Source organism: Amborella trichopoda, chromosome 4, assembly GCF_054954075.1.
Source record: "Amborella trichopoda isolate Santa Cruz 75 chromosome 4, AtrichopodaSantaCruz75HAP2 v2.0, whole genome shotgun sequence".
NCBI classification, from domain to species: Eukaryota; Viridiplantae; Streptophyta; class Magnoliopsida; order Amborellales; family Amborellaceae; genus Amborella; species Amborella trichopoda.
In genome coordinates this window covers 9,913,298-9,985,386 of record NC_142339.1, presented here as the reverse complement: position 1 = coordinate 9,985,386, position 72,089 = coordinate 9,913,298, and the positions used below count along the sequence as shown (strand labels likewise).

General features: G+C 34.9%; 1 protein-coding gene across 2 annotated transcripts; it reads right to left on the bottom strand.

The window, feature by feature from the left end:
- Nucleotides 1-27,460: 27,460 nt before the first annotated feature.
- On the bottom strand, nucleotides 27,461-44,071 carry LOC18442936 (uncharacterized). Of its 2 annotated transcripts, XM_006853142.4 has the most exons (6): nucleotides 43,858-44,071; nucleotides 43,201-43,327; nucleotides 41,307-41,415; nucleotides 28,724-28,760; nucleotides 28,272-28,479; nucleotides 27,461-27,915 (listed from the first exon to the last, which is right to left on the bottom strand). In XM_006853142.4, the coding sequence occupies exons 1-6, from the start codon at nucleotides 44,023-44,025 to the stop codon at nucleotides 27,815-27,817; spliced, it is 750 nt and encodes a 249-aa protein (XP_006853204.1). In that variant the 5' UTR covers nucleotides 44,026-44,071; the 3' UTR covers nucleotides 27,461-27,814. The 2 variants fall into 2 exon arrangements, with proteins under 2 accessions (XP_006853204.1, XP_088719760.1); XM_088863634.1 differs by lacking the exon at nucleotides 41,307-41,415.
- Between the last annotated feature and the right edge of the window lie 28,018 nt (nucleotides 44,072-72,089).

The window sequence follows — 72,089 nt, the reverse complement described above, 5'->3', positions numbered from 1 at the left end:
TGGTCCAAGCTTTCAATCGGGTATTATTTTTTATATATATTGAGGGTTGTTTCGATACCCACGTCAATCCTAGCCTTCTTGTTTAGAAAGAAGTTAAAGAGTGGCACTTTTGAATTAAACTCATTGAGCCGATCAAAAAAAAAAAACAAAGGAATATCAGCTGGTACTTCTCAAGTCCGTATTTAGATTTTGGCTTAAGTCTTTCGATTGAAATTGTGGGTGCTTCCATCTATAGCTTATGAAAAAGGAGATGTATTGGTCATAAAACCTGATGGAAAAAACTATCCCGTTTGACGCTTCCATTTTCAACTTTTTGTTAAAGGGAAAGGTTTGTGGGGGTATATTGATGGAACTGAACCTGATCCTGCTACACCCAACACTAAAGATACCCGATACTGGAAGAGCAACAATGTAAAAATTGTCTCATGGATCCTTGGCTCTATAGATCTGGACATGGGAAGGCCAATGAGATGCTTCCGCACTACGAAAGAAATGTGAGAATTTTTGAAAAAGGTTATCAACAATCCAATCTTGTAAGAAGCTTTCAAATTGAGTATGATATATTTACCTATAAACAGGAGGATAAAAACATATAGGAATATTATAATGGTTTTATAAAGTTGTGGACAAAATATAAATTTGTAAACTTGAAGGCTATTACCAGTGCTTGTTACATTAAAAGCTTAAAGGAGATAAATGATGACATGAAGGTGATGCAGTTTCTAATGAAGTTGCGCTCAGAATATGAGATCATTCGATCCAATATTTTGAATCGTGAAACCTTAGCAAATATGGATGTCATTCTAGGTGAATTACTTCGTGAGGAGACTAGAATTACGACATAAGCCACTATTGAGGGAAATAATGATTTAGAGTCTGTCCTTGTGGCTCAACGGGCTAGAAGAAAACCATCACAAAAGGGTCCATCTTCGCTGTTTTGTTATGAATGTAAAGAGTATGGTCATATAGCACCACTTTGCAAGAAGAAAATTTTTTGTACTTTTTGCAAACGTCATTGGCAGATTATCACAGAGTGTCGAGATCTTTCTCAGGGAGGCAACCAGACATTAAATATACAGAAACCTTTTTAAAGGGCATACAAATCTGCTAATGATGCATCCAAGTGATTAGTGATAGAGACCCCTCCATCAAGTACTATTCATGACCCAAATACGACAGTGTCCCATACATCAGCTATGTCCAATGATATTCGATAGTTGGTTCAAACCTTTGTATCTACGGCTATCTCTTCTACTTTTTCTGTTATGGGTTTGTCTAGTATGAATTCTCACCTATCCTCTAGTGTGAATCTCCTTTGGTTTATTGACTTGGGTGCCTCTAATCGTATGACTGGAGTGCACACAAGTCCAGCATCTACTAAACCATACCAAGGTAATAGTCAGATTCTCATTGCTAATGAGGAGAAACTGAATATTACTGGCACTGATAATCTATCACTCTCTGTCTCCCCTGGTACACATTTTCATTTACGTAATGTTCTCTCGGTTCCTAAATTAACTACTAATCTAATCTTTGTGGGTCAACTTGTCGATGATGGTTACAATGTTTAATTTTCTCGTGATGGTTGTATAATACAGGACTTATGCACTGGAACACTGAAAGGGAAAGGGAGTAGAATTAGTCGTTTGTTTGCGGAATCGGAGACTTTGTCATGCGAATGCAAATAAATTAGATTCTTTGTTTTGTTTTGGTTCATTGCCCAATAAAGCACTTGCTTTAAATTCTATCAATAAATATTGTATTATTTGTTCTCTGAATAAAAATACCAGTTTTCTTTTCCGACTCGAGTAGATAAAGCAACTGTACATTTGCATCTTATTTATAGTGATGTATGGGGTCCTGCTCCAATTTTATCTAGGATGGGATATAAGTATTTTGTTTTGTTCATTGATGATTGTACATGATATACCTGGACTTTATGCACCATAAATATGAACTGTTCTCCCATTTTAAAATGTTTTTATCCATGATTGTAACTCAATTTAATACAAAAGTACAAATCTTTTTTTTTATGGTCAGCCTCCAGTGGGGAATACTTATCAGATGATTTTCAAAAATATTTGATAACTCAAGGTATTCAATCGTAGAAACTTGTCCCTATACTCCACAATAGAATGAAATAACTGAAAGGAAAAACTGTTATATCTTATAAGTAGTTAGGACCCTTATTAATGACTCTCATATTCCTCATAGCTTTTGGGTTGAAGTTGCATCTCATAAATCGCCTCCTTTCATCTGTTTTGCATAAAGAATTTCCGTATTATTCATTATTTCATGTTTATACTGATTATTCTCTCTTGCATGTTTTTTGATGTGTCTATTTTATTCATCTTCCTCAACATAAACGAACAATTTTTTTGTTCAAGTAGTCACTTGTGTTTTTGTGGGTTACTGTCTCGACCACAAAGGATTTCTAGTTTATGATCCAACAACTCATCGTGTACGTGTTTCTCACAATGTCGTCTTTTTGGAAAGCTTCTTTTATTACTCTTCAATTACTAAAGCATCAGGGTCTTCTGCTCCTTTCTTCCCAGATTTCTTAGATGCCAACACCACTAGTAAATCATCACAATTTTTTAAGCATCAACATCATGGCCAACAAAACCAATCCACGCCTACTCCATCTCACTAACCAGAGCAAGGTCAAACCTCTGCCCTGCCTATAAGTGATTCTCTTCCCACCACCTTTTCTCCTAATCCTGCTTCTATTGATAACTCTACCCAGTTACGACGTTCTTCAAGTGAAAGTCACCCACCTAATCACTATGGCTTTTTCTTTGATGATTTTGAATTTCGCGACAACCTAGAGCTTTGTTTACTTCTCTTATACTATTGAGATTCCTTCCAAATACTTAGATATTTGTTTGCTTCCAATATCATTATTTGCCCCTTCAGATTCAGTTGATATTCCTTCCACCTACTAGCAAGCCTTGACTATGTCATGTTGGAAAGAAGTCACGGATGTGAATGGAAGTAAATGGGTCTTTTCAGTGAAGCTTCAATCTGATGGAAGGATTGAGCGAAATAAAGCACAACTATTTGCTCAAGGTTACAACAGGTGTATGGCATAGACTAGGATGAAACATTTGCTCCTGTTGTTAAAATGACTACTGTACGTACCGTAATTACCCTCTCAGGTATTCGTCAGTTGATTATATCTTAGATGGAGTGAAAAATACATTTCTTCATGGACATTTGAAAGAGACAATATATATGTGACCTCCTCCTCGGTATTGTCATGACAAGTAAGTCTATGGTATGTCACTTGAAAAAACCCTATGTCACTTGAAAAAATCCTTGTATGGTTTAAAACAGGCTCCAAGAGCTTAGTTTGAACAATTTCGACAAGTCGTTATGAATGCTAGGTTGAAACAAAGTGCTCATAATTATTTGCTATTTACTCACCATTGTTCTTCAGGGATAACAATCATTTTTCCATATGTTGACGATATTCTCAACATAGGAGACACAATAATATGCAACACTTGAAAGAGCTTCTCAGTCACTCATTCAAAATGAAAGATTTGGATCTATTGGCTTACTTTTTTGGCCTAGAAATTCATTATTCCCCTAATGGATATATAGTTAACCAAATGAAGTACACCAAAAACATGATCAAACTACCCAACTTATCTGATGATAAATGAGTGGATACACTAATGGAGGTGAATGTAAAATATAGAAATGATGATGGAGACAAACTTCCAGATCCCACTCTTTATAGACAACTGGTTGGCAATCTACTTTATCTCACTATGACTTGTCTTTATATATCTAATGCAGTACAGGTCGTTAGCCAATTTGTTGCAGATCCCCATCGCATCCATCTCTCGGCTGCCCATCGTATGATTTGTCCTCAGCGGGGTACATGTCATAGATGCCTATTATTCTCCTCTAACTCTTCCCTCTAGTTACGAGCCTATGCTGATGGGGATTGGGCCGACTACCCAGATACTAAACTCTCAACCACAGGGTGGTGTATATTTCTTAGAGATCCTCTTATTTCATGAAAATGTAAGAAACAACAAACTGTGTTGAAAACTTATGCAGAAGCTGAATACCGAGTAATGTCCTCAGCTTGCGGGAAATTACTTGGTTGAGAGGTTTTTTACATGCCCGCAATATTCTTCATCAAAATCCTACGTCATTGTATGTTGATAATATGAGTGTCATACATATTGCATCAAATCCATTGTTTCATGACTGCACAAAGCATATAGAAATTGATTGTCATTTCATTCGTGAAAAAGTTTTGGCCAGAGAAATTACACTCCCATATATTACTTCACAGCAACAACTTGCATATATTTTTACCAAGTCAATGACTCGTGCTAGTCATGACTATCTCATTGACAAACCGATGTTGTTCAACTAACCTCAGTTTGAGGGGGAGTGTAGAGATAGTTGAAGATCTTGTATTTATTTTAAGAGTAATGATCCTATGAGACCCTCTTACACTCATGTGTGGAGGACCCTAAAGGATCACCATTAAATTTGGTACAGATCTCTATCACATGGATGCGGGACTTGACTTTTCTAGAGATTTATGCCAAATTTAATGGTGATCCTTTGGGCCCTACACACATGTGTGTGGGAGGGTCTCATAGGATCATTACTCTTATTTTATATATATCATGTATAGAAAGTTACTTACTGTAATTTATCTTGTTATGCAAGATAACTTGCAGTATAAGTTGTATCAGGTTGTATTATATATACATGTTGATAATGGTCAATAGATAGAGAATTTTTACTCTGCCTTTTTGTGTGTTTGACATACTGCACTTAAGAGAATTAACATAGGAGTTATACTTGGATCTCAAGTCCTATAGACCATGAATGTGAGAATTACAAAAGACGGTTCTCTATGAAAAGAGGTTAGCCCCTCAAGTAAAAAAGTAGAAAGAAAGATTGGAAAAAGGGTGAATGAGATTCACCAAAGATGACTCTCAAGGTTGCCTGCTATCAGATAGCTTCTTGGTCTATAGGTTTCGGTATGGAACCTTAAGTCCTTCGTGTGATTTAAGGATAGATCCGAGTAAGTTGTTTATCGATTTTATTTATTTGTTTGTTTATTTTATTTATTGGGACTAACAGATACTAGCTTCAATGATTGAAGGGTGCATGTGCACCCTTCAAGTATCCACATTATAGGACCTCTGTACCTTGATTCACACTTCAACAACATTAATTAGGAATATAGATATTGAATTATGAGCCATGAAAGAGATGACGTCACTTTCTCCTTTTCTGTGGTCCATCTGCTGCAATGGCTAAAAATGGCCAAAAATGAAAAAATAAAACTTTCAAAGACTTTGACACAATGGGAAAAGGATTTTGAAGATGTTTTGGAAAATAGAAAGAATTAAACAAAGAAACGAAGCACAAGAAATGAAGTTGAAAAAAATAGATGTGAGATTACAGTTGAGCCAAAAAACACCCGAATTTGAGGACTCAATTAGAGTAATGTTAATGTGAGGGGACCATTCCCATTGTCGTCAGAGTGCTCACCTAGAGATACTTGTCATCGGAGTTGTACCAGTGTTAGAGCGGCCTTTGATGCAAAAGGTAACCACATTGATCTAGGCTGCACCTATGCTAGTCCATGGTCAACGTTTTGCTGTCATTTGATTAATTGAAAGTTGAAGAAAGCAGAGTGAGATCCCTAAAGTTGTAGGGGGTTTTAGGGAGTCTGAGGTTCGGGTTTAATACTTCTAGGATTCCCAGGATTTCAAGGGCGAAATGTTACCTTGGGCAACGGCAGAGTTTCGGAGGAAGATGTGGCAATTAGGGCCCAAAATGGTCTTAGGAGGATCCTATTTATAGGAAAAGAGCATGTAACTGCCATTGGAGAGTTGGCAGGATAATAGGGGTCCCATTATCTCACTGTAAGTGTCCTTGACTTGGGCTAGGTAAAACATGCCATGGGCATACTCGTAATGAGCTGTGGACCCCAAACAGGGGCATTTCCCATTACCTATCTTCCCATGTTCCCTAGTGACTGTTTGTGTGGCAGGATGTGTTGAATGTTGGGGTCTTTGGAAGTTCTAGGTGATTTTGACCCATTTTAAACATTAGTTCATTACGCTAATATATTTGTTGTTCAAAATTTATTATTTAGGCTAGTTACATTGGTCAAAGACTGAGTTGGGCCAAATCTAAGGTAGTGGCATGTATTCTAGTGCTTAAGATTGAATAGAAGGATTAAGGATCTAGACTAGGCTAATTAGGTGGTTTTTAAGGTACGTTAGCCTAATTACTTAAAGGGCTTGGTTACTTAGGAGGGTTTCAGGTTCCGTAATTGTGTTTACTGCTTACTGATCAAGCTTTTCCTAATTTTTGGACCTCTATGGGATATTTGAGTTGTTATTATGGTGTACGGGCTTTGGGGTGTGGTGTAACACTGTCTACCAGGAAGTTTGGTCTTCAGTGTGACTTAGACTAGGAATTTTGTCAGTGAGTGGCGAGTGGCTTCATGGTTAGCCTGCCCGTTTGCCTTCCCGCCCCAAACTTACCTATTCCACCCCACTAATATTTTACTTACCCAAAAAAAGATTAGGAAGTTTGTGTTTCTGAAAGGATTCAAATCAGTGTTGTCAAATTCGATTTGCTTTGGTTGAAGTATCCGAAGCCTTTGGATTTTGGGCCTATGCCAAACCGAAGCAAAGCCTGATGCTGCTGCTTTCGTCATAATCGGTCCACTTTGTGTTGCTTTGGTTAGATTTGGGTCTGCTTCGGGCCAATTCGGTCAATTCAGTCCAAGCAAAGAAATATCTATATAAAAGCATTTCTTTTTTTAAAAAATGACTTATATATATATTTAGGAAAACTCTTCTCAACGCCTATAGGTGAAAATGAACAGTGATTTCGCCTACCCTCATCACCATCTAAACTTCATCGCACGGTCACAGTTGTCCAATAGTGTTTCATTTTTTATTTTTTTTACTTAAAATTTAGAGCGTGTGTACATCTTAATAAGACGCACCTAATAAAAATATGAAAAAAATAATTCGTAAAAGATAAATTCACCAAAATACACCCGAAATTTTATGGGGGTATTTTGATCAATTTATATTTGACAAATTAATTTTTCATATTTTTATTAGGTGCGCCTCACTAAGATGTACACACACTCCAATTTTAGATCATTCCAAAGAGTAGAAAAAAAAAAAAAAAATTGAAACACTAACGAACAACTGTGACCGTGCAATGAAGTTTGGATGGTGATGAAGATAGGCGAAATCACAGTTCATTTTCGCCTATAAGCGGCTTGTAGTATCTTCCATACATATACACATACACACACACACACACACACACACACACACATACATATATATATATATATATGTGTGTGTGTGTGTGTGTGTGTGTGTGTGTGTGTGTGTGTGTGTGTATGTATATATAATTTATATATAGAAAACTCTTCCCGACGCCTATAGGCGAAAATGAACAGTGATTTCGCCTACCCTCATCACCATCCAAACTTCACCGCACGATTACAGTTGTTCGGTAGTTTCAATTTTCATTTGCTTTCTACAGTTCTAAATTACTTTAAATTTGAAGCATGTCTATATCTTAGTGAGAAACACCTAATAAATATATGAAAATAATAATTCGTAAAATATAAATTGACCAAAAGACCTCCCGATACGGGGGTATTTTGGTCAATTTATATTTTGTGAATTATGTTTTTTATATTTTTATTAGGTGCGCCTTACTAAGACGTACACATGCTCTAAATTTCAAATCATGTCGATGAGTAAAAACAAAATGAAAATTGAAACACTACTGGACAACTATGACCGTGCGATAAAGCTTGGATGGTGATGATGGTAGATGAAATCCCTGTTAATTTTCGCCTGTAGGCATTTTGTAGTATTTTCTTTTATATATATATATATATATATATATATATATATATATATATATTTATATATATAGGGAGTAACTTTTGTACACCCATATGTGACTGTTATAGTATACACGGATCGCCCAGAATGAATCTGAGCCATTCCGTGGCCGATCTGACTGTCAAAACCTCATTTTGTGTTTGAATTTTCATTTGTTTTTTACAAATCTAAATCACTTAAAATTTTATACGTGTGTTCTTCTCATCAAGGCACACCTAATAAAAATATAAAAAAAAAATTGGTGAAAAAAAAATTAACCAAAATATTCCCATAATATTTTGGGTGTATTTGGTTAATTTATTTTATATAAAAATGTTTTTAAAGGATCTAGTCCCCAATTTGTAAGAGATAATTTTATGAATTTGGAATTTAGAGTATGCCATATGTGAGTCAATGTTTCTATAATGGTGAACAATAGTTACCGATCATGTTTTCATAAGGATGGTTTCGTACCATTCTCTGCATCTTTCTCCCATATTAGGATGCATATGATGCGTAAATATATTGTTGCTATTTCAGTGAGATTTTTTCCTTTAAGATCATTTTCAATGACTATAAGGGGTATATAAGATGTTTCAAGAAAAGAAGTTCTATTAGCACTTAGACCAGGGTTATTAATGCTTACAGGGGATTGTTATGGAGATATATCTATCTCTTAAACTTACTTTCTTATTAAAGCACTTGGGGATATTGATGATGTTGCCAATCCTTTATTTGGGCTAAGAATTATATCTTTGGATTGATTTTGCTTCCTCTTGCCTTCCCAACAAAAATTCTCGGGTCAAAAAGTCAGGACGATAGTTAGCTTTACCATTAATATGTTCAATAGTGAATTCGAAAGTTGAGAGAATGCCTTGCCATCTAGGAAAGATATGTTTTGAAATGAGATTTTTGACAATTTTTTCAAGGATATCCTTTGTTGCCTTACAGTCAGTGCGGATAAGGAAACTTTGATTCAGTAGGTCACTTTGGAATTTAGTTACACAATGAACAATAGCAATGATTTCTTTTTTAACAGTAGAATAGTTTTATTGGGCCAGGTTCTATATTTTTGAAGTAAATCAGATCAGCTGTTCTTGGTTATGAGGTGTTTGCTTAAGTATGCCACCCACACCTTGCTCAAAAGCATCAATTTCAATGATATTATAAGCTATAGGACTAGACCACGCTAAGCAGGGTAATTCTTTAGCTTTATGTTTTATTTTTCTGACGGCTTTGGTATGTTCGTCAGTACAGACCTGAGGGTTCTTTTTTAACCATTGAAATAGAGGCTTAGCATCAATTGCCAGATTTTTGTAAAACTCCGAGATATAATTTAGGCAACAAAGAAATCATTCGAGTTTTGTTTTATCTTTAGTGACACCTAGGAATTTTGATGCAAATTCAATTGCCCTATCAATGGGAATAAATCTTTCCTGATAAATGTTATGTCTAAGAAACCTTATTTTTTTTTGAAAAATATTTATCTTTCTTGCTGATACTACCAATCCAGCATTCTTAATAGATTTTAGGAATGTACTTAAATGTTTTCAATGTTGGTCAATTGATTCAAAGAACACAAGTACATCATCAATATAAACGATCATAAATTTACTGTAAGGGTTGAATAGATATTTCATAATATTTTGCAATTCAGATGGTGCATTTTTTAAACCGAAAGACATAACGTTTCATTCCTAATGCCCGAATGGGACATTAAAAGTTGTTTTGTGTCTATCTTTTTTTATTATTTGGATTTGCTAATATCCAGATTTTATATCAAATTTAGAAAATAAACATGCATTTGCCAATCTATCTAAGGGATTTCTTTTGTTTGGGATTGGGTGTTGAATCCATCTCAATGACTTATAATTTATAACCAATCGAGGAGCTCCTCTTTCGATTTTAGAAGCCTTTTCAACATAAAAAGTTGAGCAACTTCAAGGTGATGAACTTTTTCTAATAAGTTTTTTATCAAGCAATTCTTGTATTTCTTTTTTACAAGTTTCTAAGAACCCACTATTCATTTGAATAGGCCTTGCTTTGGTAGGGATTTTCCGTTCATTAAAATCTAGTTCATACGGGAGTTCAACTACTTGTTGCTTTCTATTACAGAAAGCATTAGGGACATCGAAGCATATTTCTTTTTCAAGAATTATTTTGAAAGTACTAATTTTATGTTGTAATTATGGTGATAACAATTTTTCCTCAATGGTCTTATACTTAATTTCTTATTTAAGATAATAGAGGAATTTCTCCTTAGTAGAGATTTTATTCTTAATATTATTTATTTCATGAACTCGGGGCTTATCTATAGAGGTAAATTTTACCTCAAGCCCTTCAATATTAGCCTCAATTCCTATATCATCAAATTTGATTTGGTAAAGCATATTTAGGAATAGCGTTATGAGAATAACCAGTTGACTCAAACTTTTAACTATGATAAAAGGAAATTTAAAACAGGCTTCATTATTGCAAACTACCTCATCAGATAATTTATAGTTTACTGGCATTTTACTACCATCAACAGTGTTTAAAATTTGGGTAGTCTTGCTATAATATTTTGTGGGTACTAAGCGCTCATTTATGCAATTTAAATCAGTTCCGGAGTCAATTAGGGCAGTGGTTTGAAAACTATATTCTTTCTGTACTACTATTTTAACAATTGTAAACCATCGTTGAGTTATGACTTTATTTCAAAATTTGATGTATTTAAAATTCTGAAGCTTGGTCTGTTTTAGGACAAGGCATTCATTTGAAGTTTCAGGCTTCTCATCTTCTAGAACTTTTGGGAGTGTATCTTCAACTTCAGGTGGTAGCAGATTATGGTGCTATTCATTTATTAAATAGTTGAATTCAACTTCAGTATTCTCAATGGGAATTTCCTCCTTTTTATGAAAAGAAGTAGTAGCCATTCTTAAGATTTGAACTCTAGTTTTTAGAGTTATTAATTCATTGCGTACTTTATTGATTTTATGTTTTAACTCATGGATTGAAGGTTCTCAGTTTGAGTATTGTTTTGATCTCTTTTAAGGATATTCTTTAAATTGTATTCTTCTCTTGTTGGTATGAGAGAAATCTTGGGGGTAGTAGGTCTAGAAAGATCTTTTGCCATATTGATATATTGAATTAAGGTTTCTCTTTTAGACTCGGGGTCATCAATTTTATCTATTAAGTCAATGATTAAGCTTTCCTATTTTGTAAGAGTATTGAGATTTAGACCGCTCATGTCAATGATAGCTTTGTAAAAGTTACATTGACAGGCATTTTCAAGGTTATCCGCATTATCCGAATCGGAGTCTGAGCTTGTGAAGACCAAGTCTTCATCATTAATTTCTCCAATTAAACTTTCTTCAACAGTTTTCGAAGAATTAAAACAATTGGTTTTTTATGTTTTCATCGACTTCAAGTGCATTGATTTTTCTTTTGACTTTGGATTTATTCTTATAATGGCTTACTTTTCCACATATAACCATCGACTTTTGTAAATTCTTATATTTTTTGTTGTGAGAAGATTTGGAAGAGGGTAAGGTATTATATCCAAACTGCTCAAAACATCTCCTAATTCCTTTTTCCCTCTCATTCTTTGTATCTCTAGTTGTCTTTAGAGTTTTAAGTTTGTGCACAAAGCAAGACCTTCAGAACAGATTTATGCTGATAATTCTCTTAGGGTATATTGAGAATAGGGAATAATTCCACCATGCTTATTTTTAAGTCGAGTCTTAACCTTTTCAACAAAAAGATGAGGAAGGCCGGCTATGAATTTCTCTTTCTAGTGATCTGCCTTACTATCCTTTCTAGATAATAATCTTGAGTAGAATACATCATTATACCATTTTAAGTGAGAGAGTGCAGGGCAACATAAATTTAAAAGCAAGTCCTCAGATCTAGCTGTTAAAAGGGTCGTACTTCCAACAAAATGAAGGGTGATAGTGTAGAACAGTATATTAACTGCATCACCTTTATCGACTACTATTTCTAGGATTTGTCCAAGCCCAACTTCATTTTTAACAAGCCATTGTTTAGTAGCATTCAGAATCTGATCCTTAACAGATTCATCCATATGAAATTCCACCATCCTCGAAGCCATCCTGTAAAAGCACATATGATAACCTTGGCAATTTCATGATCTTTATTTACAGTATGCTTACAAGCGGTGGCATACATAGTCATGTGTTTCATTAGGTCAAGTATTTGATTTTCAAACGTACCGTCTATGTTCTAATTAACAATAGACCTACCAGAGTGTGAAACTGAACTAGAAATAAGGTCTTCTTCTATTTGGATGTCTACAAGAGTGGGTCGAGGATAATACATTCTAGTTTGGGAGACTAATCTTGTTTTTCTCCCATAGTCTATTCTATTAATATCCACGCTTTCTACTTTAAAAGCATTCTCTATTTGAGAAATCTCTTGGTCTGTATAACCTTGATCTTTCTGCAAAACGTGTAACTCACCAATACGAATTTTTCTCTTATCCTTATCATCAATGTCTAATTTTAAAAGCCTTTTAACTAGCTCATCAACCAACTCCTTAGTTTCTTCTTCTTTTTTTATTCCTTGCAGGCTGAACTTTCCGGTTTCTATACTTGGTGGGGGTTTAAATAAAACTGCTTCTTTCCAGCTTTCTTTTTTTTTTTCTTGTCGTACATATTTTAAATTATTCAAGGCGCTTTCGATTTGGTGGTTTGTTTTCCTATAGTTTGTAGGAAGAGATTGGTGTAATTATTTTGTTCTATGATTTGTGGTATTCCTTCTAGTTTGGCTATGTGATTGTCAGATTCTTTGGACGCTAGTTTGAAGGGTGAAAGTTTCTCTCCTCTAAGCTGTAAACTTCTTTTTGAGGGATGGATTGACTCAACAGTCTCACCTTTAAAAGTATGGAATGTCTGGAAAGATTTTTCAGCCATGTTTATTTCATATTTGGTAGTTTAATTCCTTTTATTGGAATGATATATTTAAGCCATTTAAAGAACTTCACATTTCTCTTATATTTTGTCATAAATTTATTGAATTATATACAAAAGGCATCCCTTAATTATTCTTTAAATTCTTGGAAAAATCAATCCCTTATCTGTCTATTTTCTTCTGACATGAAATCTTTTTTAATCCATTATTTATCAATGACAAACTCTGATAGTAAGAAGATCAAAGTTAATATCGGATGGAGTCGGTTCTTCTACCTCAGTTTGAGAAGAACTAGGAGTGTTAACCTTGTACACTGGATGCTGGACTTGATTTGAAGCCTTTCGTAGCCCTTCTAAAATTATTCTTTCATTATAAGCTCTCTCATAGTTAGATTAGGGAACATAAGACATCAAGATTCTAGGTGGAATTCTATGCAGTGGAATAGAAATGTTAAGTCTAGCTTTTTTAGATGATGGAAACTGTATTTCAATTTCTCCATCTGGGTATTCAATTATCTACGTAGGTTCCCTTTTTTCAGGAATCTTGTACTGGTTCTCGGACTGAAGAGACCAGTTCTCAGGTAATTTTACTTGCGCCCATGGTACCGCCTTTGGTATAACAAAATTATATTTATCTATATTTATTTGAAAGAAAATGGTTTGTCTCTTCATATCCATATGTCTAGCATTTGGGCGTAGAGTGTTCATGACTTTATAACAGATCCTATTAACCTTGAGTTTTGGGATCCAGGATCTATATCAAAACCTTTCTTGCCTTCTTGGCTTAATGATGGTCTTTGAGTCATAGCGTCTTTAGACTTGACTATATAATCTAGTTTGCTAATTTTATACAATTCAACACTGTGTAGGAACTGGATCCTCAATATTTTAAAATGGTATAAAAATAAAATCTGAGGAGCTATAAAAAGAAGAATTTATAGTTTAGAATCGAATGGTATCAAAGACAGTTTCTACACAGTGGTGAACTGTATAAAATTAGCAACCTAGATATTATAGTCAAACCTAAAGTCGCTATGACCCAAACACCATCGTTAAGCCAAGAAGGCAAGAAAGGTGCAGGGACTGTTTCCAATTGACTCGAACCAAGACTACAAGATCTGGTAAGGAGAATTTTATTAGAACACTATCAAGTAGCACAGCCTCTACTAGCACTCTTCGCGTAAATAACAAAGAAGATGTGATCATTGACAATATCAAAAAACAAATCCAAGGTTAGAATATCCCAAAGGTTCCTATAGCAGATGTTTATAAAAGAGGGACGTTTGAATTCAAAAGCAGTTTTTCAATTAAGACTATGGAAAAAACTATTTTAGTCATGGAAACTCAAGATAGCTTCAAACTTTTGTCCTCAAGGATGATTGAGGAGCAAAAAATGAAGGATTTTAACTATCTGCATATTGGCCTTGTCTAGATAGCTGTAAAGCTTTTGATTAGAATAGGATTAAATAATTTTATTTTGCTTTGCTTGAGGGATAATCGGCATAGGAGATTCACTGATTCCTTATTGGGATTCGTTGAATCAAGTCTTTGCAATGGCCCAACCTATTACAATTGTTTCCCAATTTTTTTTATGGACCTATCAGATCCAAATCTATTAAAGGTTTTAACTTTAAATCTAAAACCTCAAGGTTTTGATATGGATCCTGGATCCCAAAACTTAGCATTTATTTATAGCATCTGTTATAAAGTCATGAACACTCTATGCCCAAATGCTAGGCAGATGAATACGAAGGGACAAACTATTTTCTTTCAAACAAATATGGATAAATCTAATGTTGTTATACCAAAGGCGGTATCATGGATGCAAGTAAAATTACCTAAGAACTAGTCTCTTTAGTCTGAGAACCAGCCCAAGATTCGAAAATAGGGAACCTGAGCAGATAATTGAATATCCGGATGGAGAAATTGAAATATAATTTCCATCATCTAGAAAAACTAGGCTTAACATTTCTAATCCACTGCACAAAAATCCACTTAGAACCTCGATGTCTTATGTTCCCCAATCTGACTATGAGAGAGCTCATAATGAAAGAATTATTTTAGAAGGGCTACGAAAGACTTCAAACCAAGTCCAGCTTCGAGTGTCTAAGGTTAACACTCCTGGTTCTTCTCAAACTGAGCTAGAAGAACCGACTACATTCGATCCTGACTTTGATCTTCTTACGATCCAGAGTCAAGAAGAGGTTGTTATTGAGAAAGAATGGATTAAAAAAGATTTCCTGTCATAAGAAAATAGACAGATAAGGGATTGGTTTTTCCAAGAATTTAAAGAAGAATTAAGGGATGCCTTTCACATAGAATTTAATATATTTACGAAAAAATATAAGAGAAATGTGAAGTTCTTTAAATGGCTTAAATATATCCTTCGAGTAAAAGGAATTAAGTTCCCAGAATTTGAAATAAACATGGTTGAAAAATCTTTCCAAACATTGCATATTTTTAAAGGTGAGACTGTTGAGTCAATTCATCCCCCAGAAACAAGTTTACAGCTTAGAGGCGAGAAATTTGAAACTAAAGCTTCACCTTTCAAACTAGGGCCTAAAGAATCTGACAATCACATGGCCAAACTAGAAGGAATACCACACATCATAGAACAAAATAATTACATCAATCTCTTCTTACAAACTATAGGAAAACAAACCACCAGAATCGAAAATGCCTTGAATAATTTAAAATATGTGCGACAAGAAAAGAAAGAAGAAAGCTGGAGAGAAGCAATTTTATTTAAACCCCCACCAAGTATAGAAATCAAAAAGTTCGACCTACAGAGAATAAAGAAAAAAGAAGACAATAAGGAGTTGGTTGACGAGCTAGTTAAAAGGCTTTCAAAATTAGACATTGATGATAAGGATAAGAGACAACTTCCTATTGGTGAGTTACAGGTTTTGAAGAAAGATCAAGGTTATACAGACCAAGAGGTTTCTCAAATAGAGAATGCTTTTAAGGTAGAAAGCTTGGATACTAATAGAATAGACTATAGGAGAAAAGCAAGACCAGTCTCCCAAACTAGAATGTATTATCCTCGACATACTCCTGTAGACCTCCAAATAAAAGAAAACCTTATTTCTAGTTCAGTTTCATACTCTGGTAGATTTATTGTTAATTGGAACTTAGTCGGTATGTCTGAAAATCAAATACTTAACCTAATGAAACACTTTACTATGTATGCTACTGCTTATAAGCATAGTAGAAATAAAGATCATAAAATTGTCAATGCTATCATATGTGGTTTTATAGGATGGCTTCGAGGATCGTGGGATTTTCATATGAATGAATCTGTTAAGGATCAGATTCGGAATGCTACTAAACAATAACTTGTTAAAAACGAAGTTGGGCCTGGACAAATCCTAAAAACTGTAGTCAACGAAGATGATGCAGTTAATACACTTATCTACACTATCGCCCTTCATTTTGTTGAAAGTACGACCCTTTTAACCCGCTAGATATGAGGATCTGCTTTCAAATTTACGTTGCCCTATACTCTCTCACTTTAAATGGTATAAGGATGTATTCTACTCAAGATTATTATCTAGAGAGGATAGTAAGGCAGATCACTGGAAAGAGAAATTCATAGCCGGCCTTCCTCATCTTTTTACTAAAAAGGTTAAAACTCGACTTAAAAATAAGCATGGTGGAATTATTCCATATTCTCAATATACCCTAGGAGAATTATCATATAGAATCTGTGCTGAAGGTCTTGCTTTGTGCACAGACTTAAAACTTCAGAGATAACTAGAGATACAAAGAATGAGAGGGAAAAAGGAATTTGGAGATTTTGAGAGCAGTTTGGGTATAATACCTTACCCTCTTCCAAATCTTCTCACAAAGGAAAATATAAGAATTTACAAAAGTCGAGGGCTAAACATCTACAAAAAAGAAAATAATAATTTCCAAATAAATTTTTTCAGGATCAGTCTTTCAAGCAAAATGGGAAAAGGAAAGTACCTGTCCGCTATAACTGTTGAAAAGTAGGTCATTATAAGAATAAATGCAGAGTCAAAAGAAAAATCAATGCACTTGAAGTCGATGAAAACATCAAAAAACAATTGTTTGGCATTCGATTGATAAATGAACTCAATTCTGATAATTCTTCCAATACTGATGAAGAAATTATTATTGGAGAAATAAATTATGAAGACTTGGACTTGACAAGCTCAAACTCCGATTCAGATAATGGGGATAACCCTAAAAATGCAAATCAATTTTAACTTTTACAACGCTATCATTGACATGAACGGTCTAAATCTCAATACTCTTACAAAAGAGAAAAGCTTAATCATTGACTAAATAGATAAAATTGATGACCCCGAGGCTAAATGAGAAGTCTTAATTCAATATATCAATATGGTAAAAGATCTTTCTAGACCTACTAACCCCTAGACTTCTCTCGTACCAACAAGAGAAGAATACAGTTTAAAAGATATCCTTGAAAGAGTTCAAAACAATACTCAAACTATGACAGAACCTTCAATCCCTGAGCCAAAACATGAAATAAATGAAGTGTGAAACGAATTAATAACTCTAAAAACTAGAGTTCAAATCTTAGATATGGCTACTACTACTTTTAATAAAAATGAGGAAATTCCCATTGAGAATACTAAAGTTGAATTCAACAATTTAATAAATGAATACCACCATAATCTGCTACCACAAGAAGTTGAAGATACACGCCCAAAAGTTCTAGAAAATGAGAAGTCTGAAACTTCAAATAAATACCTTGTCCTAGAACAAACCAAGCTTCAGAATTTTAAATACATCAACCTTTTAGATAAAGTCATAACTCAACAATGGTTTACTATTGTTAAAACAGTAGTACAGAAAGAATATAGTTTTCAAACCACTGCCCTAATTGACTCTGGAGCTGATTTAAATTGCATAAATGAGGGCTTAGTACCTACAACATAATTTAGCAAGACTACCCAAATTTTAAACACTACTAATGGTAGTAAAATGTTAATAAACTATAAATTATCTAATGCTGCAGTTTGCAACAATGGACCATGTTTTAAATTTCCTTTTATCATGGTTAAAGGTTTGAGTTAACCTATTATTCTTGGAACTCCTTTTCTAAATATGCTTTACACAATCAAAATTGATGATACAGGAATTGAGACTAACATTGAAGGGCATGAGGTAAAATTTACCTTTATAGATAAGCCCCGAGTTCATGAAATAAATAATATTAAGAATAAAATCTCTACTAAGGAGAATTCCTCTATTATCTAAAATAAGAAATTAAGTATAAGACCATTGAGGAAAAATTGTTATCTCTAGAATTACAACATAAAATAAGTACTTTAATAATAGTTCTTGAAAAATAAATATGTTCTGATGTCCCTAATGCTTTCTGGAATAGAACGCAAAATATAGTTGAACTCCCGTATGAATTAGATTTTAATGAACGGAAACTCCTACCAAAGTAAGGCCTATTCAAATGAATAGTAGGCTCTTAGAAATTTGTAAAAAAGAAATACAAGAATTGCTTGATAAAAAACTGATTACAAAATGTTAATCACCTTCGAGTTGCATAGATTTTTATGTTGAAAATGTTTTTGAAATCGAAAGATGAGCCACTCGATTGGTTATAAATTATAAGCCATTAAATAAGGCATTAAGATGGATTCGGTACCCAATTACAAATAAAAGAGATCTCTTAGATAGATTGGTAAGTACCTGTGTATTTTCTAAATTTGATCTAAAATCTGGATATTAGAAAATCCAAATAATAGAAAAAGATAGATACAAAACAACTTTTAATGTCCCATTCGGGCGTTACGAATGGAACGTTATGCCTTTCGGTTTAAAAAATGCACCATTTGAATTTCAAAATATTATGAACGATCTATTCAACCCTTATAGTAAATTTATGATCGTGTATATTGATGATGTACTTGTGTTCTCTAAGTCAATTGACTAACATTTGAAACATTTAAGTGCATTCCTAAAAGCTATTAAGAATGTTGGATTTGTAGTATCAACAAAAAAGATAAATCCTTTCCAAACAAAAATAAGGTTTCTTGAACATAACATTTATCAGGGAAGAATTATTCCCATTTATAGGGCAATTGAATTTGTATCAAAATTTCCAGACGTCACTAAGGACAAAACAGAACTTCAACGATTTCTTGGTTGCCTAAATTACATCTCGGATTTTTACAAAAATCTTGCAATTGATATTAAGCCTATGTTTCAACGGTTAAAAAAGAACCCTTCGGATTGGACTGATGAACATTCAAAAGCCGTCAGAAAAATAAAACTTAAAGCCAAAGAATTACCCTGCTTAGCATTGTCTAGTCTTATAGCCTTTAATATCATTGAAACCAATGCTTTTGAGCAAGGACTACATGGCATACTTAAGAAAAAACTTTATAACCAAGGACAGCTAGTGCAGTTTACCTAAAAAACATGGAACCCGGCCCAACAAAACTATTCTACTGTTAAAAAAGAGATCATTGCCATTGTTTATTGTGTAACTAAATTCCAAAGTGACCTACTGAATCAAAGTTTCATCCGCACTGACCGTAAGGCACCAAGGATATCTTTGAAAAAGATGTCAAAAATCTCGTCTTAAAACAATATCTTTGCTAGATGGAAAGGCATTCTCTCAGTTTTCGAATTCACTATTGAACATATTAATGGTAAAGCTAGCTATCTTCCTAACTTTTTAACCAGATAATTTTTGCAGGGAAGGCAGGAGGAAGCAAAATCAGTCAAAAGAGATAATTCTCAACCCAAATAAAGGATTGGCAACATCATCAATATCCTCAAATGCTTTAATAAGAAAGCAAGTTCAAGAGATTGATATGTCTCCACAACAATCCCTTTTTAAGCAATAATAGCCCAGGTCCAAGTGCTAATAGAACTTCTTTTCTTGAAACATCTTATATACCCCTCATAGTCATTGAAAATGATCTTAAAGAAAAAACTCTCACTGAAATAGCAACAATATATTTACGAAATCATATGCATCCTAATATGGGAGAAAGATGCAGAGAATGGTACAAAACCATCATTATGGAAATAGGATCGATAACGATTGTTCACCATTATAGAAACAATGACTCACAGATTGCATACTCAAAATTCCAAATTCATAAAATTATCTCTTACAAAGATTGGGGACTAGATCTTTTAAAACCAAGGATGCTAAATACTAAAGGATTTAAAATTAGATCCTATATGTATTACGAATATATAAAAGCATGAGATGAGATATTTGCTTATCAAAATACCAAGAATTTACATAGTTGGTATGTACAGTTGAAGATAACTGACTTTGAAGAATTCCCTAACTGGTTTAAAAGTTGGTTCCTCTTATGGGGATCTTGTGACCAAATACTCCCTTCAAAATTACAAATATCACAGAGAAAATTCTCTGACTATAATAAATATTGTTTAAAATGAAATTGCCATCTATATTTTATGCCTTTATATCAAGTCCCTTGGATCCTTAAATGGACATACCAGATCTCGGAGGACGAAGTAGACAGATGGGACTATATCCCAAAACTAAACCGATAAATATCGGTAAAATTGTGGAATAGTTATAAAAATGAATCCCTAGATCGAGAGAAAATTTATTTGAAATTAATACCCTCCTTCTCGCAAAATTCTAATATGAATATAACATAATATGTTGTGATCATGCAACAACAAAATCCAAAATTATCAAAAATAGAGCTTAAAAGAAAGTTATTACTAGCTATGGAAGAAGATGATGATAATATGTTCACATCAACGAAAGAAGAAGATGAGGATTATAGTCCTCCAAATGGTGATGACTGCACAGAGGTAATTTTTCCTCTTATATCCAAGTAAATCAAATAAAATTTTTAAAGGGACGGTACTAGTCCAAATCCTAGCCAGGACATGTATCCCTAAAACACCCACAATAAAACAAAGGTGGTTTCTTTTACTGTAGCCACCGACAGTCTCTTACTGTAGCAAGGACATATGTGGCACTTTTTATGGAATCTTACTATTGCAAAAGGTATCGGTGCATTATTTAAAGGTGTTGGTGCATTATTGAGCGAATTTGAAATCCATTCAAGTCCGACTGCCAAAAGGGGGAAGCCTTACTCAATCAAGGCATTCGAAGAATAGAAGAGTCTGAGTGATTCATAAGAGTGCTGTAAGTGTGCTTTGAGTGTATTTGTGTGTTGTAAGTCTGCTTTGAGTGTATCAATGCACTATAAGTGTGCTTTGAGTGTATCAATGTGCTATAAGTACTTTGAGTGTATTTAGAGAGTGTTTTCGAGTGATATGTTTCCATCCTACGCTATATATCTGGTGGAGTATCTACTCATCGGAGTCTATGTCAAGCATCTATCATGTAAGTTTGTTTATTCTTTGTAAAAGTTATGTTTCTTTATTATTATTCAGCCTTAAATATTGCTTCTCTATGTCTGTTTTATTAGTTGTTAGTAAATTTAAATATAAACTCTTTTTGAGTGTATCAGTGTGTTGTAAGTGTGCTTTGAGTGTATCAGTGAGCTATAAGTACTTTCAGTGTATTTAGATATTGTTTTCGAATGATACGTTTCCATCCTACGCTGTATATCTGGTGGAGTATCTAATCATCAGAGTCTGTGTCAAGCATCTATCATGTAAGTTTGTTTATTCCTTGTAAAAGTTCTGTTTGTTTATTATTATTCAGTCCTAAACATTGCTTATATGTGTCTGTTTTATTAGTTGTTAGTAAAACTTAAATATAAACTCCTTTTCAGCTATTTTATGGTGGAAAAGGATAGCTTTAAGCTATAAATTGTCTAATTTACTTATATAAATAGCCAAAATTTGGGTATATATATATGAAAAATAATCCTATAGGACCCTCTCCCACCCACGTGTTTAGGACCCCAAAGGATCACCATTAAATTTGGCACAAATCTATAGAAAAGTCAAGTCCCACACCCATGTGATAACTTTTTTAGAGATCTGTACCAATTTTAATCGTGATCCTTTGGATTCCTACACATGAGTGGAGGAGGGTCCTATAGGATCATTCCTCTCTCTCTCTCTCTCTCTTTCTCTCTCTCTCTCTATATATATATATATATATATATATATATATATATAATTTACTTATATTAAATTGAAAAACTCCAAAGTCTTCCCCCCAAATCGGCCGAAACACCAAACTACTTCATTTTTCCTCATCAAACTGATGAAAACTCTCGAGCGAAACGCAACAATGGTTTCAAAGGTAGTTTTGGTAGTTTCCAAGGCTGTAACACTAAGTTTTCATGTCCAACCTTAAAGGGTCACATCCATGGGAGTTTCCTTGAAACAGCTGGGTAAATATGGGTACCGCGATCCTACTGGACTCACGCGAGTCTCTTGAGTCATGCTAGGGACCAAAATGAAATGTTTGCTGACAATCATGTCCCGGTAACATCTTCAAAACCACGCATCGACTTTGAGTGATTCTCAGAGAATTGGAAAGATTACGGCCTTTAATTTTTAAACTCCATCTCAGAGTAATGCATTGAAAAGCAAACGCGTTGCATCAGCCTTTAATTGATGATGTATCCCGTTAAAAAGTCACCCTTTTTTTTTGGGTAAATAAAAAGCCCCACTTACTATGAAGACAAGTTAAGGCCCTAGGAACCAAAGCCATCCTCAATGTTCAATTAACCAAAATTCTTAACTCTCTCTAAACATCAAATTCCCTATATTCAATTTTGAAACTGGCTATTTATTACAATGTGGAGCCTCTAACTGGTCAAGACGTCAAGTGATGCCCCAAAAGTTCAATGCCCCTGAGCATATGGAAATGAGAATTTGGAACCCCTGCTTTCACATAGCCTCAAAAGGGACGAATGTACGCCCTAAAAGCAGAAAAGTGCCATCTGAGCATGTAAGTGCCCGTTTAGATGTACTCAAAATTTGACAATTTTTTTATTGCAATTCAAAAATCTTGTACAACGTACTTTGAAATGTTTCGACAATCACAAGATTTTGCTAAATTCAACTTAGACTTGAACTTTTTTGGATGCTTAGACTTGGATGAAAGTGCGGCCTTGTCTGACCCGTGCAAATCCCATACCGTGACCGAACAATCCACACCGTGAAACCTTAGAATCAAGATTATGAGTTTCACTGTGAATAGTCATGAGAAGCCCATAGTTAAACTCCTTTTCAGAAACCCCCAAAGGAGACTCTTTGCGTAATTGAGTGAAATTGTGACAGCTCCTCTCTCTCTCTCCCTCTCTCTCTCTGTATCGGCCTAGCAAAAAGGGTCTCATCAAAGGAGACTCTTTGCCTAATTGAGTGAAATTGTGACAGCTCCTCTCTCTCTCTCTCCCTCTCTCTCTCTGTATCGGCCTAGCAAAAAGGGTCTCATCAACTAAACTAATATACTCCATGATTTCTTCAACAACTACAGAGCTCAAAATTAAACGATTACAATCTGTAGCTCCAAAAAACCCTAGAAGTGAACTCATATCCTCAATGCATTAATGACATAAAAAAATTTTGCATTATGGCCTGCTACATGAATTGGCATGAGAATGAGCAAAACGAGCAATGGTTTCTAGGTATCTTATAGCAATGTCTGAGAGGGTTTCTAGGGCTGAGTCTTAAGAAGAATCAATGTCTGAGGCTTCACAGATTTGAGAAACTGCTATCTTAACTATGGCATTGTAAAAAGATTTTTCATTGCTATGAGCTTCGAAGAAACCATTGGTGTCGGGGTTTCAGAGCTTGCATGGAGAGAATCCATGGAGGAAAAATCTTTTGCCAAACATTCAATCACTAATTTCAATTTTTAATCTTTTCTCTAATCTTGCGCATCCTCCACCTTTAAATCCCTTTTTGTTGATAATAGTACTAAAAGCCATTAGAAGCAACAAAGGAGCTTCTTAAAAGACGAGGAATACTCTTCTGAAAATGGTGGAATTTTGATTGAAGTCGATCTCTTTTATCTTGTTTACTCTGTTCTTTTGATGGTCCTCAAAAGCTACTGATGCTAGACTTAAAGGGATTTTTAGAGAGAGAGAGATGGGCAACAAGGTGCTAACGAAAAAAGTTGGAGGTTGGAGTTGCAAGGTTTAAAGGGGTTTTTAGAGAATGAGACATTATGGATATCTATTATGTTAATATTGATATACATAATTATGGATACATATGGATATATATTATCCACAATATGTATTCTATATGAGTATATATCTTGATTATTATGTAATTATCAATAACTTTGGTCTCTATTACTAGGGAGTCTTGTATATTTTTAATCAATAATACAGAGAGTTCTCTAAAATTCTAACATAGTATCAGAGCAAGTATTCTTAATCAATAATATAGAAAGTTCTATGAAATTCTAATATGATTTCAAATTATAATTTCATGGTATTAACATGGTATCAGAGCAAGTATTAAGAAATTCTAATTTCATAATATGAAAGCAAGTTTGCTTTGCCAGCTTCTATTCAAAACTCACATCCATTAAATCCATCATCTGGAATCTTTATTTGCCTTCAATCGAGTCGCATTTTCGACTCTATAGGAAACATCATCAGCTGCTGACGCTATCTATGTTTGGATCATTGGTTTGGACTCTTTATTTGCCTTCAGTCGAGTCGTGTTTTCAACTCTATGCAAAACAACCATCATCAGCTGCTGCTCTTCGCATCTGCATCTGCTATTATGTTGTTGCCCTTTGCTTGGACGCAATGGTCTATTAGCATTGACCATCGCCTTGTACCTTGGAAGAGTCATGATGCAATCTTCGTACTCTCGTCTATGCCCCTTGTCATCTCCGCTGAAAAGCCCTATCATCACCACCTTTCGGGTGCCGAGATCACAAATAGTGTTTTTAAGCCCTCTTCAATGACGGCCAAGTGTGACCCTCACCATGGAGACAACGCCTTCAATGACGGCCAAGTAGGACCCTCACTATGGAGAGTTTGTACTCAAGGATGTCAATGATTTAATGCAATTGTTGTCACCATCAAAACCAAGAGGACCATTCCCTTTGTGGATTGGTGCCCTACTGGCTTCTAAGTGTGGTATAAAATTAATAGCTCAAACATATGTTTTTTGTTACCGCTTGTTGTTGTTTTTTTCCTCCAAGATCTATTGCCAATCTGATATGTGAGGCTGAGAACTCTTCTGTTGGCTTTTAAAAATAGTCGATATGCCCCATCTAAAAAAAAAATCACCCTCTATATATTTTTTTGCCTCTGGATCTTGATCTTTAGTCCAGATCAGCCTCAAACCTTGCCAGCCACCCTGATTTGATAATATCACATGATTGATCTTTCTGTTATTCAATCATGTCTGATGATCCAGTTCTATGTTACTTACCTTATCTCATCTGTTTTTGAGGTTGTCTTGTTCTTGAGGTTGCCGCTTTTTGTGATGCTCGATAAAGTAATCTATGCACCTAAAGATCACTTGGTCACGCTATGCACCTGAAGATCACTTGGTCATGCTATGCGCCTGAAGATCACTTGGTCACGCTATGCACCTGAATAACAATATTCGTTTTTTGTAAATTAGTATTGTTTGAACTCCAATTGCTTTGCCTCAAAGCATCTTGAGTTTGAGATGGTGTTAGCCTATAGATATGTATCATGTTAATATTGATATACATCATTATGGATACATATCAATATGGATATGTGTTGTCCATAATCAGTATGGATATGTATATGTATGACTATCAGTACAGATATGTATATATATGAGTATACATCTCTTGATAAGATTAGATAGTAATTATCAATAACTGTTGGTATCTATCCCTATTCGCCTTATTATACATGTTCTTGTATATTCTTAATTAATAATATAGTATTATGAAATTCTAACCAAAGAGAGGGTAGCAAGGTGCTGGAGAGAGAGTTGGTTTTTTCGATTTTAAGGTGGAGGAGGCGAAAGAGAGAAAGGAGATTGGGAAAGAGGATGGAGATTTGACCTGAGATCTCAATAATTGAGAGAATCAAAGAGTTTAACCCCCAAATGACTTTAAGAATAGAAAAAAAGGCTTTGTAATATTTTCAATTGGTATTTAAAAAACTTGCACTTTTGTGAATAACAAATTCTTTTTATTTGACATCCAAACTAGCCTTAATATTGGAAATCCAATATTCTCTCTCTTTTACTCTCTTAGGACCTAAAATGTGAGACATGGCGAACCCTAGGGATAAAAGGTGACCTGTCGTCTCAATTTGCAGCCCTGCACAATGGGCCAGAGTTGAAGTCATGAGTATCTTGAATGCAGTGTCCTCAAACCGTCCAAAAATAAAAATTAATTTTTTTAATGTATTTCTTTCTTTGTGACTTTTTGTCTCAGTTGTCTACATCTTTGACCGTCATCCTGCTCACGTGTAGTATGCGTTCCATAGAGAAGGGCAACTGTAGAATCTCCTTTTTTGGCTAATTGTTTTTCTAGGTGTCCCAATCCTAAAATTATACCCTAAAATTAATGTCTTTTCTTAGTCTCCCATAATCCTTGAAAATGACCATGCACAGTCCAAGTGCAACCCTCTAAAATCAATAAAATTAGGCTAAATTTATCTCTAGATTATAGAGGATTTCACACGCTTTCAAGTGGTCTAAGAAACATGCAAGTTAGATATACAATGTCAAAGTTATGAACAAAAGGATATACAATGTCACAGTTATGAACAAAAGGATGTGTAGTGTAAGGTTGCAACCTAACTTGTAGAAATAAGGATACAATACAATGTTTATTAAACAATGTAAATTTGACATATCTTTTAAGATAACATCAATCCATGGCATGTCTTTTAATATAGTGTCCAAACTATACCGTTCAAATACAATAGACAGTGTAGATTACTGCAACCTTATTTCTACAAATAAGGTTGCAGCCTTATATAAACTTTTCCCTGAACAAAAAACTAGACAATTTCTAAACTGTTCATTAGGTTCCAAAGAAAACTACATACCTAACTCCAAATCAGTCCTCTACAGTCTTTTATCCAACATCCTTTAAATTCTTGGATGCCTGGCCTCCATACATCTAAAGGGGTATCGTCAATCCATTAAATCATCTAAAACAACTCATAGAAGGTCTTGGATGAAAATTTTCAAATCATTCTTCCATCATCTTGTGAGCAATTTCAAATTAATAAAAGAACAATAACATTTTTAGTTCATAAAACCCTAGATCCAATTCTCCTTCAGATGACACCGAATCAATTGATTAGGGGAGATTGATCCTCAGATCAATTTAAAAATAACCTAAAAGGAATCCTGTTGATGAATAAAGGGATTTGAAAGTTCGGGTGTCTAACACATTTGGAAAGTGGTCTTTTTGAGTTGAGAAGTACATGTTCAATTTGGTAGGCGTTTGACTCAAAATCTTTCCCTTTTAACATCAAGAGCAAATTATTAAGGAAAGGGGTGGGGTCGTTGTGGTAGGCCCCATACCTAGTTACCACAATGTGGTTTTCAATCCTACTTACTCCAGCCAATGACACCTTAAAAAAAAAAGCTAACTCTTTAATCTATTTGAAAACATGGGTAGGGGCCTTTCTTCGCCACAAAATTACTTCAAAAAAAAAAAATCAAATTATTTGGTTTAGTCAGAACACCTTTGCCTATTGCCCTCACTTCAACATTCAAGGATCAATTATCCATCTAGCATGAGAAAAACATAGTGTTATTTGTTCATTACCTCAAAATATTGTGAAAATGGAGAAAAAACAAAAAAAATGCCATGGAAAATGTACACTCTTCTCTAGTCGTGTGAGACACTTCGACGTTCAAATTTCAAAAGAATGAACTAGAAGTTACATGCCAAAGCTGCAGTCTTCAGATTCAAGAGGTTTCATGTCCCAGCTAGGCTTGATGTGCAGCTTCACAAGAATGGTGTCCAAGATAAAGTCAAAGGTTCAATTGGCATGGGAAGAATCTATGGAAGAACAAATGTGTTGCCAAACTCAAGGCAGATATGTTGAAAAGAATTGCTATACATGGTCACCCCTGTCGCATAGAACTTCAGTTTCTGCTTTCAGAGTTTGGCACTGCATCCAGGCTTTCTTCGGCTCTACGGGTAGTTGAGAATTGGGCAGGCCGTGATTGAAGCACATGCAATGAACCTGAAATGATCAAAAGCTGAATTTAATAAATTTAATATGATGATGCTGATTGTGATGATAATCATAGTAGTCTTACAATGAAAACGAAAATGAAAAGCATATAATAAGACCATTTATTTTTTGTAAAAGAAGGTCATAACCACCATTAATAATTGGATGTGAAATCAAGCGTTAGGAGAACATTATTGATCACTCTCAAAGTCCAATAAAGAATTTCTTGAATTTTCTGATACACCATTAGCCCCATGATTTGATGGCAGATGGCTTGAAATGATTATCAGCTTCTTGTACAAAAGATGAACGGTCTTCTCGCATGCAATTCCATGGAAAATATTACATTAACATTGAAGTATTACCTTCTGAGGAAACTGAATCACTTGTCACTTGTGTTGGTCTAATGGGGTACTGTTGGATCTGACGAGGACCATGGGCAACATATCTCTCATAACCCGAAAAGCTGGCACCAGGATGCATATAGTAGCCATAGGGATACGTAGGATTTGTAGTGGTCGATCCTCCATACATCTGAGGGAATCGTGGGGAAAGGTACGGATTGTAGACGTTCTACATAAAAAGGCAAATTAAACTTTGTATGCTTCAAAAGATGAAATTAGGCATGATAAAGTAGTAAATATACTTCAAGAAGCTTGAAATATTTAGAAATGGGCTCAAGGCTAGGTGGTCAGGGTAGTGAGTTGCCACAGCTTGATATCTTGAGTTCCATTATTACCACAGGTAGGTGACCCATCCTGTATTTTCTAAAATCTTATGCAGAAAAGGGGGATACGAGATGGGCAGCAAAACGAACCTGATGATACATGTAATCTGAATTGTACGCTGCATACCTGAAATGCAAGGAAACATAGTAAATAAAGGTCTTTCCTCTACATTACAAAGGAAAAAACTATCTACGAAACCCCATCTATAATTTTAAGAAAAAACATATTGACAACAGTATTCATGAATAAGAATCAAAGAAAACAATTGTTTCTATCCACTCATAAGAAAGAGTAAAATGGACATGTCTAATTTCCACTGATTTTCGAAGTCATTTGTTACTCAGCAAAGGCATTTTTTTCTTAGTGATTGCCCAATATGTATTGTCGAGCATCGGCTCTAATAATTGGTTGAATAAGTGATAAACGTGAAAGCACAAAAGCTTGTCGTTCCAAATCTCACTGTGTATGGAAATATAGTGGGATTGTAAATTATGAGATTATTTATCGTTGCTACAAGAAGGTTATAGTTACTCCTAGCCGGTCATTAGATATCAAATTGGATGACTATAGGTGTATCACGAAGTTCGAGAGTTTTTTATTTTTTTAACTTTGAGTCTAGTCAATAGCACTCTTACAACAACTATCTACAGATTTGAAATCTAACAGACAACAGCGTTTGTGTCCTCTTTGTACTAAAGATAAAAGAAAAATATATAGCATTTACTTTTAGATTTTTAGTAAAAGGAGACTGAAATTAATCTTGTCTGTTGGATTTCAAATCAGGTGGTTGTGAGTGTGTCATTTGACTAGACACAAAGCTAAAAAAAAAATTTATCAAACTTTGTGACACACCATCCATTTTCACATATAAGGGCTAGAAATAATTATGACCCCCTTATATCAAAGAAAAATAGTCTCATAAAATACAATTCCAAATGTAAATGGTCTCTTTGTATACTTTTCCTTATATATCAAAAATTTTAATTTGAAAATTACAGATCCAAAAACCAACGTGTTTGGTATGTTTCTGGACACTAAATTTATTTATCCCTCTCTTGAAATAGATTAGTAAAAGCAACATTCTGGAAAAGGGTTTATTGTTCGGCCTTGCCCGAGTCACTCAGAACCAACAGCAATTAATTCTAAAATCAAGGTTTCTTTGAGCCACGTCCTTAAATTTTATGGATTTACTTTTGGGAGATGCAAATCTGGGGATCCTACCCTAAAAGGTTGCTGAAGGAACTCTTGGAATTAATTTGAATAATAACTTCGCTCGTTACGACTTGCCAAGATGCGGTAATTGTCAGCAACTGAGAGCATGTATACTGTGCTCCCAGGAGGTATAATTTATTTCTATTTCCTCTGTCGGAAGACCTACTTAGGATAATTTTTGCAATCTGAAATTTTGGAAATTATTTAAAAATTATTAGATGATTATTCTCAAAATGAAAACTGAAATTTGAGTTTTCTAATATTTGGATCTCACTATGTAAAAACTGGATGGTCTTTATTTAATCTCCGGACATTATTTCTTTTCAAGTGTACAGAGGGTAAAATTAGAAAAAAAATTTATTGAGATTAACCTATGGGTTAAAGTTATATCCCCTAATTTGAGGTCCTAAATTTAATTCTAGATGGGATTTTAGCCTAGGAAGTAAATAAACAATATGCTCCTACAGGAGTATAATATATTTAGGCAGAAATAAATTACTTGAATTGGACAACAACGAGCTAACACAATCAGCACCAAAGAGCTCTCAAACTAAAAATACAACCATTAGAGAAAACTTAAGACATGAACAAAGAGAGGGAAGCATCACTTTCAATCAACAAATAGGCCTTATATAGATTGACAAATGGGATTTAATGGAATTTTAATGGTTATGAATTCCATGAATTTAGTGGGAATGAGGGATTATAAACTAGAAGTTTTTCATAGAATTAAAAGATGTTAGTGGGTGTCGGATAAAAAGGATGCTATGCCAAATGGTCATTCCAAATATGCATGATGAGTTGAAGACTTTTTTTACATAAATTTATTTTATGATGAATGTTCCTAATTTTCACCTCTTAAGGCAAATAAGGAAAATTTGTACAAGTGAAGGTATGAATGGGTTTGAATCTTCACATAGTGTTGCATGGAACATTTATTCGAGACTTTTAATGGACAAACCTTGAACTTGTTCCTTTAGTATATGAACTTTCCACGTATGGCACAAAACCTGTCTTCGTTTTTTCGAAAGTGGAACAAAACCGTTTTCTCAGTGCCAATATCTCATTTTCATGAGCGCTCCAGAGTATTCCTAATTCTAATAAAAACAGGTTGAACTTCCATAGTCTATTTAGTAATGTTCCTCAAGAGGGTACTTGTAACTATCAACACCCCTCAAGAGGGTAGTTACAACTATCAATAGGGCAATCCAAACAGGTCTATAGTATTGTGCTCCAAAGCTCTAAAATCCAGAAGCGTGAACTTGGCAAATTAAGAGCAAGGAAAATACAACTGGCAACAACAAATAATAAGAAAGAAAATAAAGCACAAAATAACACAAAAAGAGTACTAAGATTTTATGTGGCTCAACCCCGAGGGTCACATCCATATAGGCATGATAAATTGAAATCCACTATATCAATGATTTGAGATACAAAAGGCATCTTACTATCTATCGATAATACCCATTTGAGCAACCAATGAAACCATTCTCCCGATTGACATAACATATTCGTCTTCTTTCTATTCTTACTTCTAACAACTATTATCAAACACACCAGATAGTGATACGAAAGCAACGAAAAACTGACTTTCTCTTATATAAAAGATATCACCCAAAATCTCTATGAGAACTGATTCTCTATAAGAAACAAACCTCTCTCTCACATGAAGCATGGGTAAATCGTTTCTCTCACAAGAAGCTCTCTAAAAGGTCCTTCAGAGCTCCTCCTTCTTCATGCAAGAGGCCCTTGCCTCTCTAGAGGGAAGTCTATTTGTCCCATAAGATGAACCAAATAGGATACACATATTCCTTTTTCCCACATTCCATTTTTATATGGTTCGGAATTCTATAAAAAAAAATCCTTATCCATTAGGAAATATATTTATTTCTTGTATAATTTGATTTCCTAAAAGCAAGAGGTTTCAAATCCTACAAAATAGCTAATAAATATATAAATTTGTTAATATTAATATCAATCTTTAAAATATAGGATATCCTATGGATGCCATTTTGGATATCACTATATACAGTAATTTCCACCTCGATATCAAAATGATCGCCTCACTGCTCATCATGCTAATATTCATTGGACAATTTTATGGAATCTTCCATTTTTGTCAAATAATTCCTCTGTCATTATGGCAGAAAAAGATTGTGCTTGACATCAAATTTCTCTACATCGAACTTTGCATTCGAAACTTTTGTTTGCTATACTTGCAACAGTAAACCAGGCTCTCATACCATATGTTGTACGCGGAAGCTCTAAAACCCGACATTTTAAAATTTGGCAAATAAAGAGCGAGAAGAACAGAACAGGCAACAAGCCAACAATAAACAAGGAAAATAAAACATGAAAGAAATAGTGCAAAAAAAATACTAAATTTTTTTGCAATTGACCCTAGAGGGATACATCCACAGGCATGGCAAACTGAAACCGGCTATAACAATGATTTGAGATATAAAAGGTATCTTACTATTTCTCCATAATACCCATTCGAGCAACCCTTGAAACCAATCTCCTGATCGACATCACATGCCATTCCTTCTTCTCTTTATTTTTGACAACTATTACCGAACACATCAAACAGAGACGTGTGGGCAACAAGGAAACAACTTTCTCTTTACAAAGAGCTACCACCCAAAATTTCTATGGGAATTGCTTCTTCACAAGTAATAAACCTCCCTCTTACATAAACTAGAGGCAAACCGCTTCCCTCACTAAAAGCTCCTCTAGAGCTCCTATTTCTTTGTGCAGGAGGTCTTCGCATCTTTCTAGAGGGAAGTCTACCTTTCCCATAAGGTGATCTAAATAGCGCAAATATATTAGTTTACATTTCTCATAAGGTGACCCAAATAACACAAACATATTATTTTCCCTTTCATTCTATATATATATATATATATATATATATATATATATATATATATATATATATATATATATATAAAAAACGTTATGAATCTTAAAAAAAATACAAATCTTTATTCCAATAGGAAGTATATTTACTTTCTATATAAATTGATTTTTTAAAAGCAAAAGAAATAGAAATCCTGATAAACATTGAAGCTCTTCAATATCAATATCAATCCCAATAATATAAGATTTACTTACGGAGGTGATTTTAGATAACACTGTATCTAACATATACTCACGATATAAATGAAACCCAACCTTTTTGTGTCACAAAATGGCACCATTCTAGATGGGCGAGGAATCAGAACTTCATTTTGCCTTTTCCCTACCTTGCATAATATGGATTGTTCTTTCTTTCGAACATAGGGGTTGGGATTGTATCTATAAGGTAAGGTTCCCCTCAACTTGTAACTTATCATTATTGGACTTTAGCATCATATATTTTTCTAGACGTGGTATCTTGCAACGATTTTTCATAACTATTTATCCAAGTTTAGCATTAAATTAAGGGCAAAGTTTATATAAAGCCGAGGCTTTAAACGATCAAATTTGAGCCAACCTACCTAAAAAATATCATTATAAGAGGTTGTTTTGATACCCAAATATCTTCAAATCAATCATCTCGACATCAAGATGCACGGATATGAGAAAAAAATGGATTTCAAGTTTTGAAAATAGTGTATTTTGTAATATGTATTTGGACTGTCAATTTCAAGATTTTCAAGTTTTTATAGATTTGTCAATCTATACTGTTTTTGAAGCTTTAAACTTTATAAATAAATATGAAAATATATTTTAAGGCTATTATAAAGATTCCCAATATTAAAACCACATTTCTCGACACTATTTGAAGGTAGGCTCTAATTTGATTGTTTAGAGCCTAGGCTCTATACAAATCACACCCTTAAATTAAAAGCCTCCATTAGTTTCTTCTAAGTAATTGACTCTTAATGTGTGATTTGGACGATTGTAACATGTTTAGTTTGACTTTATTTGATCCACTTTAGTCACTTATTTTTTAGTAATTAGCTCGATACTTTATATTTATATATTTAGTTTTCGCACTCTTCGTTTTAAATAAAAGGTTTAGCAAAATTGTGAAAAACCTATACTTAGTGGTACATTGTGTTAGAATTCATGGGAGCATGGAATGGAGAAAGGATGGAGATAGAAAAAGAGAGAACACAACATTTACGTGGACGCCGAAGCCTTACGTCTACAGATCCAAAGCCCCAACCGGCTATATCTTCACTATCTTTGAATGAATATTTACATAAATGAATACATCTATATATAGAGGACAATCATACAATTAGAAGAGATAAATATGGTATGATAACTTGATGACCAAGTAACTGGGTATCTATCTTCTAGATATCTAACCTTATCAAGAGATATATACATATACATCCATATGAACCTGAGATATCCATATCCCAATACATTGCAAACTATCTCATTGCTATCCAACTTAGCGAAGCAAGTATCCTTCCAAAAATCATACGGACCATGTTCCACTATAGGTGAGATCCATTTGGACATGACTTAGGACAATGATATATTATTAAGATTCTCTTATGTTTACCAATGACAAATGTCACAAGTCGAGTGAATTTGGGAAGGGGCTAAGGTCGTGGTGGTAGCACTAGTCACCACAGTGTGGTTTCCATTCTCACCACTAACACCACCTTACTAATACTTTCAAAAAGCTAACTCCTAATCTATTTGAAAATATGGATAGGGGCCTATCTTCCCCACTGAATTACCCAAAAAAAATAAAAAAAGTCGAGTAAATTTCTCTAAAAATCCTATCAAAATTTTCAGCTTAATAGTGTTAGGGTTATTCTATAGAAGAGATAGACAAAGACTAAAATGGACAGTAATTTGGAGAGAAGCTAGAGTCCAAACAAGAAAATCCTGAAAAAATACATCATCTAGAAAAAATTTATTCCATATTACCCCTCCATAATGTGTTGTCGCATATGATTTGATTCCTTCAGGTTGATGTAGAACTTTCATTGATGTGAAGACATCTTTGTGTTGTTATCATAGTATAAAGATGGAAACATTATTGTCACGTCATTGTATGTCGATGACATGATTTTCAAGTCTAAATAAGGAAAATACTGTACCTCATAAAGCTTAGTACACTAGAGAAGGTTTTGTAGCACTTCAATGTGCAGAATATCAAATCATTGAGTGCCCATTTTCTTATGCCCACAAAGGTGTATTCGGAAGAATGTCCTAACACTAAAGTAGAGAAGTTAGACATGTCTCGAGTACTATATAAATATCAATATTAGAGACCCACAAGTTTGTTATGGTTCGAACTAGAGTAGATATAGCATAAGCAATGCGAGTTCTAAATAAATACATGGGGAATTGTGACCAAGACCATTTGCTTGTTGGGAAGTGGAACCTACGTTATTCGTAGGGATCCTCAACATAACAATATGACATTTGTGAAGTGAATCATTTGCTATTTGAAAGAAACTTGTGATGCAGGTATTTGTCAGAGTGGGAAGGATTTGAAGGTTGTCTATTACATTTATGAATATTTCTGATGTAACTTAGATACCATTAGGTTTTTTTTTCCCTTAGAAGGTGAGACGCATAGCCGATTATCAAGTTTATGGTGAATGATAGCCTTGTTTACTATAGAGCATCTAAAGAGGCAATTTATCTTATTATGTTAGAGAATTTCAAATTATTAAAAAAACATATATCGTTTTATCGTGATAACCAAACAGCCTTTTTCTTAATAATGAATCCAACTTTCAACGACAGGGCTGAACATATTGATGTCCAATATCACTTTGTTCTTGGTATACATTAGATAAAAACATCTTATTGCAAAAAATTCAAACCAACGATCATATAAATATGTTGCCATTTAGAAGGGGAAGTTCTTATGGTACACTAACTTCCTCAAGGCATTGAGTTATTTCATGCTCAATAACTGATGTGCATCAAAATAGTTAACATAGAAAGGCATCTTCAATTGAGAAAATGTTAAATTTGATATATCCTATCTTGTTCAGGAATGGGGTGGAAACCAAAATATATAAAAAATGAGAACTACTTATCTTTTAGGGGTAGGGAGTTCCTGAGAATGGGATTCTCTTGAACCTATATAAAAGGGCGGGATGGGAGTACCTAGTGTAGATGGCTTTGGTGTTTCTCTATAAAAGAGTGGACTTCCAAGAGTGAACAGGGTTAGTTTCTTGTAGCACTTTTTTGTGTGCATTTTATAGAAAGAGAAAAACTCTATTTTAGGGGTTGCGAAAGGAAACATTAAACCTTTGGACCCTCTATGCAATCATGGTATCTTTCTGATTAGTAAAAGGGGCACTTACTATATTATTAACGTATGCAATTGTTTGTTGTTTGTTTTTCTGCACTTTTATCACACAGGATTGGTATTGAAGCAAACGTATGTATCGAGGAGGCAAAATTTGTGTTTTTAGGGGAGAAAAATAGAAGGCAAAGTTAAATAGGTACAACGTTAGAAGTAGGAAAATTTTGGAGAAAAAATCATTGCAAAAGTACCACAATGGGCTTTATTTAGTATGTGGGAAGGAATCAAAAAATCGATTGAACAAAAGTTGACGGTGATTTTTCTATCAAAGTGGAGATTGTTATATATCCTGATATCAAAGATTGTTATATATCCTGATATCAAAGATCACTAAAACCGTGTTTCCAATAAATATAGTGTTATGGCTGTTGGTTAAAAGAAAAAGTAAACTTTCTAGGGGCACAAGAAAGAAAACCTAGTGAACAGTATATGATAAGATAAAGAGGATAATGTACGTCCCTTTTTGAGTAACCCTATTATGGATTATGGAATGGAAATCGACTTGTGGTGTTGTATTGTCAAGAGAGCAAACTTATAAGGGAAAATTTGTAATGATTTTCCCAATGTGTATTGATGTCTATCTCTTATAACCTAAAATTATAATATTAAACAATACTGAACTTTTTGGAGCCGTAAATGCTATTTGTGTGAGTTGAATGATGTGAATATTCGTGTAATTGTAGAAAATTTTTGTTTTTGCTTTATTTCACACACTCAATTTATGACAGTGCAAACCTATTTTGCATGTATCCAACTATGGACACAATATTTGGCTGTATCCTACTATTTAGGGTTTCAAGTTCTACAATCGAGAGTTCCTAGAGACCCTTGAAATATTAGTTTGGGTAGTCAATAATCAGAGTTGAGTAAAATTATTATTATTTTTCTATAGGCAGGCAACTTTTTATACTAGTAATATGCACGTGTGATGCACGTGATATTACATATTCAACATTATAATATAAGCACTTTAAGAATTATAATTATATCCATAACATTTAGTTATAATACTAATTACAATGGGAATCATAGTATAATTATAATGCTAATTAATTTTTTATAGTCATAGTATAATTATATTGTAAATACTTTGAAAATATTTAGGCATCTTTTAATAAATAGCAAATTACACTAGTAATTTACAACCATAAATCCCATAATGATATTCACAAATAAATAGGTTGAATTATAATTATTATAATATATTATATAGTGTGTCTATTATAAACACTTTCACTATAATTAAGAACTTAATATTAACATGAAGTGAACAATTATATTTATATTATCATTTATATAAGTATATATGGTCTAAGAAGGGTGAGGACCTTAAACTTTCCCATAACCCATCCCAAACTCGGGTAAAAAGGGTTGGTTGTGTTAGGAAAGCAGTCAATTAGAATATACATTATCTTAACACATGTTAGGAGATGCTAGTTAGTTATAGTAGAAGGCTAAAAAAATGGCAAGTGGTATGGCGACTTATGGAATTATTGAGAAAACTTATGGAGACTTATGGCCTCACTGAAGGTATGGCCCTTAATCAAGTAGAATGGCAGACCAGGATTTATGTAGCCAACTCAATTTGTTAAGAAAAATCTTTGATGATGATGATGATGATGATGATGATGACGATGATGTTGTTGTTGTTGTTAATATGAGTATAGATGATTAAACGAATACAGTAAAATAATTAGTCAGTAATATAATTATATATGATTATACATTTTTAGTCAAATAATTATAATATTCCAATAGTTTTTTAATGTAATTTAAGTATATCATATTATATTTGAATATGAAACATATTAATTGTAGATTTCAGTTTAATATAATTGTAGTTTCAATTAAATATGACATATGTTCTTATGGTAAATCTCATGTAAACATTGCTATAATTATATAATTACACCTTATAATTATGTTAAATAAATTGATAGCTAATTATAGTAATGTAGGTGAATAAGTAATACTATGTATTACTTACTGCTCTTAATATATTTCAAGAAAATTAATTGTTTGAGTTTTTATACAATTATACTGTTAGGGCATTTTGGACTACCCTTGAAGTCAATTTCGGTATAATTATTGCTTGGATAGAACAAAAAAAATAAAGACCCAAGAAAACCAAAACATAATTGCAATAGTTACAACTTTAAGAAACAAACATAATACCTACGCGTGTCTAAATAAATAAATAAACAATTTTCAAAACAAAATGAACCTCCAAAGGAGAAAAACTTCAATGATAGATGTCACCCTTCAAAATTATGGGAAGGAGATTCTTAGATAGAGAAATATGCTTAAATAAGGCCAAAATTATAGGAATGAGATGTCAGAAAGTAACATCTCAAGTAAATTATGAGAAGGAAATTATTATGAGAGATTCAAATATCTTTCTTAAAAATGTGGAAGTTCCTATATCCTAGGAAGCCGTCGAACCCATCTAAACTTTTCCCTTTAAAGGTTATATACCTCACATCCTCTACATGCATAGGGTCAATTTTTATTATTCGGACACATATCTACCCTTTAACTCTGTATAAATATTTCATTTATTTTTTGTATTAGATATTTCCTTTTTCTCTTCACATGGAAAATAGTAAAAATGATAGGAAGAGAGACGTATTTTTTACCTCGTCTAAAACTTCATTTACATTTCCATATCCACAATTGAAACTAAGGGGCATTCTAGTCACCATCATAAGATAATGCTCTGTAGGAAAAGGGCTAAAAATATTGTAAAATCACTACCTCCATCGTAATCTCCATTTTATTCCATGATCAACATCCACATCAAGGGGCGTACAATGCATAAAGTGCATGAAAAGATGTCTGTGAGTCAGCGGGCACAAGAGCCACCACCGCTGACTCACCAACGTCCATCTTCGTCCATCTCAAAGATGGATGTCGTAAAAAATCCAACGGGCTAAAATAAATATAGACGGTGTAAAAATATTTTTAAAAGAATTATATTTTAAATATTGAAAATTTTATTTTATTTTCATATTCATCATCATCATAGCCTAGGCCATGAATTCCTAAAATTTTACATTAAAAATCCAGGATAGATTTGAGAGGGCCCACATATGTACAATATGATTCGGCTGACTAATAAACCTCATCCTAAAGTGCATGGTCTTCCAAAAGAACCCATGCCGCATGTTATCCGAAGCATTTGCCCTCGAATATGTAAGAAGAAAGGGAGGGTCGGTCAAATTTAGGAAAAGTCTTTCATGCGGGCTAGACCGCATTTCTACATTATGCGGTCTAGAGGTATAGCATCCACTTTAAAGATGGATGCAAATAAGCGGTCCAAATGTTTTTTTGATATAATTATCATTTTTAGTTTTCAAAAAAAAAAGTCATATTCATGATCTCCATGTTAAAGATTATATACTCTATAAAAATTAAGATCAAATTATATTTAAAAATATATATTTATTGCCAAGCCCGCATTTCTACAATATGCAGGCTGGCTGCATAGAAACCTTGTCCATCAAGTTATTATAGGAAACAACAGCTAATGTCTATCCTATAGGCAAGCTTTATAAGTTTCACCTACAACATAAAACTTATACACTTCTCCCTATCCAACCATCCATTCTGAATGGAAGGTTAAGATGGCCCAAATCACAATGTCACATCTCTACACTATATTTTTAAATTTTTTCTATAAAATGTTTTGACACCAAATTTTGGGTGCCAAATCCTCTATTAAACTCGCAAATGTAAAATATATTAAAAAAGATTTCCTAATAAAATAAAATGACCAAAATATCGCTAAAAATTCTAAGAGGTATTTTGGTCATTATATTTTATTGAAAAATTGTTTTTAATATTTTTTATAAGTGCCCCAATGAGAAGATGATACGTACCAAATTTCATATTCATACAATTCATATAAAACAAATTAAAAATAAAATATCCTCAGACATCAGATCTAAGATCAAACGGTGGGTGACTCACTTGAACAAAATTGAACGGCTGGATAGTAAGGGAAGCATAGATCTTCTATATTGTAAATCTTTTATGCTATAGGGGAAATATAGAAACCTTTCCCCTATCCACCTGCTCTAAAAAGAGAGAATAGAAGCCCAACAGTCTAACCCAAGTTTATTGTGATGTTGAGATTGCGTTTGATTTTCGCTTAGTGTTCCCCCATACATAATATCATAATTGTATATGATATTTTATATGGACAAAGTGAGTCGGTTAATTCCTCATCTATTTGTCTGAGGGCTGCTTCTCAAATCCGTCTTAGAGATTGAATTTGGATTCAAAAAATTAAGGCGTTAATAATCTATACCATGATGAACATGAATATATATAAAATATAATTTTTAATTTTTGATGTATATTTATAGATTGTTGATTTAGACTTTGGTGGGATCACCACCTTTTTTAACAACCATCTTTAAGATGGATGTTAGTTGCATCAAGGGACGAACATGTAGGCGTGTTTCTGTTTTCTCTCCCTTTCTCCCTCTAACGTTTTTCTTTTTCTTTTCTTTTTTCTTTTTTCTTGTTTTTTGAAAAGCACATATACTATGCTCCCTAGGGAGAATAGCTCACTTCTACTACCTCGGTTAGAAGACTTAGTTGGGAGGACATTTTCTATCTGAAATTTTGGAAACTGCTTGAGAATTACTAGATTAATATTTTTAAAAAAAAACAAACAGTTGAAATTGTAATTTCCAAACACTTAAGATCTCAATGGCCTCTATTCAATCTCGGGACACTATCTTTTCACCAAACACGTTTTTTTTTTTTTTTGGTTAAGGTTAATATATGGGTTGAAGAGGTTATATCCCCAAAATTATGAGTCCCCAAATTAATTCTAGGTAGGGTTTTGATCCAAGGAAGTAAATGAACATTCTACTAAGGAGAAAGTAGAAAATATTTTGACTTTTTGAATATTAAGTTGAGACATGGTGGGAATAGAGTGTGACATTGCGGCACACACCACCTTGACCACTTCTGCCTACCCTATTCTCATTGTTAGGTCATAATGAACATTGTTTATATTGCCGACAATAATGAGAAATATTATAAACATTGAAACAATATTTAACATTATTATGAGATATTATAGACCTAATTGAGTGATGACAAGAAATTGTGGACGCATTTGAGTAATAATATGAAAATGAAAATTTAGTTCAAAGTTGAAAGTTGAAACTCACCCATAAGGAGGATAAATAAAGCCTTGTTGATAGGTGTAGGGAGTGGATGTGGTGGGGCCTGCTGTGTAGGAGGGTGGCCCACGGTACGACGTCTCTGCACGACCCCTCCCTGCAAGTTGAGCTAGCCTTGTTAGAAGCCCAACTTTAATTTGTGCTGAGAGATTCACCCACCAAACTAAAATAAACACCACTTGTTGCTTGTCTTAAAACTACATAAGGTTGGGCCTCTTAAAATAAAATTATTACGAAACTTTTGGATCTTAGTCTTAGTTGTGTGTCACGTTGGGCCTCCCAAATAAATCCTTTTTGGGATGGGATGGGATGGGCCGGGCCTGGCTTGGCTCTATCCTGGTTTTGGTCTCTAAATGGTTGGCCTGCTCAAGCCCAGCCCTAGCTTGGGCTAGATAGGGACAGGGCTAGTATACTTGAAGGGAAAAATAAATGAAAGAAAAGAAGACAAAAGGGCGGACAAAGCAAGCTGGGATGGCCTATCATGGCCCGGGCCCAGCCTAGTCCGGCACTATCCTAAGGCCATGGCAGCCCTGATCTCATGCCACAGTTTGTAACCCAAACCCTAATTCTACAAAGGGGGTCCCAGCCGGCCCACCGGGCCATTGCCAGCCCTGAGCCTCTAAAAATAAAATCATACCCAAATATTTACAACTTAAGTTTTTAAGTATTTTTTAATATATATTTTCCCTCTTGATTGGATGTTAACCATTAAATCCTAGTTTTAAAGGTGTACAAAACCCACGATTAGGTTACCCACCCAACAGAAGACTAATTATTGGTGTGAAAAAGGACTTTTTACGCGGCTTCAACACGGGTGTATGAAACTTGCCATTGGCTTTAGTGGGACAAGCAATCAATATATTCTATGTCTGAGCACAAAAGCAATAAGTGGTTAACACATAAAATTTAGTGCGACACCCCGTATCTCATCAAATTAAATATCCTGGATTTGAGCAAAAATCAGACAATAACATTTTTGATGCTCTAGGTCTCCGGACTTTCTTCACCTTCCCGTACATGGTGCAATTACCTTAATCATTTGATTTGATGCTTTAAGTCTTTCGACTTTCTTCACCTTTCCGTATATGGTGCAATTACCCTATTACCATTTGATGTTATAGGTCTCCAAACTGTTTTTACCTTCCTGTATATGGTGCAATTGCTTTATTATAGGGTTGTAAGATAGTATGATGTAATTTTTTTCATTTTTATTAATGAAAACCAGTTAAGAGGCTTTTTTCGCAACTGATTTACCAAAAAAAAAAAAAAAAGTGCATATATCTAAAGTATTGCTCTGTAGAGAAGGAGAAAGAAAAAGAGATCCAGCTAGAGAGTGAGCCAAAAGAGACAACTTAATAGCCTGAGAGAGAAAGAGTCAGCACCCCCGTACCCTAATCACTAAGTTGTAATTTTCATTGCCACTGACATCACCTTATTAATACCTTTAAAAACTAATTCCTAAAATATTTGAAAAAACGAGTAAGGACTGTTTTTTCCCTACATTACATAAAAGAAAAAAAAAACAAAAAAAAAAAAAGAAGAAAGAGCCAAACAAGAGAGAGAGAGAGAGCAAAATCTCGAAAATAAGAGATAAAAAGGAGCGGGCCTAGAGGCTTTGGGTTCACGTGCACGCGACCAGCTATGAGCACGAGCCCATGTGCGGTGCAAGCAGTGATAGTTGGCCCATTATTACTCAAATCCTATACAAGTCTAACATATATCATATAGCCTACCAACCCACGTTGTCAAAACGATCACAACAAAACCAGCGACTCATATAACAACAATGCGAGAGAGTGATCCACGTTGAACAAATTAAATAACTTACAAAGTGGTTAACACATATCTAACTAAATTCTAGAGAGAGAAAGAATTCTCTTACCAGTAGTGAGAGGAGGTTGGGCAGGCCTCCCAAAAGAGGCGATGTTACAGTTTGTCCTACGCCCGTCGATAACCGGGTTAGGGTCCTCGCACGCAAGCCGTGCCGCTTCGGGTTCGCTGAAGGTCACCTGCCGCAAACCCACCCATCTCTCAAAACTCAAAATCATAAAAACAATAAGAAAAAGAAACAACTATATAAAGCGGAGCCCCTAAACAATCAAATTAAGGTACTTCTTAAAAATTCAGAGGTTGTTTTTTTATATCAAAACACTTTTAAATTGATTATCTCTACCTCGAAATATATAGACTTGAAAAAAGATGGATTTCAAGTCCGAAAATAGTGCATCCGTATAATCTAAAAAATCAAATTTTAATAATTTCCTGTATTTATAAATTTACCTTATTTATAGAAGCTTTAAAAATTATAATTAGATAAAAAAATAAAAATTTCAGATTATGAAAAGACTTCTGCTATTGAAAGATCATTTTCCAATACTATTTAGAGATATGCCTAGTTTTTATTGCTAAGGACCCCAAAACCCAAATTTCCAAAAATCCATTTGAGGATGAGACGAGGCTACAAAAAGAGTCATAATTAGAGAAACCAGAAACCATGTAACATGACAATCTTCAATAGAAATGAAGAGAAGCAACTCACAAATCCGTAGCCTTTTGATCTTCCACTGCTTTTATCTGTGATCACCACAGCCTCAAGAATGTCTCCGAATTGATCGAAATACTCTCTCATGGTTTCAGCCTGTGTCTCCCAAGCCAATCCGCCCACAAAAACCTTTGTATAAGCCGTGTCTCCAAATCTCGCAGCCATGATCAAGGCTCGATAGCTCCTCCAAACTCAATCAAACCTCTCAATCTATCGACCGCCTTATTCACCGCACGAGCCCATCGAGAAACCAGCAGATTTCCATTGAACAATAGCTTTTCGATTGATCATACAAATTCAGGATAGGAAAACATAGCGAAGAAACTATGTTTTGTTTCAGAGGATAGAAGCAAAAGGATATGGGATGTGGGTTTCGGAAAACATGGATTTGTGGCGTGGATTTTGATTTAGAGAGAGCAAATTGAGATTTGGGGTACGGTTCGAGGTCGAAGAGAGAGGGAATTAGGATTTGAGAGAAACCGTGGCTTACAAATAAGGAAGACAGAGAGAGAAACGGGGGGAGAGACAGGGTCCTCGCTGTCTCAACCCCTCCACATCGAATGACAGCTACGCCGCTTCTAGGCCTCTGTCCTCCCTGTCCCCCCAATAAAATATGCCCTGCACGAGGGACCATAGATATATATATAGTCTTTATCTTAGGTGCGTAGCATGAGGGACCAGAGATAGACTAGCTCCATCTTGCTTAGTTGTAGCATTCTTTCCTGTGATTTTAGTGGTCGCCAGACCAAAATGTATATTTGCTCACATGGTAGACCTGACCGTGGGTCCGGCTATGGGCCCAAATTTTGGATCTGTGTACTATTCGGTTCCGGGTCCGGGTCCAGCCCGTAGTCTACCCAACCTCTACTCATGGTTAGATGGTATATGATGGTAATATTGTGCCTTTAGGCGCGCTCTAAGTATTCATATTGTCACGGATAACATTTATGGTATTATTGGCTAGAAAAAAATAAGCTAATAATCACGGGTCTGGGTATGGGTCCAAGTTTTCGATCCAAATACTATTCGGGTCAGGATCCAAGTCCGGGTCCAACCAGATCCGACCTGTTGCCACCCCTAAATTTTGTTGTGAGGGCTAATGACTTACTTAAAGGACTTGTAGCCAGGACGAGCAACAAGCCGAGCTATGGCTAGCTATAGACACTAGATGCCTCCAAGCCCAAACCAAGCTTGAGACCTGGGCTTGGTGGCATGCCCTTCCTTGTTAAAGGGCTGAGGGCCTCTGCCGAAAAATAAATAATCTTGTTAAAAAGATGCCGAGTAGGGTAGGGTGCCCGTAGCCAGGGCCAAGTCTACCTATTGGGCCAAAGTTTTAAAGGCCGGGCCTCCCTGACCGTTAGCACCCTACTTTAAAAACATTTTCGAACATCGTTGATTGAGTGAGGTAAAAAATCAAACGAAAAAAAATGAAGATTTGATCTCCAAATTCCTTAACAATCAACATCGAGTCTTCCAATGGATTTTGATATCTTCCACTTTCCCAACTTCAAATCTAACTTCATTTTCTCTTTATTTTTTTTTCCCTCCAAAAATTGAATATGGGCGGTTATAAACAAGTTGCGAGACTCTCGGGGTCCATAAAATCCCCTGAAAGGATTCCTGACCGTTAGGAGCGAAGTAAAAATTTGGTCCTGCAGTACTACGAAATGTTTTTCTTTTCATCCTTTTACTGGAAGCGAAAAGTTTATGTAAAGTTGCAACCTTAAAATGGTGAATCACATATGCACCTAAAAAATGCATTGAAAATATTGTTTAATGCTGAGGAAACCCTCTAATCAATCATCTCGACATCCAAATCTATGAATATGAAAAAAACAAGTTTTTGAATCTTAAAAATAATGCATCTTACAACACATTATCTAGACCGTCCATTTTCAAGATTTTCATATATTTATAGATCTACCCAATTTTAACCATTTTTAGAATTTAAAATTTTCTAATTAGGTATAAAAATAAATTTTAAGATAATGCTAAAAATATTTTACAACAAAATTACATGTTATGATAAAATTTTAAAGTACGCTTTTAAGGTTGTAACCTTATAGAAACCACACCCTTAGTGGAACGTTGATTTCTTCCTTCCCCCATCTCATTTTCTTTTTTCCATCATTTGAGGCCGTTCGGGTCTTAGTTTATTTCTTTACACTGCATGGAACAGGACACATTAGCACCACCCCAATAATATCTTCAAAAAAATCTAACTCTTAAACTGTTTGAAAAAACATGTAGGGGCATGTTTTTCCCACTAAATTACACCAAAAAAAAAACTTGGTATAAAATTAAATTTGAGAGAGAGAGAGTAAGAGAGAGACTTTTGGCCAGGTACTCAATCCTGGCCTAAGGTGAGTTACTCAAGTGAGTCCGATTGGAGTACTGTATATGGGCAAAAGCCCTTGAAAACTTAAAAAAAAATTGGGTGGGGGGCGAGAAGGGGAAGGTAATACTAAAATATAGAATAAAATAGAAAAAATCAAGTAAAATGAAAAAACACCTAAAATGTCCAAACTATCAAAAAATTTGATAAAATATGGATTCGGAAATTTTGGTTTATAGTTTGAGGTCATTTTAAACATTCATAATAATAAATTATATAAATATGGCATAAATAAAATAAAATAAAACTTTTCAGCCTTTGCCAATAGCAACTAAATCATATATATAAATTTTAAACATCAATCCCATATTTTTATATATTCTTTAGGGTTTCTGTTATCCATTTTTAATACATTACAAGTTGTACAAATAAGTTGGGAAAAACTAGATTCACCAAGGGGGCGAGTCCGATTAGGCCGAGTCCAACGGGAGTCTCGAAACAAGGAGAGAAAAAGGGAGAAATGAGTGCCGGGCCGGGCCGGACCGTAGATATTGGGGGAAGCGAGAGAGAAATAGTCTTTGAGAAGCACATCAATCAGGGGAGTACAAGGAAATAATTCTCGTTCGAGAAAGAGCCACGGCCAAGCGACAAAAACCACAAGCTTAAAATGCAAGAAAGTGTTGAATTTAAGGAAAGATTAATGAAATTCTAGGTTTTGTCGAACGAGAATGAGGCATCATCCTTATGATGAAAGAAAATATTAGAGGGGATAGGGGCCATGATTTTCTCTTTCTATTTTAGAGTGGTACAGAAAGCTCTTTCTCATGATTTTCTCGCTCCTCACTAATGTGGGCTCACATCGGGCCCACCATATGCAAGGCCCAAGCACTATGGGGTTGGGCCTAGGCTTCGAAGCTCAGTGAGCGACGCAAAGCTTAGTAATTACCCTGCCCTGAAACTTGATGAACGAGAAAAACCTAATTGAATTTCTTGCTCGACAAGAAAGAGAAGTTTGGTTCTTTGCTAAAAGTCAAAATCAACGATCTTTCATTAATCAAATATTCATTTGTCAGCCATTGCTGGCTCTCAAGTTGAGCCAAAATTCAGATTCACATTGACTCAAATAAAATATTTAAAGGACACGGTTTCTATGTCATCTGGTAAAAAAAAAAGAAAGGCTTATTTCGAAATCTCGGAAAACACTTTCGTCATGAAAAATGCTCTAAAAGCAAGTTCCATTACCAATTGTGAAATGTGTAGTAGAAAAAACGGTATAGATCTCGCAGAAATATGAACACCAAAAAATAAAAGGTCTATAACATGTATTACAATGTGCATTAAGTTTAGGACTTAAAATATTTCTTTTTTCTAAAACCATAATGGTATGATCGTCTTGAAAGTCATCAAACCCTAGAATTGCAATTTTTGGTGAATTTTGAGGTGAGGCATGGCCTTTTTCTATAAAGGATGGGAGTTATTTTAACTTTTTCCATATTTTAAATCGTGGTCCTCTCCTTACTAGTTCCTATATTTTCGAAACTGGATCTAGGTCTCATCTAAATTCTATGGACTTCTCTTTTTCCCTTGGTTTTGCTATTTCCGTCCAAACCTTGGGTAACAATAGGTGTGCCCACGTAAGTCGCGTTCGAAAAGAAAAAATATGGACAATAGAAAATGTCTATCATAACATTAAGAAAAAAATTTATATAACGTATCAACTTTATACAGTACACATAAGGTGTACCTAAAAACCCAAATGGGTCATCTCGACCTTAAGATTCATAGTCAGGAAAATAAAGGGATTTCTAGTGCTAAAAATTTTTCATCTTCAAACGCATTATATGTACCATCCATTTTCAAGATATTCAAATATTTATAGATCTGCTTGATTGTTCACTGCATTTTCAATATAGTTTTGGGATACACCTTACTTTGATAGTATAAGGTTGACACCTTATGCAATCCTCACCCTAAGATTAATTTTTTCACTTTATCATATATAATTCTTATTGGTTTTTATCCAATAATTGAAGTTCAAATACCGTTCTAAAATGGTCAAAACTTTCTTTAAAAGCCTCCTCAGCGAGTGTAAACTATCTAGACATACATGAAAATTAGGTAAGTGATTGGGGCTACGTCGTAGTGAGTGTACCCACATACCTAGTTACCAGGTTTTCAATTCTGTTGACACCACTCATTGATATCTTCAAACAAGCTAACTCCCTAATCTAAATGAAAAAAATGGGTAGGGGCACAACCGAATAACCAAAAAAACAAAACTAAAAAAGTAATTAACCAAGTATAAGGGCCAACTGACATAATTATTTTCTTGGATGTTGGACAATCCAATGAAAAAATAGCATAAAAAATATCTGAAAATATCAAACCACCTCTATTTTTTCGGAGGCAAGTTGTAAAAGTTAGGTTCAAATTATATTTGAAGATAGCAAAACTTAGTAGATACCGAACCCTTTCCATATTTTTTTTTTCTCCAAATTAATCCTCAATTAAGAAAATTCTCCATTATCAAAATTTTGAGATTGAAAAAATTTATGGGTCATTTGCTAGTTGTAAGGACACCTAACTTGAGCACCCAAGGCTTGTGAATATTTAATTTATGAGAAGATGGGAGCAAATGAGGGGCCAGCAAGAGGGGAGACCTTAAAGGCATGTGAGCTGGCACCTGTCAACGTGGTCGATTGATGGATGTTGCGGGGGTGTGAGCTGGGCGGGCCCACCATTACACGTGCTCCTTTTCCGTTGGGGTCCCACACGCTGCAGCGTTGCCAAGGGTAACTGCCTCGGATCGCATGGTGCACTCGAAAGCGACCTGCGATTCCGTACTCGAGGGAGTTGGGATTTGTTGGAACCTCAAACCATTTCCTGCTCCTGCAGGACCACACCGTCTATTGTTTCTTACCCAACATCACATAGATTTTTTTTTTATTTACTACGGTATCTTATCAATAGAAATGACTACAACATCATTAAGGTTCGCACGAAACTTGGCCAACCCATCTGCTAGGAAATTGTCCTCCCGGTAAACATGTTAAAATGAGACCGTCAAATTCTCACAAATATCCATGACCTTCAATCATATTGGCAAAATTATCCACGACGGTCAACTCCGTTTACGCCAGTTCATCACATTCAGAGAGTCACTGTCCACACAACCGCATAAATTTAGAAATATATCCCTCAGTCACCACTAGCCTTTCACAAAGAAAAGTATTACCTTATCATTTGACTCCCTCCCCACTACCACCAGCCTGCCTAGGTTCTTCAAAGAAGTCCTTAGTTTCAAGCAACCCTCCAAAGGCGGATGCTATCTACCTTTTAGTCAAAAATTCCAAAAAAAAATTGTTACAACATGCCATAAGTTTACACAAATATCCACCTTATAAACTCCAAAGCCTTCTTTTGTAACCGAAAACTAACTCCACAAATTGTAAAAAATCCTTCTTTTGATTTCTTTCAGCTCAAGAGTCGTCATTCTATTCCTTTCTTTCCATATTTCCCATAAAATCATTTCCTTAGAAATTTTCCACAAGATTTGACCCCCCTCTTGGAATACCACAAGTTCCAAATGAGCAAAAATATTGATTTGTTCATTGGGCAGCGATAGATAAAATCCCATTAAACCAAATGTCCATCCCCATATAGCGCTCGAAAAGGACGACACAAAAAAAGATGGCTTTCATTCTCCTCATCCTCATTACAAAGCAAGCAAATGTTAACCAATATTTTCCTCTTTTTCTCAAATTATCTATTGTTAGGGTCTTATTTTGAAGGATCCACAAAAAACACTTGAATTTTGTTCGGAATGGGCAACTTCCGAACAATATTGAGTGAGCTTCGATCCTCTCTATAACGATCATGATAAAGCAATCTATACACAGATTTGTCTGAAAAATTTTCATCCTGCTCATTTTCCCAAATCATGTCATCCTCACCATGCAATGACATGTATACAGAGCTTAGTTCATTCAACAAAGCAGACAACTGATCAATGATAATATCTAGCATTCTATTGTAAACACACTCCAAATCTCAATAAGAATTTCGCTGTTGCGATACCACAGCTCCGATACCTTCGTTGATTGGTTCGCAGCTCTCCCAAACAAATGAGGAGAAGATAACTTATAAGCATAATTACCTACCCAAATGTGATGAAGTTAATCTTATCGCCTCTGCCTACTGCCCATCTAATATTTATGCTCACAAGTTCCTTAGCACCCCAAATTCCTTTCCTAATTTTTGAAGTCTACGCTCTCCTAAAAAGCCATCCTCCCATAAAACATTCCATGTTGAAGCTATATTTGACCTCAATAAGTCTGTCCATGATTGGTCCTCACAATTTAATGCTCTCCACCACCATTTGGCCAACAACGACAAAGTAGCAAGTTTTAACTTTCTGATTCCCAATCCACCCTCCATCTTCGAAGCACAGGCCTTATTCCATCTCACTAAGTGATATTTGACCTTTTAATCAATATTACCGCAATCTACTCCTTTTTTTTTTTAGAAATGATCGTCTAGTGAATCTTACTTAAGTGGAACCCAAAATATTAGATATAAAGAGCCTGGATCCCAAACTTTTAGATCTAAATGATCCTTCTACCGAGCTTCTACCGGCTGATTTTCTATCTAAACGCCCAAATAATGTAATAACGGCCGTTATATAACTGGGACCATTATATGTAGCAGTCCCGTTACATTACGTAGAAACCGTGAGTTTTGTTTGAATCATTTTTTTATTCTTTTTTTTTCCCACTTTTTCAGTAGTTTAAGGCTTTTTCAATAAATAATTGTCTTAAATTATTGATTTAATAGTATAAAATGACGGATTTTAACCTGAAACACACCGAATTTTGATCTTTTTTGGGTTTTTTTTTGTCTTATCGTTTTTGTTTTGTAAATCCGCCATAGCTCATATTGTGGCCTCGTTTTTGGATTTTTATCAATCAAAATGTAAGGTTTTTATAGATAATAGAGTTGGTAAGTAGATTCTACTTCTAACTTCATTGAAAATCCTAGATTTGGAATTCGATTTTGAGTAATTAAGGCATCAACTCTGTTTTTTATAAATGAAATGAAAAAATCCTCCATACTCCAGATTTCTGATTCATTTTTTGGTTTTATATCAATAAAACTAGGGCTTATGTAGATCATGGAGTTATTCACAAGATTCTAATCCTAATTTCATTGAAGATTCGAGATTTGGAGCTCGATTTTGAGTGATTAGGGCATCGACTCAGTTTTTAAAAATTTAGTTGAAAAAGTCAGCCATACTTCAGATTTCTGTTTCAAATTTGGTTTATTATCAATCAAAATCTAGGGTGTTTGTTGATCATGGAGTTAGTTACAAGATTGAAGTCCTGATTTCATTGAAAATCCGATATTTGGTGTTCCATTTGGAGTGATTAGGGTAACTACTCAATTTTTTTAAACTGAGCTGAAGAAACATCCACTAACTGCCCGATTTGTTGATTGATTATTACTGTTGAGATCACAAGTTTGAATTTAATGTATGTTTTTATTTAGCAATTTTTTAATATGATTTTTTAGTTGATGGGGTATTTTTTTGCCACTTTATTTTTGTAAAAAAATAATTATGCAAGCAAATATTTTTTAAATTTGAAATAACACACTCAAAATGTTTGTATACATTATAAGTTGGAATTCCAAGTTTCATCTAAATGGTTGAATTTTGAATTTTTTAAATGATGGGTCTTATTTTTAATATAAAAGTTGAATATTTTTGAAAAAAAGTGTACACTAGTTATTTTCTCGTTTTTTTATTTGCCCGATTTTTTGTAATGATGATTTTTTAAGTGCATTACATTGGGACTCTCCCTGCTTTTTATCGTAAAACTCGGAATTCCAGTTGTTAATTCTTGTATTAGTGGAGATATAGTTGAGACATATCTCACGTTATTTTGTTAATTGCGCAACATCGATCCTAATGTCTTTGGAAACAATACATCATGTATATTGATTTTGTATTCTATATCGATGAAACCTTGAATGGAATGCATTGATTTCGAATTTCTTAGTTGAATTAAAATGTTCTTTACGATAGATAATATGATCTCTAAGTGGATAGCTTCTCTGATTGAATTAATGTCAAATTATAAATTGTCTTGCATATTTCTATAGTATTCTTATATTAATTGATATAAAAAATTGTTTCAATTTTGTATTTTAAAAAAATATAATAATATAATACTATATACTTAATTTATATTTTTTTTAACCTAATTATGGTTCTAACCTCTCCTAGCCCATGTTCCGTTAACTGTTCGGTTTAACACGGCAGCTGTCATTGTATACGCAATGTGCGGGTCGGGAGTTGAGGCAATATTTCATCATCGTTAATACTTTGTGGGGTTTTCCTTTTTGTGAATGTCATTTATGTAGTTACCCTAAAACCCTCCTTTAAAACTCAATCACTCGTATTAAATTCTAGCATTTAAAATAGAGACTAGCACATGGGCTGCGTTTGAGATGGTGCAAAATTAAAACCTCATGGGTTAATGTTCTTCAATGCTTGAGCGTAATTTAATTATAGAGAAAATTACGTACGGACCATATTGGGGGTGTCAATTATAAAATGGGATCATATGGTTCTCAAATTACCAACGGTACGACTTACTCCGTATTTTTTTTTTCCAAGTTACCGCTGTCTGATAAACCGAAGACCGGATAAGTAGGTTGCTTTTGTGTTTGAACAATCAGAACCCCACATTTTGTTACCTACAATGTCTACAACTTTCTCCTCATTCCTCAAGAGCAAAAATTTTCCTCATTCCTCAAAAGAAAAACCCTAGAATTGACTCCACCCATGGAGATAAATAGCTTCATTTATCTCGACCTCTAAATTTGGCGACCCTCCTCCAAAATTTAGACGATGCAACACTCTTTCTCTTCCTCACTCTCTCATATGTAATTATCCCTTTCTCTTTCTACACAAAGCATTCTCTCTTGTAATTCTCCCGTTCTCTCTCTAGCTCTATAATTCTCCTTTTCGCCCTTTCCCACATCATACTTCTTCTTTTCTCTTTTTTTCAAAAAACCCACACCCTAAAATTACAAAAAAAAAAAACCCCAGAAAACACCACTTCCTTTTTTCTTCACTCTCTTTCTCTCTCTTAAAAAACACAAAATTCTCTGCAAAAAAGCCCACAAAGCCTATCTTTATGCTCTTCTCATTATTGCTATCATATTTTCATGGTAGCGGTGATGGAAGAATTTAAGGTATTGTTGTTTTGTCACACTATCACCTCTTAATTCACACTGTTTTTTCAAATTGATATCAATTTTGAAGCTCGATTAATAGCGAGTGTCAGTGAAAATGGAGCTTTGGCTCCTTCTAATGGAGACTAGACCGCACCAGCTCCAAGTCCCAGGTCTTTCTTCCCTACATTTTTCGGAGGAGGAAACGATTCCTCTTCTGCAAAGCCTTTCTCTCTCCTACTCCTCAGTCTAGAGAAGGAAAAGGGGGAGAGAAAGAGCTTTGATGCCAGATTCTGGCAGGGATCAAGTTTTTCTGGTGCCAGGTTCTGGAAAGAGCATGGTTTTTTAGCGAAGTTGATGGGAAGGGGAGTGATAGAGAGAAGGGAGGGAGTCTCATTGAGAGGAGAGGGAATGGAGGGATCCCAAGGATTAATGTGGCGAGATTCAGATCGCTTAGCCCTCTGTCCGGTGTTCGGTTTACTGGACAAAAAAAAAAAAAAAAACGAAAGCGGGGGGGTTGGAGGTGCTGCTCATAATTTGGGAACAACGTGTTCCCATTTTGTATTTGACCCCCTGAAACATGGTCCATACGTAATTTTCTCTTAATTATATACTTATTTTTCGTTTGACATGACTTAGAATCTCTCTTGTGCCCTCTCTCTCTCTCTCTCTCTCTCTCTCTCTCTCTCTCTCTCTCTCTCTCTCTCTCTCTCTCCCTCCAGTATAGCTCTTTTTTATTGGAATATTATCACAAATATACCTAAATTTTAGCTTAATTGGAAAAAAAACTTAAACTTTCATAAACCTCGTCTACACACTTTTTTCTTATTTTTGGCTTTTTTTTTTTACTAAAATAACCTTCACGATAGTCGTTTTACCGTAATACATATTTCACGTTATACGGTAATTAAAATACCGTAATAACTTGAAGTAATATTACGGTACTTTAAGTACCGTAATACTTAAAGTTATTTTTACGGTATTCCTTTTTACCATAAGAAGTTGAATTTTTATTACGGCAATCGAAATGCCGTAATACTTTCCTACGCTATATACCCTAACCCGAAGCCATTTTTCCTTTACGGTTTTGATTCTACCGTAGTAGGGCTCTCAACCTATATGGTTCTCAACCTCAATATTTGTGGCGCTCAATCTCTCACAGGTCTCTCTCTCTCATTTCCGTCACCTCATCAGATCTTTGAGGTAAGAAATCTTTCTCCAAATTTATAAATGAGGTTGTATGTTTATTTTTTTATTCTACATTTTGAGCCTACCGTGTGATGGTGTGAAGATCAATTGTATTGTTTCTATATTGTAATCTTCTTTTCTTTGAACTTGTTCAGCATTGTGTTTTTTTCTTTTGGTACTTTATTCTAATTTTCTCGTATTTATTTGTCACGTATGCAATGGTCGGGGATTTATATCTTCATCATTTGAGACAACCAAATTCAAGATATGTACTCACACCTAGGCCTTAAGCTCTTTTGTGTGTTTTGTGTAGTAATAATTGTGATTAAACCTACTTTATTCACTTGTATCAAAAGAGTTCAGTCAGCTGTTCGCAAAAAACTGTGATTAAACCTACTTGATTCACACATATAATCTTTTTTATCTATTAATAAGTAGAATATTTCTATTCTAACTTTTGGACCAATGATATTCACTAGAGCAATTGACTCATCCAATTCATAAATTAAATAAAATGAGTGATATGATAATTTAAATGTGAGTCCCAATTTGACTGCGAATCATGATCTAGTAACAACTTCAATGAGTTATGCATTTTCAAATCATATTGATTAAAAGATGATGCATATCAATATAGTTCTTCTAAATTGGACCCAAAGAAAATTTGAATGTTACACAATATTCTCGCTAAAATTTGATCAAGTGTGCAAGCATGTAAAATTGTTGTCTATCCTTAGTCAGGTGTGTGGTAGACTAATAGTTCTTTTTTATATTGTTCTTTTACTTTGAATGTCATTGGTCAGGTTTCTGATAGACTAATAGTAGTCTATTTACCATGAGTTTGCTGTTTATGATGGCTTTTAGAACAGGGATCATGGCAAAAGATGTACCTTCCCTAGAGGTCCTGAGTTTCCTACATTGCTTAATAGACAAAGAGAACATATATCACAGAAGATCTGGGAAGGAGATGTATGTACAATTATTTAAAATTATATTATTTGTCTATCATGTTAGTTAATCAATTTATTTATTTTAGTATCTAAAATCACAAATTTTATTTTAGGATCGAAAAAATCCCCTCAGGTTTGATGAGAAGCCCAATGCAGCTTCATTGTGGCCTTTAACAAACAATGATCAATTCGATTTCGTCCAGAGATCAAGATTGTATCCTCTGACCATAATACCGACAACTCATCATGATCGTGACATCTTGTTTACTATTATCGAGAAGTGGCACGTAGAGACGAACATCGGGCACTTCAATATAGATGTCGGAGATATGATGTTGAAGATGCGTGGAAAATTTTTCGATTAAAGGGGATTGGTGTAGTTGTAACTTTGAGGTGAATGGAGAACTATGAGGATTATATAGTCTGTATCATAGGATAGCTGCCACCTGGTCGTAACCATTATATTATCTGGCTAATATGGTTGAGGAACACATTTAAGCAGTTATCACATAACTATAACCGCACCACCCTTCTACGATATACCCATGCCTACCTCCTATATCTAGTCAGCTGCACAATCTTTGTGGATTCCACAGATGATACGGTGCCTACTATATGTTTATAGCTAGCCTTGTCAAAAGTTGTTCGTCCTAGTCATCAACATCTACGTGGATCAACCACTCTTTTGCTAGTAATGTTAGTATATTAATGTTTGATATTTTTTTAAAGTTTGATAGATATTTTTTGTTGTAATTCTATTTTTTTATACATGCATTTCAGTGCTAGGTGTATGAGCATTTCAAATTGTTGTGCCTAATTCCCAAATAAATAAAGGCAGGGCAACTTAGATCCCTCAGGTGGGCTCCTCTTAGAGAATGGGATAACACTCACAACTTTCATCTCGTGGGGTGATAGAAGATTGATAACGCACTGATAAATAATGTTAGTATATAATAGTGATTATTGATTTTGTTTATTTTTATTTTAATTAATATCTGGTGTAGATTATTTAACTTGAAATTTGTCATTTTTTTGTCATTGGTCATATGGATCCCATACGATGATTATTTTGACCTGAAGAGGACAGAGATTATGGGCTTATTGTCCATCAGACTGCTTTGCGTCACACACACCTTATATGTGAAAACATTTATAAGGGGTGCATCTCAGATCGTGTGCTCCAGCAAGTTGGACTTCACCAAGGGATACTTGTTGATCCCTTGTGGTGGGAGAGGAGGGAAAGAAGGGGAAAGAGACCTAACAAATGAACAAATGAGCTTCGAAGTAAAATTGATATGTGGACGAATAGATTAGATTATATTTATCAAGCAGATGAAGATATGTTCAATGAGAAGCCGACACAAGAATACATTGAGTGGTAAAGGCTAAGGACTAGGCCCCTAACCCATAATCCATTTAGGAAACGTCCCTTCAAATACGCACCTCGAGGTCATCATGATGAAGATAGAATGGTACTAATATTTGAGAACCGTTTTTTCATTCACGACATTTTAACTTTAGAAATCTCAATAATCTATTTTCATAAGTCATATGACTTGATGCAGCCTAGGGACATCAATCATGTAGCTCAAGTTGTACATGAATGTTACAATTCAAGGAATTGGGACCTAGTTAAGGAAGCATTACAATTGCTGAAAAGTTATGACCCAGAAGCTGCAAGAGATGAGGATGCATATGAAGAACTGGAGTTGGATGATGAGATGGAAGATAACATACCACCAGTATGGCTTCCTTCTCGACCAGATGAGGAGCCACGTAATACACAATCCATCCCCACACCAGTTCAACCAGAGGAGTCTAGATAGCAGTTACGTTCTCATGTGGCAAGACGGGGGGAGAGCAGCTCACTGTACGAGAGTAGCTCAAATACAGAATTGCAGTCGCCATAGTGGGGTGAGAAGTTGCCAGTACGACGAAAGAATTCATGATAATATGTTGTTTTGTTGTAAAGAGGCCACTAGTGCCTATACTGTGTAAAGAGACCAGTAGTGCCTATACTGTGTAAAGAGGCTAGTGGTGCCTATACTGATTTTTTGTGATATGTGTGATATTTATGAAAAGTTGAAATGTCAATATTTAGTGTTATTTGTATCTTTTTGTGTTTTATTGGAATGAGAGCCTAAGATAACTTGGATATGTCACCAAGGATATTTGGTTTTATTTTAATATCTCATGACTTTACATGTGGATTGGCTGGATGTATGGATGATATGTCCTACTCCATTAGTTTTGATTTGTTGTCTCCGTCTTGTATCATTGGGAAGCAAAAAACCATCCAATGTGTTCAACCAAAATGCAAATGTTCAAGATATGCTTATGTAAAAACATTGGTACCAAATTGTAATGAAATGTCTAGCTTATGTGTGATAAGATAGAGCATAACGGTCTTTTGGGTATCGTGACGATCTGCAGTACTTATTACGGTAATTTTTTTACTGTAAAGATATCCATGAGCATTACGGTACCCGAAAGACCGTAATGCTCAAAACCCCTCTAGAATGGTTGTGGAGTTTTGGAACATTACTATCTTTTGATTATTGTAATACAATAACAACTCTTAACTGTAAAAGAATTACCATAATACTTATTACGGTAATTTTTTTACTGTAAAGATGTCCACGAGCATTACGGTACCCCAAAGACCGTAATGCTCTAAAACCCTCTAGAATGGTTGTGGAGTTTCAGAGCACTACGGTCTTTTGATTATCGTAATACTCTAATAACTCTTTATGGTAAAAGAATTGCCGTAATACTTATTACGGTAATTCTTTTACCATAAAGATGTCCATGAGCATTACGGTACCCAAAAGACCGTAATGCTCTAAAACCCTCTAGAATGGTTGTGAAGTTTTGGAGCATTACAATCTTTTGAGTACTGTAATTCTCCTGGACATCTTTATGGTAAAAAAATTACCGTAATAAGTATTATGGTAATTCTTTTACAGTAAATAATTGTTAGAATATTACGTTAATAAAAAAACCATAATGCTCCAAAAATCCACAACATTTCTGAGGGTTTTGGAGAATTATGGTCTTTTGGGTACCATAACGCGCATGGACATCTTTATAGTAAAAGAATTACTGTAATAAGTGTTACGGTAATTCTTTTACCGTAAAGATTTGTTATAGTATTACGATAATAAAAAAACCGTAATGCTCCAACCACAACCATTCTAGAGGGTTTTAGAGCATTACAATCTTTTGGGTACCGTAATGCTCATGGATATCTTTATCGTAAATAATACCGTAAAGATTTTGGTTCAATTTTACTTTTACATTTTTTTAAAAAAACTATGAACAATCACATACCACATTACATTAAGCCTTCTTCTATAAACAATCTAACATACCACATACATAAAAATTGAACTTAAGTGATTAAAAACAACACAACTTTAGATATTTCATTAATTGAACCAAAAAGTTATATCAACACTCACTGGCCTCTTTACAAATCAGATACAAAATGGCATATCAAAAAAAGATGAACTGGCACTAATGGCCTCTTTATACTATTTCATATATTTTTTATACATGTCTTTTGGTTATGGCTCACAAAATTGCATCGGCTACACTTAAGAAGCCTAATCTTTTTGTAATATGGTTGCTTGCGTCATTTTTTTAGCCGCCCCCATGGTTCGCCTTGTAGCTGGCTGCATTACTGTTGTATAGACAATCTTTGACAACTCTAGTTCATCAGGCATTGGGTTGAAGGGAAGGGAATATGCCCTACGATACATTTTAACTTTGAAATAAATGCTGCAAAACTCTGTAACATCTTGATGCCTGTGATCTATAGCGGTGATTACATGACTACATGGCAACCCACTAACCTGCCACACCCGATAACTGCATGTATGTGTTGCTAGATATTTCTTATCTACATTGATCTCATACATACCATCATGTACTCATATGACTGTATGAAGGAATCTAGACGTATCCCTCCTCATGTCTATTACCCCTTGGGCCTTTGGTGTAAGCACGCTGCTCCATTCTAGGGACAGGGTCTTCTTCTTTAAAAAGTTTCCCATGAGCTTAACCCTTAAGCATCCAAAGAGTTTAATAAGATATTTCTCCTGAGCCTTCACCGGTTATATGATTCGGAGATGTCGATGTAAGATGCTTGTATCTACACCCTCGAAAATATATGTTTGCCCAATATTTCGGATGCTATAACACGATCCAGTCATAGGCCTCAACATTTGCAATATTAATCTTTGTCATGTACTCGTCGAACTCTGATATAGACAATGCACGTGCAGTTTTCCAATAAGGTTTGTGAGCGCTGAGTTTCTATAGGCCTTTTTAAAGTTATTGGTAAGGTGATTCATACAATAGCCTAATTCACTGGTTTGAAATAATTTTTCAATTGCGGCTTGTAACCCTTTTTGACGATCTGAGACAATAGTCAATGCTGTCAAATCAGGCCTCTCGTAAAACTGCTCATTGAGAAGCTATAGAAATCAAGATCAACTTGGTGTATTTTCACTTTCAACTGCTGCATATGTTATAAAAAATATATTTTTATTCGCATCTACCCCAACTGCAGCAAATAGTATCCCTTTGTATCTTCCCTTCAAAAATGACTCTAGTCCCATCAGTGGCCTACAACCAAACATAAAACTATACAAACATGAATGATTGCCTATAAACACCTGCTCAAACCTATCATGATTATCTGTTTGAATAATCATTACGATTTCAGGGTTAGTGATTTAGATCTTATGAAGGTACATGGCAGATCCTCATATTCCTTCACGTGGGAACCCTCATTTATCTTTTATGCAACCTCTTTGCCTTGCCATGCTTGTTGGTAAGATAGCATGACACCGTGATCACATTGTATATCATTAACCATATCTTCAGGTATCAGAATGGGCATGTTATTCAAACAGTCTTTGATCTTGTTTGCCACCTAGTGGCTTCGGAAAGGCGGCTGACGAACCCTACCTATTTCGTCGGCATATGAGTGCATGTTTACAAACTTCTTCACCTTGAAGAAGTTTGTTGTATTAACCCTCCAACAACCTACCTATAGCCATGAACACCCATCTATAGCACACCTCGCCCATACACGTCTCTCCTTGCTTTTTATAAACTTCATATTGAAGTTTTGTACTATGGCATAATCAATAAGGTGATTTCGGCATGCCTGTACGTCATCAAAACCCTGACCCTGTAGAAGTACAACTTTGTGACGGTTAATCCTGATGGGGCTTTTCTATTGGATCGATGTCGTCGATATGATACTCGATTTTTGAATCATATTCATCTTCTACGTCTATGACAGCAGCACCTTCACTATGAACTACTTGCTCTAGTCGAGAAGTGCTGTCAAAATCTTTTTTAAGGACAAGTGAGAATTATCCTAACCCATAACAAAATATTGACAAATAAAAAAATTAATGAATTTCATTGCAAACTTCTTACATGATCAATCTTGATGGACCATTATTGGGCACTGTTGGCGGTTGATGTTCAGTGCTGCCAGACTCAATAGGTGTGTCTGATACATACATAGTGATGGGAGAAGACCCTTCTATTATATTTGCAATGTCGTCATCATCATCAATACGTATCATATTATTGTTACTTAGTAACCTTGGGTCAATATACCTAATAGTCATCGTACTTGGGGCATAATTTGATACTTTTAACAGGTGATCATTTACTTGTTCAAAAGATGGGATCCCTCTAAGAAATATATTCTTCATGTCCCCACCACTATAGAAAATATATCCATCATTAGATTTCCTCTTGAAAAAACCAACAAACTGTAAAATGATTTTCACTCTGTTGTCATCCATTATTGTGCGTACAAGCTCAATCACTACCTAGAAATTTCATATGGAAATAAATATAAAATACTGCTGAGAAGTTTCAAAATACGTATCTATAATGAGGAAGTATTATAGAGGGATATTAGATTACAATACAAATGCCACAATATAAATAAAATTACAATGGTTGGCCCAACTACATCAAGTACTATAGAAAAACAATATTTTGATGGCCAACCATTAAATAAATCTAAAAATTATTTATGCAACAATATAAATAAATCTAAAACTTATTTATGAAATATTTAAATAAAAAAATTATAATGGCAATCCAACTACATCAAGTACTATAGAAAAACAATATAATATTTTGATGACATACCTATAAAATAGTGTTGGTGGGTATATTTGATGATCACGGATTGGGAAATAGCTAACCCATTCAGAGAATGATAAATAATAGATGAGAGGATAGAAAATTGATGAGAGCGATAGAAAATGGATGAGAGAGAGAGAAGGCTAAGGAAGAAGAAAATGTTTAAAGAAATCGTGAAAATAGGGTTTTATGATAAAACAATTATTCAAAAAAAGGGCAAAAAATAATTACGGTTATTTTTATACCGTATAATCTATGGAAATTATTACGATAGTTTGAGTACCGTAGTTGGAGATATTACGGTATTAAAAGTGTCGTATAAGCACATTAAGGTAGTTAAAGTATCGTATAAACTGTGCTAAACATTGTGGTATTTAAATTACCGTATAAAATTCGCTAATAATTACGGTACTTAAATTACCGTAATATTCTTCACAGTAAAACGACCACCGTGAAGGTTTTTTTTGTAAAAAAAAGTCAAAAATGAGAAAAAATGGTGTAGACGAGGTTTATAAATGTTGGGTTTTTTTTTTTTTTTCCAATTAACCTAAAATTAAGGTATATTTGTGATAACTTGGCTTTTTTATTCGACTAAACCTTACTACCTCTTATTTCATGGGCAGAGTTTCTATAGGTACTGAACTCACATCTGAATGTACGCACAATGTTTACATGTGATTCTAAGACTTACTATACTAATTACATTAACACAAGAAATAATACCCAAAAATTAATAGATAAACAAATCAAGGAACAACTTATCTAGATTTTTCCTTAAAACACACAAAGGACTTAAGGTTCCATATCAAATCCTATGGAACGAGCCATCCGGTAACAGATAACCTTGGGAGTTAACTTTTGATTAATCTCATTCACCTTGCATATCTATTTCACCCTTCTCTATCTTTTTCACTCATCTCTTCTTGAGGGGTTAACCTCCTTTCTATAGAGAACATTATTTTTGGTAACTCTCTCATTTATAGAGTTTGAGATCCAAGTGTAACTCCTGCTTTAATTCCCTTAAATGCAACCATTTGGATTAACAAGTTGTCACCAGACTCAATCCTTTGTAATGAGCTAAACCCATCGTTAGTCCATTAATGACTAACACAATAGGATGTTATCCAAGCATTCCCATAATTTAATAGAATAAATTTAGAATTAAATAAACTTTGTATACCTATAATATAGGAAAAACAATTTTCGCAAGGAATCCAAATACACCACTCGATTTTCTTTTTAGTGACTATGAGTTTTCCCTCTAGTGCTACATCCTATTAAAGCTCAAAAATAGATCTAAGTATATGGCATTACCTCATGTTAACCACATGGAATTTCACATATACTATAATATGGATTGTATATCATTATTGAAAAACAAATTCTTAGGAGAAAAGGGCTTGATAGGCCACATTTTGAACGCGTCCCACTTGTTCCAAAGGCCCTTTGAGATTTTGTACATGGCATGGCCTCATGCTTTTGTTGGTATTTTTGTACTTCAAAACGACAATATAGTTTTGTGGTTTTTCCTTAACTTGTTTTTGTAGAGAGAGAGTTGTGGGTTTGGATCCTATATTGAAGAGGAGAGAGTTAAATGAGCTATATTTAAGAGTAGGCATTCACATGCTTTCTACTCTTAGTACAAGATGAGAGAGATGGTACATGTGCTGAGCATGCAAATCGTGCACCACACATGCACACATGTGTGTACATGTACGTGTATACACGTGCATGTGCATGTGCGCAAGGGCGCTTGATGACGCACTTCGCACGTTCATATTGGCACGAGAGGTGCACCTCGCTCAAGCACATGTACGGGGTTGGCCTCAAGGCTCAAAAGCTTTTTGTAAGCCCAGCTCATGTGGGATAACTAATGGTCATTTAGCCATCGATGTGTGTGGGACATCCAACGGTCTTCTAGCCGTTGAGGAGAAATGGAGGCTAGTGAAGGTTTGTAAAAACAACCTTAAGGAGGTGCATGAAACTTGTAGATGTTGGTGGCGCATGTAAGCACTATTACAATAATTGTGCAACCTCCTTGTAGCTCTAATATAAGTGCCCTGCTACCCATACAAGTTAGATACTTGGAACATATTTTTGAGCCTCTCTACAACATACCATTCTCTGCAATTCCAGGGAACAAAACCAATGAACTCAACTCTCTCTCTACCCGCTTTTCTCTCTTTCTCTCTCTAAAAGATCAACAATATGATGTCTAGTGTGTGGGTTCCAAGCTGGGGTGCATAGAGTTTAGGAACATAAAAAGAGACCTCTCTGTTTTCCTGTATCCCGAAGATGAATCGCCCTTCTTATGCATATCAAATACAGTATTGAAGGGGGCACATATCACCTTGAGATAGTGCTCCTGCGTGACCAAAAACAAGAAGGGCTCAAGCCTTTGCTTTTTTGAAATCTTAGTATCTTTTGACCCTATTTCATCCAACAATTTTCTAATAATTCAAGATAATATTTATGGGTTAAAGAAAGGAGACTGTCATGACTTCTTTGAAAGTTATGAACCATGATTTTACGAGACTTAAACTCTTCAAAGGGCTGAATTTCAAGAAATGGCAATAGAAGGTCATTTTCCTCCTGACTACTCTCAAAGTGGCTTACATGGTCACAAAATCTATGCCCGCACCGCTACCACCATTTGATGATTCCACCGATGAGCAAACTCAAGCCTACAAAATATGGATGGAAGCTAACTATATTTGCAAAGGTCACATCCTCAATGCCTTGGCAGATCCGATCTAAGTCATGTGTGCATCAATTGCCACAACAAGAGAGCTATGGGAATTACTTGAAATCAAGTACCCCATAGAAGAATCTGGTAAAAATAGGTTTTTCATTTTTGATTTTCTAGACTTTAAATTCATTGAAAACAAGCCAATTCTTTCTCAAGTATATGAGTTGCATCTTGTGGTTAATGAACTTAAAGATTGTGGAATTTCATTAGATGAATTTTTCTAGTAGGTTATATTATTCACATGCTACCCCCATCTTGGAAAGAGTATCAAAAGAAAATGAAACATAAGAAAGTGGATCTTGATTTCGTTCAACTTCAAAGATCACTTCGATTTAAATAAGAGAATAGACTTTGGGAAAAGAAATATGAAACTATAAATTTTCATATTAAGGTAAACCTTGTAGAGCAAAAATCAAGTACTTCATATAACAAGAAACCTTTCTTTCCTAAGGCCCATAATGAAAATTATAAGCAACAAAGTCTAATGCCAACAAAATAAAAGAAAATACTCTTGTTATGTATGTAGAAAAAAGGGACATTATTCAAGATAGTGTCAACAACGAAAAGGGCTCAAAAGGCTTAAAGACCAAGTGAACTTGACCACTGATGAAAATTTTGTAACAATGGTCACGGAAGTAAACATGATAGATAAAGACAATGGATGGTGGGTCGATATTGGTGCTATTATTCATGTGTCTAACAAAAAATATATGTTTAAGAGTTTTGAACCAATGGGTGATGATAATTCTGCTCAACGTAGAACCCAAGCCATGACAAAAACGCTTGGAAAGGGAACGGTGGAACTTAAGTTTAATTTGGGCAAGGTTCCTACCTTGGAAAATGTTTATTACATACCAGATATGAGAAGGAACCTTGTGTCGGGATGTATCTTGAATAAGAAGGGCTTTAAAATGGTCATTGGGTTTGATAAACTCATTTTGACTAAAAAATGATGTATTTGTTGACAAGGGTTACTCTTGTGATGGGATGTTGAAGTTTGATTTAGTTAATGGAATAAATAAGTCTAATTTTTATATTGTGACCTCTTGTATTGTGTGGCATGGTAGATTAGGACATGTGAATTTTGCTTCTATTAAATCTTTGGTTTAATTAGGATTAATTTTTAATTGTGATGGTTTATCAAAGGAAAATATGAAGTGTGTCCACAAGCTAAAATAACTACAATTCACTATTTCTTTCAACTGGAATTAAACATAGTAATATATGTGATTTAAATAATGTTGCGATTTGTATAGAGCCGAGGCTCAAATTTGAGCCCACCTTCAAATAATGTCGAGAAATATGGTTTCAATACTGGAAAGTCTTATGATACCCTAAATTATATTTTTATCTTAGTTGTAGTATTTAAAGCTTCAAAAAAAGTGTAGATCGAGCAAATCTATGAAAATCTTGAAAATTGACGGTCTAAAAATACATTACAAGATGCACTATCTCCAAAATTTGAAATCCTTTTTTTTTCTAATATCTATGCATCTTGGTGTCCAAATGATCAATTTGATGATATTTGGGCATCAGAACAACCTCTTCTAGTAAACGTTTTGAGGTAGGCACTAATTTGATTGTTTAGAGCCTAAGCTCTAGATAAACTTTTCCCTTTCATTAACGTTCAAACTAGAGGTGGAAGATATTTCTTTACATTTATTGATGTTTTTTTGAGATATGCTTATGTTTATTTACTTAGACCATTGTTTGAAAAACCGCACGATCTAACTGGTAACTACCCGGTTAAATCGGAATCGATCCCTTGCCGGTTCCGGTTTCGGGCAAGTTTGGTGATTGGCCAATATTTTAAAAATAAAAATTCAAAAAGAATGTCTATAAAATCTAAAAAATAAGGAATTTGATTTGTAATATATTTTTTAATATTTTTTACATTATGGCAAATATTAAAAACTGTTTTTGTCATTCATACTCACTTTTAAAATCCATTTTTTTTTGTTAATTTTAAATTTTATTTGAATTTTTTTTTTTTAATCATTCTTTATATGCTTTTCATATTTTAGTTGATTTTTTTGTTTTGCATCTTTTTTATTTTTTTCAACAATTTTTTGGCTGCCCGGGACTTGCCTCGTTAGAACGGTTTATCGGTTAGGCCAGTCAAACCACTTCTGGCCCCATGTCTGTTAACCGTTCCGATTTGATTTTGTGAATACTGGCTTAAACATAAAGATGCAATTTTTTGGAGAGAAACTAGAAATTGAGAAATGGATTTTATAACGGCAAATAAAACTCTTTGAAATTAGTAGATCTTCCACTTAGTTCTAAACCCATAGCTTCTAAATGGATATTTAAAAGAAAAAAGAATTATGATGGTTCTATTAATAAAGATAAAGCAAGATTAGTTGCTAAAGGTTTTAAAAAAAAAAAAAGCATCGATTATTTTGACACATGTACATATGGCAAGAATTGCAACTATTAGATTGTTATTAGCAATAGTCTCTCTCAACCATCTAGTTATACATCAAATGGATGTAGAAACCACATTTTTAAACAATGACTTAGATGAAGAAATATATATGGAAGAACCCTAAAGGTTTGTGATGCTAGGTCATGAGAATAAAATTTGTAAATTCGTTAAATCTCTTTATGGAGCATCTGAACATTGGCATAAGAAATTTGACAATGTGTTGCTGTCAAATGGTTTTCAAAGTAAATGTCTATATAGTAAGCAATTAAATTCTTTGGGTCCTAATTTGTTTGTGTAAATGACATGCTTATATTTAGTCACATCTAACTTTGATATGAATGACTTAGGAGAGGCTCATGGGATACTTGGATCAACATAGTGAAAAAAGAAAATCAATTAATCTTGACTCAATCTCACTACATTGAGAAAAGTCTCAAAACGTTTGAGCACACTGATAGTAAGCTAGTATCGACATCTATAAATGCTAGGGTAATTTGTAGGAGATGTATATTTCAAATTGAATATGCTAGGGTAATTTGTAGTTTAATAAATGCAATGACCAGCACGACGCCTGACATTGCATATGTTGTGGAAAAACTTAGTAGATTAACAAGTTGCCGAGGTATAAAGCATTGAGATGCTCTATCTTGAGTATTAAGGTACTTGAAAGAAACTATCAATTATGGCATAAAATATGTTGGTTATCTTAAAGTATTGGAAGGGTATTGTGTTGTTAATTGGAACAAAGAAATCCAAGATTCACTGTCAACATCCAGATGGATATTTACACTAGCGGGTTGTGCGATATCATGGGGGTACATAAACAAACATGTAGTTGTCTCTCTACTACGAAGTCTAAATTATTGCTTTATTTTCTGTCGGTAAAGAGGCAGAATGGCTAAAGAATCTATTATATGACATTCTCATATGGTCAAAACCTATACTTGCAATCGCAATATATTATAATAATCAAGCTACTATTATGAGAGCTTATAAAGATGTATATAATGACAAATCTACACATATTGCAAGAAGTCATAACTCCATTAAAATGTTAATTGGAGATTTAGTGTGGAATATGTAAGATCCAAGGAAAATTTGGTTGATCCTTTAATAAAAGGCCTTGCAAAGGATGACATTAGTAAGATATAAAAATGTATGGGGCTAGAGTCCATTGAGTAATTATCTACAGTAGGAGCCCGACTTAGTCTTTTGTAACCTCAAAATTTAGGTTTAATGTGGTAAAAACAAACTATATATATGATTAGTTTGGTCACTAGACGACAAAATATTATAAAGGTCCCATTCTTAGAAAATCCATACGGTGGATAAGTCTAGTGATAGCATGTATGTTGGTAGGATGAGTTGTACTCTTAAAGTTGCTCATGGATTATATATAAGTTGGAGTGTATAAAATATAGGGGCGCTCTTGATAGACACACCTATTTAAGTGTGGAAGTGAGGTCGTTTCCTATGAGACGACACTTGCCTCTAGAGCACTTATGAAATAGAGATATAAGCACAAGGCCCAAAATGTGCTAGCTGCTAAAATGACATCATGATCGAATATTATTTGTGAGTTATACTATAGGTCTGTTTGATAAGAAACATGGTTCAAAGTTACGTGCTACCACAGTACTTGATGGACTTTGTAGTGTACACTCGAAGTGAAGGTTCAAATCGAAAGATACATTCGTCGTATGCAAATAATATGTTTCTTATGTTTTACTTGTTATTTTGAAATAATGGAAAAAAGTATTGATATGTTGGATTGTAAAATACTTGTGTGTGTTTCAAAACAATAATATTATTTTGTGGTTTTTTTCCAATGTTGTTTTTGTAGAGAAAGAAAGTTGTGCGTTTAAGTCTTACATTGAAGAGGAGATAGTGAAATGAGTTGTATTTAAGAGTAGGCATTCACATGCCTTATACTCTTAATAAAAGGTCAGAGAGATGGTACATGTGAGCGCAAAGCGTGTGACATGGCATGTGCACATATGTGTACTTATGCAAGGGCACAAGGGCGCTTGATAGTGTACTTCGCATGTTCGCATCGACATGAGAGACACCCCTCGTCTGAGCACATGTACGGGTTGAGCTCGAGGCTCGATAGCTTTTTATAAGCCAAGCTCATATGGGATAGGCAACAATCATCTAACTGTTGATGCATGTGGGACATCCAACAGTCTTCTAGACATTAATGAGAAATTGAGTCTAATGAAGGCTTGTAACTACAGCCTTAAGTAGGTGCATGTAACTTGTAGACTCCTGATTCTCCATTATGCTCTATTAGAGGCCATATCCTCAGCGAGGCTATAATTCCCCATATATTTTTGATCTACTTCCAACCACGTCCTCATGGGCCTACCCCGTGCCCTTTTTAGTCTTCCCACTTGAACTAACTCACACCTCTAAACACGTGCTTTACTTGGTCAGCGCCACACATGACTAGACCACCTACATCTACCCTCTCTCATTTTATCTCCTATTGGTGCTACACCTAAATTCTCTCGAATAGATTCATTTCAAATTATATCCCTTGTTGTCTTGCCACTCATCCATCTCAACATCCTCATCTTCGGTACCTATTATATGGGTATACTGTTTTTGCTCCCCCAACATTCTACCCCATAAAGAAAAGCTGGTCTCACTGTTGTCCTATAGAACTTTCCCTTTAACCTCATCGGTATGCGACAATCACATTACTTTTCAATTACACACCTCAATTTTGCCCACCCAGCTCTAATTTTGTGTGTGACATTGGTTCGAGATGAACCAGGGACCAGAGACCGCTCTTTCGAAAACTGTGTAAGGAGGACTCGAGCAGGAATACCAACCGATGAGAGAGGAATTTGGGCCGTGAGGTGGGACTTACCTCATGTGGGTCCGTGACACGCTTGGGCTAGCTCGCATGGGTGCCCTCTTAGATCACGTGGAATGCCCTCTGGCTTGTGGCCAGTTTAGATTCGCCTCCCTTGACCTGTTTCTTCTTACATGCAACCACACACACACATTAGAGTACAGATAAGTGGGTCTGAGGACCCCACCTTATCATAGGGTGAGCGCACACATGTGTGTGTACTCAAAGGAAAATGGAAGAACTAACATAATGGAATCCATGTCAATTAGACAACCTTACGGTGTCTTCTTGGCAAGGGACTCTCAGTACGTATTTTACAATAAAGAGAATTTTAGGATGGAGAGAGAAAAAGGGACGAAGGCTGGTTTGGCTTTCACCTAGCTCTTCAGAGAAAGAAGAAGAAAAGTAAAGAAAGAATGGAGAGACGAAGGCTGGTTTGACTTTCACCCAGCTCTTCAGAGAAAGAGGGAAAAGAGAGACCAAGGCTGGCCTATTTTTCACCCGGATCCTTTAGAGAAAAGTATTTTTAGAAAAAGAAGAACAAAGGAATGAAGGCTGGCTTGACTTCCATCCAACACTTCAAAGGAAGAGAAAGGAGAAATGAAGGCTGGTTTGTTTTTCACCCAGATCCTTCAACGATAAAATGCATTTTGTTTTACGAACAAAGAGAAAAGAGGGACGAAGATTGGTTTGGCAACACTTCGGAGATAAGAAAAGAAAAGGTATTTGTTTAAAGAGAGGAAGAAGAAACGAGATAAGAGAGGGTGAAGGTTAGCTTGGCTCTCGCTAAACCTTCTAAAAGGGAGAAGGAATGAAAAGAATGAGAGAAGAAGAGAATAGAGGTTTGTCATGGTGGCTAAACTGACACGACGGCCAGTCCAGTGCGATGGCTGGTTTGACGGGGTAGCTAGACCGGCACAGTGCTTAGACCGACACGACGACTAAACTACTCAGCGGCAAGACTAGCACGTTGGCAAGACTGACACAACAGCTGGTCTGGTGCAACGGCTGGTCTAACGCGGCAACTAGACGGGCACGGTAACTCGATCGGCACAATGGTTAGGTGGCTCAACGACAAGATTGGCACGGCAGCACAAGGCTCAGCCTGCCCTCTGATCAAGCAAGCAAAAGAAAGAAAGAAGAAAGGAGAGAGAGAGAGATGTCGTGCTTGGCGATACGCGCTGCCGTATAAGACTGAGAGAAGAGGGAAGAGAGAAAGAAGTGTCACACCCAACTGTGTGTGCTGCCATGCAGGATAGGAAGGGACGAGAAGAGAGAAAGAGGCGCACGATAGTAAGCACTGACGTGTGAGACAAGAGAAGAGAAAAAAAAAGAAAAAGTCGCACTCGGCAGTGTGTGCTGCCGTGCGAGACAGAGAGAGAGACAAAAGAAACGTCACGCTCAGCAGTGTCCGCTTCTACACGCGACAGACGAAGAGAGAAGATATAGAAACATCATGCTGGGCGGTGTTCTCAGCCGTGCACAACAGACAAAGAGAGAAGAGGTAGAAATGTCGCGATCAGTAGTATGCGATGCCATGTTAGAGAGAGACTATGTAGAAATGTCACGCTCAGCAGTGTGCGTTGCCGTGCACAATAGACAGAGAGGGAAACGTCATGCTTGGCAGCATGTGCTGCGATGCCTAACTGAAAGAAGAAAGCATGAGAAAAGAAAGAAGCAGAGAAAGAAAAGGAAAGAGAGAGGGAGAAGGAAAGAAGAAGAGAGAGCAAGGAAAGAGGAAGAGAGAGAGAGAGAGAGAGGAAAGAAGAAGAGAGAAAAGAAAAAAAAAGGAAAGAAGAAAGAAGAGAGGGAAAGAAGAGTGAAGAGAGAGAAAGAAGAGAGAAAAGAGAGAAAGAAGAGAGAAGAGCGAGAAAGATAGAGAAATAAGAGAGGGAAAGAGGAGTGGAGAGAGAAAGAGAGGAGAGAGAAAGTTACTTTTGAGGCCTAAGGGTACCCGTCTAGATTATCTCTCTCCTCTCTCTCTTTCCAAACCGTGACCCAAGACTCAAGCAAAAATTCAAAATTTTATTGATTGAGGAAGGATCTCAACATGTCTTCTTTTACAACACCTCACGTGCTTATATAGAGGTGGGGCCCAAACATGGGCGTACAATCAAATTTTGACTTAATTGTTGAAAATTAACAATTAAATTAATTTAAAAAATTAAGAAAATAAAGGCAAAATGATGATTTTGCCCCTGCACCAATAATTCGTGAAATTCCAAATCAATCCTTGTAATTGCCATACAACCTTCATGATTTTCCAGGATTCGTTTGGGGTCCTTTTGATCTTCACCGGTTAA

Coding starts and splice junctions, on each gene's coding strand:
- LOC18442936 (XM_006853142.4), bottom strand. CDS start 44,025: ATGGCTGCGAGATTTGGAGACACGGCTTATACAAAGGTTTTTGTGGGC. Junction 28,761..41,306: donor TTTATTTATCCTCCTTATGG/GTGAGTTTCAAC, acceptor CTTGCATTTCAG/GTATGCAGCGTACAATTCAG. Junction 27,916..28,271: donor TGATTCAGTTTCCTCAGAAG/GTAATACTTCAA, acceptor TGATCATTTCAG/GTTCATTGCATGTGCTTCAA.